Genomic DNA, 71,854 nt, shown 5'->3' on the forward strand with positions numbered 1-71,854 from the left:
TGTGCAACAGAAATGTCTGTCATGCGACACATTCTGTAGTTCTACAACAAAGATTCCTGTTGCACAACAGACCATTCGGTAATCCCAACAGAAATCCGTTCTACGACATATATTCCTGTTGTATAGATAAGATAAATTTCTGTTGCGAGATAGGAATTTTTGTTGTTTTTCGACAGACTGAATATGGCGTGTGCCTGGAACAGTGGGCTCCAAGTAAAATTGGGTGTGAATTGACATCAGTGCTCTTGCTACAAGGAAACCAAACAGATGTTATGGGAATACCTTTAGTTGAGTGCGTCGTTGCATCTGCTATAGGCACTGCAGCTGGTTTATATACACGCATGCAAAGAATGGTAGGAGAAAGGGTGAAAGAACTAGCAAACTGAGAGCAGGTGGCATAAAGGTCACACGATGTTTTTTTTTTACTGAAAATGCAATACAAGTGAATTGGGTAATGAGTTAACAGCACAATACCAATGAGTTAATGAAAACCTGCCGTTAACTTGCACCTAGTCACCGTGATTGCCTGCCAACTTTTTTGTATTGCCGCTATAGTAGTAAATATCTATATGCTAGATTACAAAGCATAAACAGAAAAACAACTGGACTTCCAGTCACTACAGTAAAAAAAAGTAGCGTGATTCTAAATTGAATAAACCAAATGAAATGAATCAAAATACAGCATGATTTAAGAATACGGCACAATATTAACTCATTCAGGAATCATTTTATCCTTAAAAATTTAATAATCAGTCAATTATGATGCCATACTGCTGAATTGTTGAATCAGCCATGATGCTATATCACTGAATTGTTGGTTCAATTGAGACTCAATTTGCATCATGTAGTGTAATCGCCTCACAATACTTTATATTTCACGTCTAGTATCAGAAATACAGCCTTCATTACTACTTCATTGATGCGCTTCACTGGATCACGTGTTAGTGCACCACAAAGCACATTCTGGGGTCTCTTGGCCACATCGACATATAACTGGGAGAGCCTGCCCAGTACAGCTGACGCTGTAAACATTGTTGTAAATACATATGCGTACAATGATGCATCCTCATCATGATGACTCACTCCTTACGTTAAAAGGTGACCGGAACGGTGAGTGGAACCACAATGCACCTCTACATGACAAAGGCTGGTCAATGTGCTCCCAACGTGAGGTATCAGGCATGGAGTTTGTTACAAAATATACTAGAAAGGAAACTGACCTTGCAACTACATGTAGCGATGGGAATTGCGAAAAAAGTAGAGATTTTGGTTTGTTTTGTAAATGGCTTGGCTTGTAACGTTTACGCAAATGAGAAAAGGTAATATGCAGCAAAATTGATGATAATTTAACAATAAGGAATTTAAATAAGGTGCCTTTCCCCCCATTTTCTGAGATTTTTTAGTTCTTAGGTTCACTTAGGTCTACCCTAAGTGAACATTATCTGTGATCCTAACAGGCCAAGTCAGCAGTTACCATTGACTTGCGTAATACACCACGAGGACACATTTTAATCATTTCATTATTATTTTAAATGACTAAACTACCAGAACAGCCTGTAAATGTTGCATACACATAATAAAACCTTTGCGCCATCTTTGAACCATGGTCAACCCCCAGCTAACCGACCACAGTTCGTAATGCCAGAAGAAATGCGTGGGTGTGGTCTTCCGATATACTGTTTGGCACCTCAAGCCTGCTTTATGAAGCTCAACAAATGTAGTGTACCCAGCCCTTTGCAGCCTCCTTCTAAAGGCATAAGTCTTGCAATAATTTGACAAAAACAAACAAGACGGGCACATAAAGGTATACCCACTGTGGGAAGCCTTCAGTGCATAGGTATACTCACCTCATCGCCCAATGGAAAGAAACGATGGGAACACATAGATACAGCAAAACAGAAACAACAAATGAATGAAGGATGATGATGTCTCTTCATCAACCTAATAGTTGAAAAGCCACAGAATGATAGTTTATTACTACAGCAGACAGCAGTTACTTCTTCTGAGAGATCATACAAAGACATTTTTTAAGCACGGGTGTCATAAACAATTGCGGCTCACCGCTTGCACACCACTTTTCATGTTTTTTCAAAAATGGGCCCATCAAATGCAAACCCCAGTGCCATGAAATTTCCATCACAGGCAGACCTACCTGACAGTACAGCTGAGGTTAGCATACACACACAAAAAAAGAACCTTCTTTAGGTTTCACATGCTACAAAAATCATTTTTATGTTCCAAACTTCTAAACAGATGTACAACACGGTTGACATTTGAATAAAGCCCCCTTTCAAAGGATGCATCACACAGCTGAAGGTTACAAGCATGGACGTTTAGGCACAGCTTCTGCACAGAGTTCTTCAATATATGCCAGCTGCAAAATTATGCATCAGAATATGGGCCTTGCGAGCAGCCCTGCTTTGCTGTGAAGGAAAAGGGGTGTCTAGGGGAGGAAAATTGTACTTTGCTAACATTTACTTTATTTGAAACAATCTGTTCAATTAAAAGCTGCTTTTCAATTTTGGGAATACCGAATTAAGATATGTTCCTAATGATTCAATGGCATTTCCTCCATGGCAGGTGCAATCAGCCGCAACCAGTTGGGCACTTCAACTTCTGTCGACGGACGGTAGGCTAGTACAGTTGCTGTCGCTTGCCCTAGGGCAGGTGGCCAACCGTGGACTGCTTTTTGATACATAGAATCTATAGAGAGCTTTGCGACTCCATATATTGAACAACTCTGCTCCTGTACATTGGAGTTTTTATTGTCAGACTAAAATGCAAAATCCTATCATTGCCAGTGCTTTAAAAAAAGTAGCGATACTTTGCCTGCAAGGCTAGATATTGAATCACACAATATGTATGCTACACGATTTGACTGACATTTCTCACAGCCCTAGGAACCCGCACAATTGTATTCAAATGCATCTGCTCTTAATAGTGCGCATTCCGCACACAATGCATGACAACACTTCTATCTTAAAATCTGTGATGCACCAAACTTCCTTTGTGCTGCATCGCAAGCAAGTCAAAAATGTTAGTGATAGAGAGAACAGAAAGCTCAAAATGCTATCACAATGCAGACACAACAATACCTTGTGACCAGTCCACTCACTAGCAAGCATAACCTAAACAAAAGAGCAGAGGTTACCATATGTGTGCTCCAACACAGCCAGATTAGCTGCAAGACAAAATCTCAGTTCTCAAAATGTACAAAAATACAAAGCACTCCACAATTGCCATACAAGGCTTGCTTATACAACCTTTTGTTGTTCTTTTTCGTGCTCAGCACAAAAAAATTCCTTGACCACGCCTAACAGTTATGATGAAACATTTCTTGCCCTTTCAAAGTTTAGCTAGAAGTGCATATGGAGAATTTGAAATGACTTAAAAGATGCGAGTTTTTAACTAACATTCTTCAATGTGCAAGCCATGTTTGGTACAAACTGTACAAACAAAAGTACTTCATGACGAACCAGGACGCATTGGTTAATTAACACACTGGCCCCTAGTTTCAGAATGAGTTAAATAAACTGAATGATGATGTTCAGTTGCTACAAAGCACTTTTGTTTTGCACTATGTGCGAGCTGATATGCACTTATAATACAATGCCATGCTTTCTCCTCTCCCACTAACCACACAGCAGTCCATGTCAAAGCAAATGAGATTTCAATGAAGACATGACAACACAAACTAGACAGCCCCTTACTTTGCACTCGTGCTGTATAGTTTCTCTACGTGTTTGGCAAAGTTCATCAGCTGAAGCTCCTGTTTTACCTAGCCCAACTAGGAGGCACTTTGTTCCCGTGGTGAGAGCCAACATTTCTACACGCCTGGTATTTCTCAGTGCCAACGTTCCCCAGTGCCCCACAAAAGTTGATAATTTTTGACAAGGCCGATGTCTATACACATGTGAGACTCAACTGGGCCACATTTGCACAGTGCTTTGCTCGGAGAACTAACTACTAACGCACCCACACTTCACTGGCCAACATCATGAATGCTGTGGCATTTCTATGGTGAAGGTCAATCAATTGTTAAACAGCGAACAATCCTCAAAGCAAGCCCCTAAAGATCATGTCCCAAGGGCTACTTCCTACCGATCAATTTAGCTAAAGGATTAAACGTTACTTAACTAGATAATTTCTGAAGAACATTTCACAGTGTAGAAACTTTGCAGAAACATGCCTACAATTGCCATCAACTTTTTCCGGCAAGATTGATTAAGTAACTTTTTCAATTTCTCCTTACGCTGCACGTACAAAACGTAAATTTTTTTGCAGGCACTTATTACACACGTTTTGAAAACATCTGCAACCAAACTAGCATAAGACAACACTACAGCACGTTATATCAAATGCCCTGCTTCTTATGAACTTCCGACAGCAAGCAATACAGGCAAGCTTTGATCCTCACACCCCAACACACTGCATCCTTCCTGATTAATCTCAAACTTGGCACTGTTAGATTCAAAGGGCTGCTGGTTCCCCAGCTCACCTTACCTTACGTGGCCCCGGGCACAAATTACATTCATCTGACATAGCCAACCTGGCTACCATGATTTCTGACTCCTCAAGCAGCACTTACTGCTTGACTCTGCACTAGCGGTCGGCCCATGGTACAGCCAAGGCATTCAATCCTTCTTGATGTGCACTCGGAGCTGGAGGGGTGCCCTGCTGTCACTGCTTAAAGGCTTCCCATTGACAACCACATCCACTGGGGAGTCAACGCGAATGCTGGGAAAGGAAAACACCTGAAATGACAAGCACAAGTCATGTGTCAAAATGTAGGTGTGCCTAAACTCCCAAAATTTGTGCAGACTTTTTCCCCTCAAGCTCCTGGAACTACATTTAAACCTGAATGTAACAAACGTCCACGTAACGAATTCCTCGATTTAACGAAGCTTTTCAATTCCCCATTGCCACCCCCCCTGAAGCCTATCTATGTGTTTGTGAACTGCACGTAATGAAGGCGTTGCGACGGTTAACCTTGATGTAAGGAATTCACTACACTGGTGAGTCATTATGTTTTGCACTTTTTCTGAAAAATCGGCTGAAGAAATGCATTAATCTAACGAATTCCACCCACACCACAAACTACCGTGCGTTTCAGCGTGCGAGTGTGGTGTCGGTGTCGGCGTGTAGTCGTGCGTCTCCACTGCTATCTGTGGTGTTCATTCGTCGGTGATGTGTTGTGCTGCCCGAAAAGGAGAAGTTTTGCCTTTGCAAGACAAGCTCGCAATTTTAAATGCCGTCTCTGCAGGCAAAAAAGAAGAATGTCGCCGCCCGCTACATTATCCCAGCTAGCACCCCCTCAACAATTTTAAGTGCGGAAAAGAGCCCCAAGTTCCTAAAAAGGAGCCCCATAATTTCGGCTCTTCAAACGCATTAAGACACCAAAAAGTGCCAGAAGGCAAAAGTGATACTTAAGTTACGTTTGTAAATACGGGGTAGAGTGACCTCACTTCTTTGGAGTGCCGTGTAGCGACTAAGCTCGTGCGAAAGCAGCAGGCACAAATCACCCAGTACTTCACTGTGAAATATAAATCATTGAAAAGTGAGTTCTCCATCACTGATGTCTAGCATTTTGATTTTGTTTCTGCTTCATCCATGCGAGCCTTAACTCGAAACCGGCATGTAACGAAAAATTGTGAGTTTTTCGTAAACTTCGCTTTATCCAGGTTTAACTGTATACACAGTTAAACACTCAGCAACTAGGATTAGGAGTCCGATATTTCTGGTAAAAGCCTGCCAATTTTAATCCTGCCATGAAGTGGTGAGTGTTGAAATGATAGGACCTCTTAAAATTTCTTTTGGGGCCAACTGACATTTGCTTGTGGTTATACACTTCACAAAAAGGTCACATTTTATGGCCTATTTACTTTAACATCAAGATCAGTGGCAGCATCTAGTACTTGGTTATTTTGAAATTCAATAAAAACAATTTTGGCCTACACGAACTTCACCCACCTAAAAGAAAAATGAATGCTGGGGAATAACAGTGCCACTGGTCTTATATGAAGCCGCAATGAAATACCTGTCCCTCAACAAAGCGTGTCGGCAAAACCGGTGGCATGACTTTTCAGTGGGGCTCTTTGATTTACAGTCTCGGACTCACCGCGGACTCCCCGAGAGGCAGTCCGGCATTCAATTTTCCCATGTATCCCTATGGCTATGGGGAATCCTCACACTACCCGCGGGCTATCCGTGGTGAGTCCGAGATGGCAAATCGAAGAGCCCCAGTGTCTGTTCAGCTGGTTCTTCCTCGGTACTGTAGAGTTTTCCATGGGAGTCCCGTATTATCGGGAACAGCATGTAAAAGCGGTGTATTTCGCTTCGTAGGGTTCATCATCATCAGAATATTTGTATCATCTGCAGCAGAAAGACCTTACTTCCCTTTAAAGACTTACTTCCCTTTATAGCTTCCTTTGCACGTGGTAATAAGTTTCACTCGAGCATGCACAAAACTTTGAATGCTAAAGTTAACTGTGCATTATCTTTCAGAAATGGAATATCCTGGGTCTATGGGAGAAAGAATGTTCTGTTTCTTCAAGATGTACTTATCACTGGAGATAAATATTAATAATACTAATAGGGACCGGGCAGCTGTACAGGTGGCGTCACCACTTGGCGCTTCCCTCATTACTGGAATGGGCCAGCGCATTGGACTACGCAGCATTACATTTTTTGTTGTGTTGCTTCGGTGCTTTTAATGTTTAGGTGGTGTTGTGAGCGGAAATGTTCGATGAAACAAAGTCTAGGCGTTGGGTTTTTAGATGGCCTAACGGTTACGTGAACTCGTTGGATGCTTCTAAGCTTGGGCCTCATTGATATGGGCGCTTTTTGCGGCGCTGGCTCCACCCGATTTGAGTACGAATAAATTTATCGTTAGAATTCATTTCTACCGGTCTAATTATTTCCGCTAGTTTCAATCACTACGGTTTTCATACCAGCCATAACGGTGGGATACCTGGATACGTGCGCTTTGAAGAGAAAGGCACTCACATATGAGTTCTATTACCGTGTGGCCGTGGAAACGTCGCGGCAGTTTACATTTATTTTCTGTAACCGTAAGCTTTGTGCCTTCGGTTTCTATGAGTGACACCATGGGAGCCTGAGAGCTGAAGCGGAACTCTCATGCTTGCAGTGGTAGTTTTATCTAGAGTCAAAGTAATTCAGCCACCCAACAGCCCAAGCTACAAACCCTCCCCCGCCTCCCCTTTCCATTTTACCACCTGTGTGAAATAAAGGCTGGCACTGATAGACAGCCAAGGTGCTAAAAAACATGGCAGCACGTTAGAAGATGTGTTTTTTAATGCGTGAGCATTCTTTGCTGAGTACCTCAATACAAACCGTGTAATGCCTTGTCAATACATTTATCACTATAAGAGTAAATGTAAATCATTGAAAGAAAAAACAAAAAGATAACCAAATGGAACAAAAGTCACCCACTTTGGATAGTGACAGCCAGATCTGGCGGCCACAATCCGTTGCAGGAGACACACAAAAATAAAAATGTATCGAAAACGAATTAATGAATCACATTTCCACGTAATCATGCGATTATATGTGTGTCTAAAACAAACAAACAAACAAAGAAAAAGAGAGAGAGAGAGAGAGAGAGAGAACTAAGAATAGACAGACAAATCAATGTGTAATCCGATCCCGCACTCTCACATGAGTAGCTGCCTGGATTTAGGCATTTAATGCCTCCGAGAAAACGCAACTTTGGTGAAACGGGAAAACCGCATAAGAATTTTTACGCATTAATAGAGAGTTCTCGAACTTTCTGCAAACTTTTTTTATGCCGTGGGCTTCGTGTGGTCCTACAACTCGTGACAGCGGTTTCAGTGCAGCGCAAGCGACGCAGTTCCTGTTTATTCAACCGTAGGTAGCCGCTTGTGGTAAAACGTGACCGCAGCATTCAGTTGTGAAACTGAAGGCGGGTTTATAGCACCCTCCTGTCTCATCATCCTTCAGCCACGCAGTGATTGTTTTTTGAAAAACCATGAACCAACTAGCCAGCAACCAAGACTTATTACAGACATAAAGCAATGCTTTTCTGCATCAAGCAATTACATTCTACTGACATGGGGGTATTTATTCTGGAAATGATTACAGGTGGCTGTTGTGAACGTATTTCCATAATATTAACCATGTTTCTACCATAATAATGGGGTTATGTAGCGTCGTCCCTCGGCATATTTTGGGGGGGGGGGGTTGATGAATGAACACTCGTGCATGACACCATTCATTCATCAACTGCCAAAGGCCAGCGCTGCAGCATACTTGGATTGGGTGCCCACACCGGCTCTGCAGGAGCATTTAACTGCACTATAATTCCTCAATGCACCAACCTGCACACAGGCAACAATACTGCATAAAACATTTGCACGAAGGAACAGACTTGGACTTCCAGCTTGACTTCTAGCTTGGTGCATCGAGCACCATCTACGATTTGCAATTTTCGAGTATGGGCGTAAATCATACACACAGCATACCTCGTAGAGGTCGCCTCCACTTTCAAGATTTACCGATCTAAAAAAAGTACTTGTGGTTATGTAGGTTTTCCAAGCCGCACCGCAGCAGAATGGCAGAAAGCCATGCACATGCACGCCACACTGACTGCCACCGGCATTCCACTGACGGGTGGTTCGCCACGGGTGGCGCTGTTCGCTGAAGTGACGGTGGTGCCATACAACAGCTGCCTCGTCCCTATAGCAAAAAAAAGTTTTCTCTTCTCTTGTAAAACCTAGCCTACATTTAAGTTACACAATGAGCATAAACATGGACAACCTACTCTTGCTTCTTTTTTAAGCACAGGACTGAAAATTGCACTCACATGGCCTTGATGATTCACTTGAACTTGGTACAAATATGGTTCCGGAATGACAAGATCATCTCCAATAACAAATCCTCGTCCATCTGCCATGTTGTAGATATTTACGACGAAGCAGTCACCGTCTTCGTCTAGAACACACGTTGAACTGAAAGCAGAGACTTTAGTTATACTATTCCACATTAAACACTCTACTGCAACTCTTTTTAATCCTGGCTATAAACAAAATTATTTACAAAGAGGAAGGCAATCCCAACTTTGGTCACTACAAGCAAACAATCACCTGCAAGTATATTGATTGATTGATTGATTGTAGGGTTTAACGCGCCGACGCAACGCAGGCGATGAGGCGCGCCGTAGTGGAGGGCTCCGGGTTAATTTTGACCACCTGGGGATCTTTAACGTGCGCCGAAATCTCGTACACACGGGCGTTTTTGCTTTTCGCCTCCATCAGAAAAGCGGCCGCCGCGGCCGGGAATCGAACCCGCGACCTCGTGCTCAGTAGCGCAACGCCTTAGCCACTGAGCCACCGCGGCGGGTCTCACCTGCAAGTATAACTTTGTCAAGTATGGAAAACAAGGTAAGATGCTCACTGCCTTTAAATATGCATTAACACACATCCACAAAAATATTCAAGAAGCACAGTAACAAAGTGTTCTCTCCCTCCCACATGCACATGCACACACACATGCTTGCACACACACACACACACACACACACACACACACACACACACACACACACACACACACACACAGAGAGAGAGAGAGAGAGAGAGAGAGAGAGAGAGAGAGAGAGAGAGAGAGAGAGATTTGTATCATCCTTGCAGCTACAGAATGCATTCGTAACAGCCGCAATATAGCCCACTGGATGCGACACACTTTGCCCGGGAATTTTTCAAATTTGCATCGTCCTGAAATTTGTATCAGGAGTGGTCATAATAAGATTCCATAAACACCCCTGTGAGCCTTATAGATGGTGGCAGTTGACAACTCCTCGCCTGACCTTGACAATAAGTGTCTGCTTGGAACATCCCTTCCTCTATATCATGCATCTTTTTTCAACAATAATGCAATAGTATATTTGTGCATTACTTGGCGTCCCCTTAACCCACAACTGGAGAAGCCTGCTGTTTGCAAAAAGAAACCTCGTAAAATGAAGAGGGGACCTCAAAGCATAAAGAGCATATGGCACCCCGTGCAAAAATGAGAAAATTGCCCAGGAAGATTTTGGTCAGCTCACGTCAGCTTATTTCTTACAATACCCAACTGCAACCAGGCCCTTCCGTTCTGAAGAGTATTGCAATATAACCAGTTTAGCATAAAAGCATCTCCACGCTGAGATACAAATTTGTATTTCCCACGCACCATGGTATTCGAAGGTGTCTTTTCAATATATACTACCACAATGGGAGAAGAAAAAAGAAGAACCCTTAGCCCACTAACCAGCCAAAGGTGAGGCAGACCAAGATGGAAAAAGTACTAATGAGCAAAAGTCAACTTCAAGGACAGGAAGGCTGCCCATGCATGGGGTGCTTACTAAGGGTAGCGTTCCTGCGAGAGCACGCTGCAGGCCACCTTGACAGCAATCAGGCGGCCAGGATTTTTGCCCAGACTCAGATCACGCAGCTTGGCCGGCTCAAGGCCCGCTATCCGGTGAACCTTGAAGCCCTGCAGTAGGGCCCTGATCCTGCGAGGCTTGAGGTTTCCCTGCACAGAGATAAAGCGGCCCCGTGTACACGTTCTCGAGCAAGTCTACAAATGAGAATGAAAGTGAATTGTTCAGTTGCACCTCACCACAATCAGCATACTAAATGCACTCGGCCTGCGAACCAAAGGAAAGCTTAACAGGTTGGGAAAGATTACCGTAGCCTTTGTTACCCTATTTATTTAAAGTTCAAAACTTGACAAATGCTGCATTCCCTTTGCCAATTTAGCCAACGAAACAGTTTAGAGCAATACTCAATTTAAGAACTTTTCGGTCAGAAATAGGCCACCGTGATGCCCTTACAACAACTTTACCATGCAGCCACAATATGGAAAGTTGGGTAGGTTAGTAGATGTACTGAATAGCACACCACGAGATGAAGCACAATGAATAGGATGAAAAACTGTTTTTGCCTGCTCAGCCAGCAAGTTTGGTAACACCAACTTTTGACATTCACAAATTGACAGGTTACCAGATTTCAAAGACATTCGCACATCATCCACGTACATAGAATAAGAAATGGTTGGGGGGCAATGCCTTCCCAAGTGAGTTCACCTTTACTATAAATCACGTGCAGCTTAAAACTTTGCCTCGAGAAGCTCCATTTTCTTGCTTGTTAACTCTAGAAAGTTCTGAACCAACAATAAAACAAAAAGTTCTTTTGGAAATGTAGCTGTCTAGCACATTTACCATGTTGCCCAATATACCAAAAGATTTTAGGTCACGAAGAATTCCATGATGCCAAGCAGTATATTAAGCTTTTTCAAGACCAAAAAATGCAATACTGATTATGGATGAATGCATCTTTAATAAACGATTCCAAGACAACAAGTTGATCACTTGTGGGTTGTCCTTCCCTGAAGCCTGCCTGGCAGCTTTAGAGAAGACCACTGCACTCTAAAAAGTATCCGAGTCTCTTGTTAACCATCCCCTCCAGAAGCTTGCACAGGTAGCTTGTCGGTGTGATGGGACAATAACTTGCAGGGCATAACGCATCCTTTCCCTCCTTTAAAAAAGCCACTACTATAGCCTTCCTCCAAGACCTGAGAAGATGCCCAAAAGCCACATTTTATTGCATAAGTGGCGGAGTGTTTCAAGAGTGTCTGCGTGTAGGTACTGTATCATCGTGCATGTAATGTTGTGTCCCTCCGGAACTGAAGGTTTACACATACTCAGAGCAGCTTTCAGCTCGTGAAGCGAAAACTCAGCGTTATAAAAAGTGTTTGATTTGTTGTTGTTGTCATGTAGGTATATCTTTTCGGTGGATATCTTATGTTTCATATAGGTATTTGTGTAGTGCGAAGAATCGGACACGTGTTCAAAGTGTTGTGCAAGCGTATTAGCCTGGTGCTCAAGAGTGTCTACTATTGTGCTAACTAGGGGCACGCTGTGTCTGCTGTCCTTTGAATTTCCGTATCCTAGACTTTTGCCTGTACACGAGCTTATTGCCTTTTTGCCTCATGGTGCACATGCTACCCCAGAGCCCTTGCCCGTTTACAAGGTATGAGATTACCAGATGGTTCTACGAAGGATACCCCAAGCCTTGTTTTGGGCCTCTCGTGCCAGTCTTCAGTCTTCGTTCCATCGAGGATATGCGCTGTAATGAGTTGGGTTGCCTATGCCACGCGGAGGTGTGCTATGGATGTGTAGTGAAGTTTAGATGTTTCTGTAAATGTACTTCAGTTTGCTCTTGCTTCATTGAACTTTTTATGTGAAGGTGAACTGTTTGTACCTATGCATGTTAGTGTGGTTGGTAAGTGGTCACTACAGTACGGGTTTGTGCCCATGTCTCATTCTAGAGATGGAAAGATAACTGCAGAGCCAATGGCTAGGTCAATGTGTGACTAAGTGTTGCGTCCTATACTATGGTATGTAGGCTGTTTTGAAGCAAAGCTTTATGTGGTTAGGTGAAAGGAAAATGCGGTGGCCTCATCTACGCAGAAAACTCCTCTGGCGCAACCCCATGCGCATGTGTGAAAAAACCAGGTTGGAGAGGAGTTATAAATAAGGGGCAAGAGATCGGCTGGGTTTATCGCAGCGGAGCGTGCATGCAGCGAGCTACGTGAATCACAGCTCAAGCAATAATGGCAGTGCGGGCAGAGCCGCATCACCGTGGCAATGGCAAACACCAGCTACATCTTACTTCGAAATGGGCAGGTCACGCGTCATACGTAAAACATCAGCTGCACTTTACAGCTTTGCTGGTTAACCATGTGTATAAAGTGCATGGGTGCTTTTTTATTGTTATTGGCACTCTTCCAGTGATGTTAAAAACCTTTCGATGAGGCGACGCCTGGCTTCTGGGTGGGAAGAGCTCCAGAGTGAATTATGCGTGTTGAAGTTGCCTACTACTATGCACGGCTCAGGTCCCTGATCTATAAAAGTTTCAAAATCTGAGCCCGACAGTCGATAATCAGGAGGCATGTATATTGTTATTAGCCAATTAAAAATTATTGTACAAATTGCGACACTTTGAAAGACCGTGCAGTAACTCATATACAGTAACTCATTTAAATTGTATGCATTTTTGAGAAGGCCCCTATATAGGGTTGCCAGATGCCGGTTTTTGACCGGCCCGACTGGTTTTTTTGACAGCGGGCCAGTTGCCGATCCGTATTTAAAACAGACTGTCATTGGCCAGTTTTTCTTGGCCATCAAGCTGCGATTAGTTTTTTTTTTTTTTTTTTTTTTCCCGTTATAAATGTCTCAATTCAGAAACTGCGGTGATAAATATGTGTCAACAAGCTCCGCAAAGATACACGAGCAGAGAAACTACAAGGGCGAGCATGTATTTTTCGGAAAGAAGACGTGTTCTTTGGTGTCAAAGCTAATTAGGAACTCGAAATTCTCCCGGGGGGAGAAGTTGCAATGATGGACTTTGTGAATGTCTATGACAGGGCCCTTGCCTACCTTGAGAAGTGGTTCAACTTCAAGAACTCCCCCCCGTAAGACGCTCGCCGAATTGAATCCGTGCAAAGATGCACCCAGTCTACTGGTCATAAATGCAGGAGAGATTTTTAGCATGAAATTTAAAGAGGGAGGCAAAGAACTGTGCTCAAAGCTTTCTTTTGAGGGATACTCTCGCCGGACTTCGACTATACGATGAGAAATCGAGCTCGATCTGGCTCAAATTCTTCAAGGAGGGTAAGTGCCCCCATTTACAGAACCTAATGGAGCACGTTTTCTCTATTCCCTGCAGCAACTTTGTTTGCGAAACGTGTCTTTAGTGTGACGGGGAACTTGAAAACGGATGACAGAAATCCGCTAAGCATCCCAGTGGTTAAAGCGGAGCTCTGTGTGCGGTATAATTTGGTGTACAGTTGTGAAGACTTCACCACGATGGCAAAAGAAATTGGGCTACTTACCCAAGCCGCTAAGTCGAATTTTAATATACATTCAAGTTCCAACAATAGGAGAAGGCAACACAGAATAGTACTTGCTTGTAGGGTTTAATGCGCCAACACAACGCAGGCAATGAGGTGCGCCGTAGTGGACAGCTCCGGATTAATTTTGACCACCTGGGAATCTTTAACGTGCGCTGAAATATCGTACACACGGGCGTTTTTGCTTTTCACCTCCATCAGAAAAGTGGCTGCCACCGCCGGGAATCGAACCCGTGTCCTCGTGCTCAGTGGCGCAACCGCCTTAGCCACTGAGCCTACGTGGCAGGTGATACAGAGTATGTAGTACCTTTTGTCGTTCTGCTTTGCTAGTATATTGCATATTGCATATGTATGTATATATATCAATATCAAATACATTATGCCATATGCATTGCATACTTTTTAACATTAGTTCGGTGGATTCAAATGCAAAGAAGAGCACATGTATGTATATATCAATATCAAATACATTATGCCGTATGCATTGCATACTTTTTAACATTAGTTCGGTGGATTCAAACGCAAAGAAGAGCTTTCATGGACAAAGTATCTGCGGTTACTTTATTACATATTGCACATGTATGTACATTATGCCGTATGCATTGCATACTTTTTAACATTAGTTCGGTAGATTCAAATGCAAAGAAGAGCTTTCATGGACGAAGTATGTGCAGTTACTTTTTTAGTGAAGCCCATTCAGAGCAATAACCAAAATCTCAGTCACTTTCAGTACAAATATTACGTTGATTCCTCCCTAGGAAAACGATACCATAAATGGCATTGCATGTAAAAAAAAAACCATGGCGTCTTTTTTTCAACACAAATTAAACTTTTCAATACCCCCTCCCCCCTGGAGGGCTGGGTTTTTTTCCGGGGAAAGGTGGCAACCTGACCCCTATGGTTTTATTGCCTTAAAGGGACACTGAAGTGATATGTAAACATTGCGGGATTACTAGCGCAAATTGTAGTCCGGAGTCCCCAGGCCATGTTTCGACCACTCTAGGCGCGTTTATGCGATTTTATTTAGTAGAAAAACTAATTCGAAAATGCTGTCCTCCTCTCTTTACGCTCGCCCATTTTCTGTGGCGTTTTCGTGTGACGTCAGGAGGGGAGGTGCTGGCAATTGGCTGGCTGCGCTACTGCACGGCTCCCCGGCCTTCAGACAGAGTCAGTCGGCCCAGCGTTTCGTCCGCCGGCCGCAGGCGGGTCGTCGCAATCAAGGAGGTTAAAAAAAAATTGCTTGGTCGCAATTCGTTCGCTTAGTTGAAACGAAGCCAGGACACGTTTGTGAATGGAAGAATGTGCCTTTCTTTACTTGGTTTGTTTGTACACTGTATCTAGCTCCAAGTCAAGGTCGCTTCACACAGGCGCTGCAGAAGCGCACATGCGACGCTTCGCTGACTGGTACGCCAGTAGGAAAATATAAGGCCTCTTGAAGGCGGGAGAAGAGTCAGCGAAGTTAATATAGGTACTAAATAAATAAAATCAACTGATATTTTTACCGTACAGCGTAAAACTAGGGCGCGGGAAGCACTTTTTTGCGCTGGGCGAACAAGAACAGCGGTCAGCAGCACGACTACGCATCTGCGAACGCTTTTCCGTCTACGAAATGCAATTGCTAGACGTGAGCTACTGTGGAAACTCGGGCGACGCTTACTGCACGAGCGCAGTACAACAAATAGTCACCTAAGCTGCTTGAAATGCCAAAACGAAATAAAAGTGTAAACCGGTTGTGCAATATATACCCTATATTAGGAAGCCCTGCGGATCCGGCTTCGTGGCCGAGTGGGCTAAGGCGTCATGTAGTTCATCGCAAATGTTTTGCAAGTCACGAGTTCGAATCCCCGCGGGTACGTGCTTTTTTTTTTTTTTTTTGTAAGTTAACTTTTTTGTTTTCCGCCGATGTTTTCTATATTGAGTTCACCTTTTTTTGGGCCGCAACGTTCATGTTTACACGAACTAGTTCACAAAACACGCGCAGGCTGGTACTGGCGCGCTAGCGAGTTCTCGTTGGCGTGCTGTTGCCATAAGCACCGACTGCTTGCAGGCAGTGGGCACAGGCCAGAATGAACAGACCCTTGGCCTGGTGCGAACACGCTTTTTACGATACAGGCATGAGGGAGGCAAGCTCCAAATATGGGGGAAAAGCGCATGACATTTGGGCGTCTGCGGGTACGCGGAGGGCGTTCATGCACTGCGTAGGTCTCGGCTAGTGAATGCTACGACTACAAGCCGTCCTGGGAGGCTTATCTTGTGCATTTTACAGCCGCCAACATGGCAGAAGCGCGGTACGATGATTACTGAGATATTGAGAATGCCCATCCAACAACGCCATTGGTTATGTTTTACAGAACCGAAACCGAAACCGAAACTTGTTTGATTGCTAACCTTGGTCATCGTCCAATCACGGCGCCCCTCCTCTCAACGTCACAGCCTTAGTTGGTGCGGCCGCCGCAAACCGCGCATGGTAGTTTTTCTTCTTTCGCGCTTTGTAAAATAATTACCGATTTGTCAACCGGATAAACGATGAAAAGTGTGCTAATTTGAGCCAGTCTACGCAGTGCAAGCAAAAACGGGAGCTTGACAAATTCACTTCAGTGTCCCTTTAAGTTTTCTCTTCCCATTATTTATAGCTAAGAGCAAACGGAGTGTGTGTATGTGTGTTTATGTAGTGTCTTTCGTGGCTGTGATCCTTGGAAAAAGCTTTTTAATTTTCTCCATGAACTTGTATACTGCACCTCGTTCCTTGCGCTGAGATGCAGGCAGGTATTGTGTGACGTCCATGTTGTCGTTGGCATTGGATGTCCTGGGGGTCCCAAACATATTGAGCTCTTTCGACTGTGAACCATTTCTGCTGCTCTTTGCTGACACTGCCAGCACCCAGGGTGTCAGGAGCGCCTTACGTGGCAAGGGGGGGTGTGGTGGGGGTGGGAGCTGCTGTGCAGTGTGCTGCCCCCTCCGTGTCCATCCCCTCTGTGCCATCAGGTGTACTGGGGGCTGGTGGAATGGAAATAAAAGCAGCAGCATAGCTCCCGACGAGGTGGTCGGCACCGCAACCGCTACGGGTTCCACATGCAGTGTGATAATGGCTTGGACCGCCAAAGGCAACCCTGCATGGGGGTGGATATGGGGGTGCGGGGATGGCAGGATAAAGACCGTCTGGTGGCACTGTGTACCTGCCGAAACCAGACACCATTCCCCCCCCTCCCCTGGTGAGCTGTGTCGGTGTACCTCCCCATGAGGAAAGAGACAACCCTCTTTCGTGCCTCTGAAAATGTTTTCTCTGAGATTTTGACATTGATGATTCTGGAATTTCCCGTGGGTCTATGAGTGTGTTGGGTGTGACCCCTGGCTGTTGCTGCAAGTGAATTGTGTAGCCTGGGAGTCTTTTGTCGGGTGGTCGTGTCCCGAGTACGTTGTGCAAGTTGTTCTGCCACGACAGGAGCTGGTGCAGTGCCCAAACCGCTGGCACTTTAAAACAGTGGTGCAGGTTCAGGATGTAGGGTCGCACAGAACAACAGATAAAGTGCATTTATGCATTTGGGTAGTGAGCAATGGTTGAAAGTAAGGATGAGGTGTTTAGTGGCTATTTTTTTGTTGTCTTTTCTCATGATTATGCACCTCACTGCTGTCACGTCTTATCTTTTAGGCCTTCAAGCAGACCGGCTTCTGTTTCATTCATGAGATCTGGCACAGGGATCACACCCTGGGAGCTCATGTGGCCCTGATTCTAAGATGAACCATGCATGATTGCGCGAGGAGCCCGGTGGCTTGCTGGTTGTTATTGACCTCCATTAGAACTTTACCAGTTCTGAGTTTTTTTCGCTTTGTATGACTTCCTAATTATATCTTCGAGGAATTTTGAAACCAGAAATATGGACCACGAAGCAATGGGGTGTGCTGTGTCAACTGATCCTGTTATCAAGAATTGAGGGTAGTCATCTGGATTTGGGAAAGTGTTGGTAAGGAGCACTGGAAATGAACTTCAGTGCGGCCCCTTTTTAGGGCCCAATCATTTGGGGGTGGGGTTAGAATTTACCATAAGGCATTAAAAGAAGAAGGGAACAAGTAGTGCACCGTCTGCTGGCTTTACTTTTGAAGGCCAGTAAGGTCCTGGAGCTCCCTGCCTGGTAGACAGACAGCGAGCCTATCGGCTGGACCTTGACCACGGTTCCGATGGCCACCGCTTGAGGCTTCTTTCCCTTCATGTCTCAACTCCTTGCCACGCGGTTGGTTATAGCTCATGTTTGGGGGCTCAGCGTCAATGGTGTCGCCACTTGCGGTCACCATGAACACTTAAGGTGCCCCGCGCAAGGCGAGGATAACAGAAAGCTCTGCTCCACACAGAAGACCGGGCATCTCATACCAGATTATCATTTTGTTCAAAGTGAAACGTTGCTGCCATCACTGAGGAATTTGTGTTTCCAACTGCGGATTTCTAGATTTCCAACTGCCTGCTTCCTTCATCACACAAAATATGATGTTGCAGATGTTGCAACTCTGCAGATTAAGAGTTAGACGTACAAGTAATGTGTATAAGTAGCTTCCGAGTTGCCACCCTTTCCTTTGTTTTCTTTACTATATGGCTTATTTGACTGACGTTCTCCTTAAACGTGCCATCAGTGTTATTCCACGAGGCATTCTTTCGAATGGAATGGAGTTGCATCATATTGTCAAGGTCCATTAAAAACTCTGTTCTGTAAGCAGTGTTTTACTGACATTGCGTCTGACACAGTCGCCAGAGATTGAACAATTCAAATACTTAGCTGCATTCCAGCTTTTCAACAAAACCTACAATAGCTTTATTCCCAAGCGCATTTTTCTGGTTCAACTCCCTCATCAATGCTAAGCAGTTACAAAGCAGCCACTCTTAAGTTCAGTGCTTAACATTTCCAGAGGCAGTATTGCAAGACTGATCAATTCTTGCCCGCGTTATCCCCTTTCGCACACGTGCAACTTTGTTTTTGGTGAGAGTTTTAGCCTGATGAATGGTGATGGGATGCAGCAAACTGCATCCGCACCACACGCACATCGTGTGTGTAATAAGGCCATGGTGTGCGTGGCGCATTTTTACACCTGGAGAACGCTTTTCCTGTTCATGTTTCTCAATGGTCACAGAAGTCCTGGTCTCTTGAAAACACTGCAGTTGTAAACAAAACGGGCATTGATTAACCATGGCATTGATTAACCATGGTGATGATAGTATGAATGGGGCTATTGGGTGGCAGTTACAAGCCCTGAGCTCTGCATGTATGACAGCTTTGCTCTAAATGCTCCGTGTCTGTTGATAATCCGACAAGCTGCTCGTGGGAGAAAAAAAAGATAGCACGAAAAATATGAACAAGAAGAAGGAAAGGTGGTGCTTCGGATAGCATTATTCTTACTGGAGTTTCTTGGTGAATTTGGGCGCTTATGTTACATGTTACTGACAACTACCAACACTATTTGGACTGCTGAAATATATGAACCCCAACTTAACAAAGTGAACAATTGCACCAAGTTTTTGACTGTAAGTAGGACTTATTCTATTGGGGTTAGAATAATGCACATGATGTTTCACCTAACTTTAGTCAGAGCTTACAAATATTTCGATTCAGTCTAAGATGATGCAACCAAATGCATATTGCTCACTTTTGAATGTAGTTTCTCACACTATTTTTTGTATTTTATTTAATTAGATAATCAGCCAATTTTAACTAGCCAACTTTCGAACCAACGAAGCTAGACAAAAAAATCCCAATTAGAAAGTTGCAGAGGGCTTTTCAAAATGTCCGAATAAACAGTTTCTGTCTTTCTATCCATTAAGCATTAGTGTTTTTCAGCTTACTGATGTTCCTGTGAAATACAAAAAAAAAAAAAACACCACGTGACGTGCCGGCTTGTGCGTCTTGATCGCAGTGCTCCCAAACTTTCCGCGCACTAACTGGCATAGGCGCTGGCTGTGCCATTTACGCCAGCGATGTGCTTCTCTCTCGACAGATCATCAATAGCGATAAGCAGGTGCAGCGGCTATCGCCTGCCCTGCCGGAATCAACAGGTTCGTCATCTGCCCTGTGTTGGGAATGACGATCCCAGGGCGGTCGCCAAGGTTGTGACTCGCCTTCCTGCTCGTCACCGAGGTTGGGAATCAGCCATCCCACCGCTGCCACCACTGTTGCGACTGGCCACCCGAGCGCAGTCACCGGTGTAGCGATGTTGCCTTGCTCCGTCCGCTATCGACGCGGCGCAGAGCAGAGCGACGAAGTCCTCGAGCCGACGAAGAGTTGAAGTAACATTTATATACAGTATATACAGGGTAAGCAAAAGTTACATCATTCGCACAAAGGCGACAGCACCCTTTCACTCGGTGCTTCCGAAGAGACTGGTGCCGGAGAGAAGCCGCCGAGGAATGCCGACGATGAGAGCCTCCGGGCTTCTTTTATAGCCCGGGAGTTCGTTGTGGCCCCAAGAAGTTCGAAATGCTCCAATCAGGGCTCTCGCTGCCTGAAGTTTGAATTCCGACGAATGGTAGCGAAGCGGTGAGTCAGCTGCGCCGCCAATGGGGAAAGGGAGAGCGATGCCGCCGCCGTCTCCGTGACCTCGCCTCCGGGCGTAGCGACATGCCCTTGTTTGGGTCGTTCTCCGCTGAGAGATTCGGCCGCGCCGCAGCGTTTCGAGATGCAGGAGTCGGCCGCGCCGCAGCGTTTCGAGATGCAGGAGTCGGCCGCGCCGCCGCGTTTCGAGATGCAGGATTCGGCCGCGCCGCAGCGACAAAGGGAGAGGCGTGACTCAGCCTCGCTGTCGGCGCGTCGCCTCGTGCAACGCCTTTGGGCCAGGCGCTCTGGCACAACAGCACCCCCGCCGCCAGACAATGCGCCGTGAAGACGAGCTGCCTCCACGTGGCTCGGATGCCGGGCGCGCTCGTTCGCCAGGCTCATCCAGGTACACCTCCAGTGCCCCAGGAAAAGGGCGGCTTCACCAAGTTCCTCTCCTTGAACAGGTACCGCCTGCCAGGTACCTCGGTACCTCGCCGTGCTGCCCAGGTGTCTCCACCAGCTTCGTTCGGCTCTTCCGGTCTGTCCTCAGCACCGGTTGCTCATCGTTCTGGAGCTTGCAAAGAACCGACCGACAACAGGCAACACCCAGCGCAAGCAAGCACCCTCTGTCCTCCGTCAGAACACCAGACTCCAAAGCGTGACAAACTCTCCTAGCTAAGTGTCTATCCCCAATTTGGACCCTCTACACCAAGAGGCCCATGCGGGACGTAAAACTCTTAAAAGAAGAACTCACACTAAGTGTCAACGTAACACACGACATTAAATGATAACTAAGGTTGATTACTTGAAATCACGCGGTGCGGAAATAATCAACTGAGGCAGCAAATGAGGGCAATAATTTTGCTCCCATCTACCTGCTAAGATAAAAGCTGCTCACGAAGAGGCGAAATGAAAGACACGGGGAGGATGAACGCAGCTTTACTTAGAACGCACGGCTTAGTGCGTCTGCGTTAGCGTTCAACTTTCCTTTCTTGTAGCGAACGACAAGATTGTGCTGCTGGAGTATCATACTCCACCTTAGCAAACGACCGCTTTTAGAGGACATGTTATTTAGCCAGGTTAGCGGGCAATGATCAGTTTCCACAACAAACTGGGAACCGGCTACATAGCACGCCAGCTTCTGTACTGCCCACACGACGCAGCCACATTCCTTTTCGGATGTGCTGTACGCCTCTTCCCTGCAAGTTAGCTTGCGGCTTAAGTACAAAACTGGTCGTTCCCGGCCATTCGCATCCTCTTGGCATAGTACAGCTCCCATGCCACGATCGCTCGCATCGCACTGAATCACGAAACCCTTCGAAAAGTCGGGGGCCATTAGGACTGGCTCCTCGCTCAGTGCTCGTTTGAGTGTTTGAAACGCGTCCTCCTTCTTGGTGTCCCATGCCACCTTTACTGGCTCAGTCTTTCTGAGAGCGTCAGTTAAAGGACTAGCGAGTGTGGAGTAATCTCTCACATAATGCTGGTAATATCCAGCCAAACCCAAAAAAGCCCTTATCTCGGACTTAGTCGTTGGTCGGCGATAGTTTAGAACCGCGGCTACTTTGATTTCTGATGGTCTGCGTCGGCCGCGCCCCACTACATGTCCTAGGTACGTCACTTCGGCGCAACCTAGGTGACATTTCGACGGTTTGACTGTTAGGCCGGCTTCTTTGAGCCTGCTCAGCACGGCTCGTAATTGCTGTACTTGCTCCTACCCAGAGCGTAATCTGACAGGCCACGAAACACCCGATGCGTTAGTTTCAAAAAGCAATACGGCTCGTGTTTAGTCCAAAACTGAACATGACGGGACGGACTGTCCGAACGGGGAAACGAAGAACGCAGCGTTACAACTAGCTCTTCCCCACAGGCTAGTTTCGTCATTCAAAACACGTTCTTTCCCCGGTCATATACAAGCCTCGCAAAGCTGACGCCCGTAATCTTGCGCGGAGCTGACTTCAAGGCCAACATAGCGGCCGGCACGCATGCCTCCCAATCGCGTTTCCGCTCATAGCAGAAAGCTCTGAACTTTCGCTTTCGCACTGAGCGTCTTCGCTCCACTGGCTTGAAATGCGGGTGAAAGTGCCCCACCTTGCTTTCAAGCAAGTCATCACGAACTGGGGACAACATCGAGTTCGCCTCGCAACACTCGGCCACCTGGGTTTCCCCGCCGATGGGGATGACGCAACCCGCTTCGGCCGTCGGCGGCTCCGCTAAGCTACTGCCAGAGCTTTCGGTCCGCTCGCCGTTCAGGCTTCGTTGCTCGCACGTCTCTCGTGTCCCGCTCACAGGCTTTGCCACCACATCGCCAGAGCTAGAGCTCGTACCCGAAGGAACGCTTTCTGTTTCCGGGGGCTCTAGCGGCCTCGTCTGGCTAGCCTCGCTGTCCAAGGTTTGCCGAGAAACCTCGCTATCTCGCGCACTGTGCGCGATCCTGTTGGAAGCCGTCTCTAAGGCCTCCTCTGATTCTGAGCGTTCTGCCGAGATCGTTGAACCTGAGACCGACACATGAACGCGATCAGCGGACCCGTACGGCCCTCTGTCGGACGTCTCAGCAAGTGCTTTATCTCGCTTAGGCACCCGTTTGCTCTCCGTGACGGCGGTACGGTCTCTGCCAACGTCACTCGCGACGAGCTCACCGGATTTCTCTGTCGGCCCTGTCGGCAGCGCTTCGACCTTGAGCTCGTCTTCGCGTAACGGCTGATCGGAAAACGGTGACAACGTACTCTCCGTGTCGCCCGGCTCCGTTTCTCCACCGAAGGGTTTCACGCAAACCGCCTCAGCCGCTGGCGGTTCGACTAACCTACCGCGACAGTTTTCGGTCGGCTCGCAGTTCGGGCTAAGCTGCTCGGCGTCCTTTCGCGTCTCGCTCGCTAGGGAAGAGTCAACATTCTCCGAGAGCTTCCCCGCTTGCGAACTCGTAAGTGCCTTGCACTGGCCACTGCTCGCGGACTCTGCGCGCGTTTCGAAATCTTTATTTCGAAGCGGCTTCTCTGCCTCCGCGCCGTTCTCGCTTTCCTGGCTCGCTTCTCTGTCCAGGAATACGAGTGCGGTCGCTTCGCCTTTGGCCTTGGACGCTCCGTCTTCCGGCCCTAACCTCTCCACAACGAACGGCGGCCGTTGGTCCTGACTTCTCGGACCGCTCGCCTGAACTGTTGGACAAGTCACGCTAGGCGCCGGCGAACCCTGCCGGAGCTCTGACTCTAGCCTCATCAACTCGAGCCACTCGAGCTGCCTTTTGGCTTCCCGTTCCTGCCTTTCAGCTTCCTCCCTCCGTTCCTGCCTTTCGGCTTGCTCTCTCCGTTTCTGCCTTTCGGCATCCTCGCGCTCACGGCGCTCTTTCTTTTCGGCTTCCTCGCGCTCACGGCGCTCTTTCTTTTCGGCGTCCTCGCGCTCACGGCGCTCTTTCTTTTCGGCCTCCTCGCGCTCACGGCGCGTTTTGATTTCAGCCCTGGCCTCATTGACCTCCTCAGCCGTTACGTTCTCCTTCCGCATGATCTCAAGGATCGCATGCTTTCGTTTCGCACGGCCTAAGTCAAGGCCCAGCTCCTCGCAAATTTCGATGAGTTCCTTCACTTTAAGGTCCTCCATCGTTTGCACTGGCCTCTTGCTGCTTACCCGCTTTAGAATTCCCTTGCCGCTCCTATACTATCGAGCTACTAGTAAGGCACGCGCAAGTAATTCTCTACGCTCTTTTGTTTACCTCTCGGCACTAGCTTTGGTTTCAAAACACTTGCTCTAGGCTTGAAACACTCAAAGCTATACACAGTGCTTCACCCAGCCCTTCTCTAAACTACCATAACCTGTGCTAGAGAAGTCTGGTGAACTGAGAGAAAACGTCGAGCGCTTACCACACCAGGTAGTAGCCGTTGCCGGTCGATCCCGCAGCTGCCATCCACTGTTGGGAATGACGATCCCAGGGCGGTCGCCAAGGTTGTGACTCGCCTTCCTGCTCGTCACCGAGGTTGGGAATCAGCCATCCCACCGCTGCCACCACTGTTGCGACTGGCCACCCGAGCGCAGTCACCGGTGTAGCGATGTTGCCTTGCTCCGTCCGCTATCGACGCGGCGCAGAGCAGAGCGACGAAGTCCTCGAGCCGACGAAGAGTTGAAGTAACATTTATATACAGTATATACAGGGTAAGCAAAAGTTACATCATTCGCACAAAGGCGACAGCACCCTTTCACTCGGTGCTTCCGAAGAGACTGGTGCCGGAGAGAAGCCGCCGAGGAATGCCGACGATGAGAGCCTCCGGGCTTCTTTTATAGCCCGGGAGTTCGTTGTGGCCCCAAGAAGTTCGAAATGCTCCAATCAGGGCTCTCGCTGCCTGAAGTTTGAATTCCGACGAATGGTAGCGAAGCGGTGAGTCAGCTGCGCCGCCAATGGGGAAAGGGAGAGCGATGCCGCCGCCGTCTCCGTGACCTCGCCTCCGGGCGTAGCGACATGCCCTTGTTTGGGTCGTTCTCCGCTGAGAGATTCGGCCGCGCCGCAGCGTTTCGAGATGCAGGAGTCGGCCGCGCTGCAGCGTTTCGAGATGCAGGAGTCGGCCGCGCCGCCGCGTTTCGAGATGCAGGATTCGGCCGCGCCGCAGCGACAAAGGGAGAGGCGTGACTCAGCCTCGCTGTCGGCGCGTCGCCTCGTGCAACGCCTTTGGGCCAGGCGCTCTGGCACAACACCTGTCACTTTTTAACTCTTTTGTTACCGCGGGAAATTGACCAATTTTGAGGGGTCTAACAAAACATTTTTTCTGTGCTATACATATTGGTTAGGCACACATTGCAGTGACATAAAATGCAGATGATTCCACACGTTTTCCAATGACACCAGTTTTAATAATGTTTTCATAAATAATGATTGCGAAAAAAATTATAGAATTTGAAATTTTCGTCCAGGCGTCAAAGAAAATAAAAAAAGTAAGTTGTGTATAATAAACCACCAGTAGTCGAAAAAATTTCGAATATACATTTTGTAGGTAAACATTTCAAAAAACTGTCCTAGAAAAAAAATTGAGTTGCGCAATACAATTTGTCAAATACAGTCAAACCCGGCTATAACGAACCCGGATAGAGCGAATTATGCTATATATCTAACAAAAATATTTCAGTTACAAAAATACATGGGAAACATATTCCTTATAACGAAGTTCACATCCGATATATCGAACTCTGGGCGCCTAGAATGGCCGCCGAAATGCATGATCTCGGAGCGGCGACTGAGATGTGGATTGGCCGCGACCACGGAGCAAGAGCGGCGACTGAGACATTGCGCCTCGCATGGAGCGACGTGACGCCTAATACTTTCCGTAACTGTTTCCGATGCGCGGGACTTGCGACGGAACCCGCCCAGTCAGCGAGTCAGGACCAAGACAGCAGCATCGGTGAACGGTGGGAAGAGCTCGCCAACGTTCCCGATGATGTCGCGAGTGAAATCCGTCCGACGCTTATAATGAAGCACTTTCGGCAGTCGATGTGCTCCGCCAATGCTTCTTATATTTTTGAGGACGCGGACTCGAACTGGTGCAAAGAATGTTTCGTGTAGAGAATGCTACGCTAGTTGAAGCCGCCAAAACAAAAGCGAAAACAAAAATCACCGGCTTTTTTTTTTTTGCAACGTGGGCAGTTAAGGCGGAAAGTAGCTTTCATACTTTCAATAAATGGATTATTTTGGTATGGTAATGACTACTGTACTGTGTTCGTTTCTGCCTACACGGATGGCGGAGTTGGGGAGGCGGCGGGGGGCTCCAGCGGATTGCGAACTCGTAACAATGAGCTCGTTTTAGGCGGGTTCGGCTACATCGAACTATTGGATATATCGAACTAATCGCGATGCATATAGAAGTTCGCTATAAACGGGTTTGACTGTATAAAAGAAAATCTTAGCCCGCGTGGTGCCTGTGCCTTGTGGAGAAGCCCAACCGCTATTTCAAATTTTGCTATTTTGGATAGTTCTCTAGAAGAAATCTGGCAGTTTGACATTATTAAGGCCCCAATTCGCCTCCACGTGACGTAAGAACACCTTGTCAATGATTATGACCGGCACAATATTGAAGGTAAGCAAGTGATGCGGAAAAATCCGCTTGGAGTTGAAAACCAAACTTTTCGGTGGATGCTTGTTGACGTTCTGATGATCACTTATCAGTCAGAACTTTCATTTGCGGTTTATTATCATGCTTGCAGGAATAAGATATGATGCGCTAGAATCGCGCCCAGCAAGCTTTCACCAAGCGAGTTCAGCACTACGAGCCTGCTACATTGCAATGCCACCTAACAATTTCGGAAAGAAACAAATACAAGGCTCTTGGAGACTGTCAGAATAGACCGTTCTACTAAGCAGCGACACTAGACCTCCGGAAATACCCTCGTATGAAAGCGAAACTGGCCAGTGAACAGCTGGCGGTGTTCAAGGCCAATTGGAAGCGTTCTCCTCGTCTGAACTGATACCCGATGACTTGGTGTTATCTTTTGACTTTCAGCGGAAGCTGTTATCGCAGAAGTAAGGCATCAATAAAGTGGAAGCAGGAGCAGCATGCTTGTTTCGAGGAGCAGTAGCGGGCAACAGAGGCGCCATGGCAAATGAGCTTGTAGTTGGGTGACTGCATAGCAGCGCCAAATATGAATTTCGCAACGCAAAAACGAAACCGAAACTGCTGGAAACTGGCTGAAAACGCCAGGCACATTTGCTAGACATGTGGGGGCCATCAGAAATAAGCTTTGGCAGAATAAAGCTGCCCTTTCTCCGAGCCAACGATCACTAGTGAATAGCTGGTGTCACTTTCAAGTATTTACAGTTGAACCTCGTTATAAGAGACATGGATGTAAGAGACAAATGGGTATAAGAGACACGATTCACCCACATGGTTGGCTGCCCTATCTTTCCCATTAAATTGACCTCTTTTATAACAGACATCGGATGTAGAAGACGGTTGGTTATAAGGGACAAGTCATCCTTGAACTTTAATCAATAATCTCGCTTATAACAGACATCTTAACTTCAGATGCAGTGCCACCAGTCACTAATTGCAGTTGCTTCCATTGTGGAAACACAGGTGGATGGCAGACGCCTGTAGTCGCAATTTATTATAACTTCAGCAAACACACAGTGGTTCAGTCAGCTATGAAATGACGACGAGAAGCTCTGCCAGTGGAAATGCAACTTACAGAAGTGGTTGAAGCTTACTGCCACCCATTGGAGCGCGACCGCACATGCGGGCTCTCCCACTCGCATAGCTCCCAATCAAGAAGAATCGCAGATGTTGAGTCCTGCAAGTGTAATGAATAGCCTGAACACACAGCGGAAGAAGCTGTGCGCTCTGGCTATTCATCAGGCTTGTGAACTCAACATCTACGATTCATCTTCCACATTCTTCCACAAACATTGAAAGGAAAGAAAGCTTGTAGAATCGGTTGTAAAAAACAGTGTAAATACAGTCATGAAGCAAACAAAGATTCAGAACTGTTTCATAAATTCTGGGGAACAAACATAAATTATAATGAACCTTTTGCAACATGCTGTAGCGTTCTTTTGAGCTTGTTTCAGTCATACGGTGCCCACATTGAACTAGGGTCTGATTAGTAAGTGAAAACATGGCTCCCTGCTTATAAGAGACATCTTGTATAAGAGACAGAAACTGCTCCCCGGTACGTGTCTCTTATAAAGGGGTTCAACTGTATCACCTCTCAACGCTGTCAGATTACAAAGCTGACAGCATTATTTGGTACTTGACTTGCCGGGAGCCTTTTGACAAAAAAATATTATGGTAATGCAGCCTAACAACGACCTGCACCCTTGTTTATCAAGTGCAGCAGCCATACCCCCTTCCTCGAAAACACACGCACCTCAGCTCGCAAAAAACGCCGTAAAAATCTCTACTTCGCCGGAGTGGGAAAATTTAAACTGATTCTAAAAGTGCAGTGCCTAGACTAACCACTGGCCGGATTAGGTGTACGAGAAACGACTACAACATGTCGAAATAGGCAATATAAATCATCGAACACCGGTGATCAATTTGAATAGGCGTGGAAACGAAAGAGTTAAGCAGCTGCGCACCTATGATTTTTTGTACGTGGAATGTTTGGGAGTACTGCAATCACGACGCGCAAGCAGGCATGTCACGTGGTGTTTTTTTGTATTTCGCGGGCACCTTCAATAAGCTGAAAAACACTAATACTTAATGAATAGAAAGACAGAAACCGTTTATTCGGACGTGTTGAAAAGCGCTCTGCAACTTTCTAATTGGGATTTTTTGCCTAGCTTTGGTGGTTCGAAAGTTGGCTTACTAAAATTTACTAATTATCGAATTAAGCAAAAATAAAAAAAAAAGCGTGGGAAAAATGCATACAAAAGTGAGCAACATGCATTTTTAGTTGCGTTGTCTTAGAGTGCATCGACATATTTTTAAACTCTGGTGAAAGTTAGGTAAAACACCCTCTATATCGACACCTACAGAAGCACACAACAGTGCACTGGATCAACCTGTAAGAACGAGCCACTACACCTTTACTCAGCAACATTAACTCGCTCGCAATTGATGCAATTTTGGGTGTATTTCCAGACTGCAATGTCTGTCATGTGCCCCCGAATAGTGAAGGGACAACCACCTCAGCCAAGTTCTCACCTTGTGTGAAACGGTGTCAGACAAGCGTTTCAAGTGCACTCTCAGGTTCTCGGCTTTTTCCCGAGGAAGGTTCCAGTGGGGTTCCACGGAGCACGCCTGTTCCAGCTGTTCCAATGCCTTCTGGTAGTCCTCCTGGTGTTGGAACAGCTGCAGCCATTTCCACAATCAGCAAGGACAGTTCTACACCTGGTATCTAAGCATCCAACTTTCACACGTCAAACCCAGCTTCTGCTTCGACAAGGGCTAAAAGGCCATCGTGTTTCAGGCTACAAAGACAACAAGAAAGTAGGGTCCTACGTGCCGCAGTGCCAGGGATTAATTTCGACCACCTGGTTATACATATAGCAAGCACTTCAGTTTTAACACACAGGTGTTTTTGTTTTTCACCTCTCCACCAGAAAAGCCATCACTGCAGCTTGAAATCAACGCTCTAGCCTTATGCTCAGTAGCGCAATGCCTCAATCACTCAACTGCGACGGAGGTGACAGCGAGGAAAACGGCAAGAACATGAGCAAAGTGCCAAATAAAGACATGAATCCCTACAAATAATGATGTGGCTGGTGTGTGATGCAGTAAAAATGCCAGGCCATGCAAGCCTCAACAGCTTCCTCAGCCTTTTCAGAGCTATCGCCATGATCCACCTCAGCCAAACATTATGCAACATTAACAACATCAGCAAAAACAACCCTGCTTCCTTTTTTTTGGGAGGGGAAGAGGGGGGGGGGGGGGGGCAAAGCACCCATGTAAACTACGAAGGCGTGCTTCTTTAAAATGAGTTAAATGGTCTATTTGTATAAAATGAAGCTCCCAGTTCATTACAACTGTCAAACCATCATACTCCTGCATGAATAGCAGCACATAACATCAGTCACTCCCGAAACACCAAAATGGCCCAGTAGACATTGCAAGTGACACACAAAAAACCTGGACTGAGAATGAGTGTACCTTTGCCTTTGCCCCATCCTTTCTTATGCTGCTTACAAAGCCTCATATCAATAAGGTACACTCATTGAAAGCACACATGTAGGAGTTGCAGCAGCCCAGGAAAAACTGCCTGTTCCTAGTAACAACCACCTGCTGCAGAGTTGACAGCAGTGGAAATGGTGGGTATCCATAGAAGTGCCAAAAAAACAGGCTAGATCGCAATCTAGCAACATTTCCACAAGATGATGTCTGGGGCAGCATAACAACCACTCAGGTGTACAAATGAATGCCCTATGGGCATCACAAAAGGCCCCATGAATAAGCTGCATAGTGCCCGAGGCAAAACCCAACATAACGGAAGTTCAGTACTTTTGCATGTTGGTTGTGGCTACACCAGAAGTACATTCACATAAGCACTTCATGCAAACAGATCAAACTTCTGCGTAGAGGGTCTGAATGCACCTTACCACAGCACGGTTATGATACAACTCCGAGCAGCAATGCATTCGTGGATCCTCAAGCTGAAAAAAAAAAAAAAAAAAACAGAGTCAAGACTATTAGCAGCGAGAAAATGAAGTAGCAAGTACAGTTGCATTCTTTCTTTTGACACATGACAAAAGCCAGGTCCAAGCTAAATCGCTAGATTTTATGTCTCTGTTCATTTCGATTCCCTACAAAGAATGTGGTAGCCGGCTCCTCCTCCAATGCACATGTGCACGTGTGTGAAACAAAACATTGAACAAGGGGGGCAGCACCAGCTTCAGGTTGAGTTGTCGTAGTTGTGGTTAGAGGGAAAGGAAAAGGAAAGGAAGTGCACTGTGGATATCCTTGCCTTGAGCTTGGCAGGGAGCTCACCTGCATTTAACCTAGTGCAAGGGTGGGGGGAGTAAAGAGGAAATGAAAGAATAGAGCAGAGTGTTATGGAGATAGAGAAAGAGAGAAGGAAGAATACAAAGACGGGGCTAAGTCAGTCTAGCACATCAACCAGGTTGAGAGTGCCTGCCACCTCGAACAACGTTTTGCTTTCTATTTGTTGGCCACCTTCCACGCTTCAGCATTTGTACACTGTCACGAGAAGACGATGAAGAGGGCAGTGGAGCGTAGCTCTGTGGTACGACGGGGAAGCAGCCCTGTGAAGTCGTGCAGCCTGCGCAGGCTCTGTCAAGGCTGCCATGTAAGTACATACTGAAAATATGTCAATCGCATCCCTTAGTAAATAGATATCTTCACCGTCAGCTATGGATCGTCTCATCTTTGTCCTGCTGCCATGTAACACTATTATGTATGTACATATTACAATGTGTCTTGCAAATGACTCTTTTAAAAATCCTAAATTTTTGCAAGTTTTTTCTGATGCTTTTAGTTAAAATTTGCTATACTGCAAAATATAAATATCCATATATTTCAAAGAGAACACAATTTATTGAACTTGCACAAACTATACTAAACCCAAAGCTGCTTTCAGTGCACGATATTCAATTTTTCTATGAAGATCACAGGTTTTGGGCTGCGCTTAGATAAACAACTTTGACATTTCTTTTCATCAAGTTATTCGTGAAGAGAGGCACTTTATTTTCTGCTTGTAATGCTTGCAGTCTTATTTCTCCTCCTACAGTAGTTTTTAACCTTTGCTTAAGCATGAGGCACTGAATACTGCTGATGACTAAGGAAGTAAGTGTAAGAATTATTCACAGTGCTCATGGGAAAGAAACTGGGCTGTCAGACCTGATGGCACCACTGCGTCGTTAAGAGCCTCAATTTTTCCACACTCCTTTTTGGTGGGTGCACACAAAAAGGTGGAATTTGAGCTACTTTCAGGGGGTTCATTTGGTTAACTGCCCTTTGAACCCTACTGAAAAATTACTGCTCTGCAGAAAGGCTCCAGGGTTGGGCAGGTCCTTGCTCAGAGCCAAGTGCATGTTGTGCTGCAAATCCAGAAGGATGTGTGGGTCTTGCAACAAAGGTCCCACATATGCACATCCAACAAGGAAGGGTTGGGCTGAGATGAACAGGTTTTTTTCTTCCTGACTTAACCCAGCCATGTCTAAGCATGCGGGGCGAGTCCAGACCTAGTGAGCCTGGGGACGGAAGTGAGCTGATTCGCTTTTCCTGGTTAAAAAGCCTGCATGAGCAGTTAGGTTGAATCAAAGGGCCGTGAGGAATTAAATACGCATCTGTCCGTAAACCCAGTTCGCCTGGCCACACCTGCTCACGTAATTGTTCTGCTGAGCTGTGTAAGCTGATGATGCAAGCCCGATGGTGGTCCAGTGGGTGGCAAGAGAAAACAGAAAGTGCACCAGTTGATTCGCCTCAGCACAAATGGTACAGCGATCGCCTCTCCCCTAAATTCATAGGATGGAGTTCATATGTACGTATAAGCGTCGCGGTAAGGTGAACGTGTCAGTTAACTCAGCCCACCCCTGACAGGCACATGCATAAGGGGCCCAAGTGATACCTTAAGTTATTATACCAAATTTTCAAATACTTACCCCCAAAAATAGAACACTGCAAGGGATAAAAGCATGCTGCAAATCGAGTCAAAGAGCGAACACTATTAGCAAAGTATTCGAAGTCTGCACACATTTGCAAACCTCTAGTAACTTTTCATTAACATGATGAACTTCTTTTAAAGGGACACTGAAGTGATTTGTAAACATTGCGGGATTACTAGCGCAAACTGTAGTTCGGAGTCCGTAGGCATTGTTTCGACCACTCTGGCCGCGTTTACGCGAATTTATTTAGTAGAAAAATCAATTCGAAAATGCTGTCCTCCTCTCTTTACGCTCGCCCATTTTCTGTGGCGTTTTCGTGTGACGTCAGCAGGAGATGAGCTGGAAAATGGCTGCGCTACTGCACGGTTCGCCGACCAGCCGACCTACCGATGGAGTCAGTCGGCCCAGCGTTTCGTCCGCCGGCCGCCGGGTCGTCGCTATTCGCTCGCTCAATTGAAACTAAGCCACAACACCTTTGTGAATGAAAGAATGTGCCTTTCCTTACTTTGTTAGTTTCTACACTGTGTCAAACTCAGAGTCCGGGTCGCTCCACACAAGCGCAACACAAGTGCACATGCGACGCTTCGCTGACTTTACGCTAGTAGGAAAATCTAAGGCCAATTGAAGGCGGGAGAAGAGTCAGCGAAGTCAATATAGGTACTAAGAAAATAAAATCACCTGAAACTTTTACCGTACAGCGCAAAACTAGGGAGCAGGAAGCACTTTTTGCGCTGGGTAAACAAGCACAGCGGTCAGCAGCACGACCGCACATCTGCGAACGCTTTTCCGTCAAAGAAATGCAATTGCTAGACGTGAGATATTGTGGAAGTTTGGGGGACACTTACTGCAGGAGTGATATACAACAAATAGTCACATAAAGTACTTAAAATGCTTAAAATAAATAAAAGTGTAAACTGGTCATACATTATAGGGACCGGGCAGCTGGACGGGTGGCGCCACCACTCGGCGCTCCCCTCGTCAGTGGAATGAGCCGGTGCATTGGACTACACAGCCTCCCGTTGTTTTTGTCGTGTTTGCTTCGGTGCTTTGTATGTTTTGGTGGCGTTGTGAGCAGACGTGTGAGATGAAACAAAGTCTAGACAGATGTGTAGGGTTCTTAGATGCAGTAATGACTACGTAAACTTGTCGGACGCGTCTAAAGTTGGGTATCGGCTGCAATGGCATGAGCGCTTTTTGCAGCGATCTGCGCTTGGCTCCACCCGTTCTGAGTACGAATAAAACTACTATTATTAGTATTATTTTCTCCTTAAATGCACTAACGGCTACGCAAATTTATTGGATGCTTGTAAGGTTGGGAAAGGGCTACATTGACACGAGCGCTTTTTGTAGCGCTCTGCGCCTGGCTCCACGCTATCTGAGTAGGAATAAAACTATTAGCAATATTTGAATTCATTTCTACAACTTTAAATTATCTTCACTGGTTTCAATGACTACGGTTTTCACGCCAGCCTTAGCGCTGGGATACCTCGATACGTGTGCTTTAAATAGAAAGGCACCTGCATACGAGATGGATTACCGTGTAACCGTAGAAATGTTGCGGTAACTTTCTGTAACCGTGAGCTTTGTACCTTCGGTTTTGGTGAGCGACACTGTGACAGCATGGGAGCCTGAAAGCCGAAGTGGAAATCCTACGTTTGTGGTGGTCATTTTATCAAGATCCAAAGTTATTCACCAACTCAACAGCCAAAGCTACAAACCACCCCTCCTCCCCTTCCCGTTTTACCACCTGCGTAGAATAAAGGCTGGCACCGATAGTTAAAACATGTGGCAGTGTTAACGTCAGCCGGTGTTTGTTCATGCTTAAGTATTCTTTACAGAGTACCTAAAAAAATCGTGTAATGCCTGGTTAAGACACCAAAAACGCGCGATTAGTTGCCTCAAATATGGGTGCATCAGCCCGAGTCCTCCACCACAGACACATTCCCGACACGCTGGAAAAAGTTTAGATTTGGAGAAGGGGCATGGAAGTTCAAAATTAAACAGCAAAATCATCTAGCCCTCCGTCTAATGATTATGATGGTTGAACACAAAGCTTTCTTCGTGCGAAATCGAATGGGAAATGGTCAAAGTCAAAGACGCTTCGATCAAAAGACCAAACTGCGTGCTGGTCAAATTCGACGCTTAACTAGTCAAAGTTTAAATCCAGAAGGTAACCAAGGAAACCCACACGATAGAGCTTTGCGATAAACCGTCATAGTCGTTAGACGGAGGTGTGCATGATTTTTCAAGCGTAGGTGGCAGCCGACCGCAGCATTCAGTTGTGAAGCTCAGTACAGGTTTCGGGCACCCTCCTGTCTTGCATCCTTCAGCCACGCAGGAATTGGTTTCTGAAAAACCATTTACCAACTAGCCAGCAACCATTGCAATTCTTGTAAAGCAATGCTTCTCCACGACAAGCAATAACATTCTACTATCATGCGGTATTTATTCTATCAACGACTCGCGATTACTGTAGTAAGAGCATTTCTGTGAAATTAAACACGTTTCAGCCGTAGGTAATGAAGTTACGGAAGCGTCGTCCGTCACAATTTCTGTTTTGAGGTAAATCTTCGAAGACACCCCCCAACTTTGTCTTTCGCTTGTGCACGACGTCAACGCCGTTTCGTCATCAACTGCCAAAGGCCAGCGCCGCAGCATTCCTAGATCGGTTGCACACACCGGCTTTGTGGGAGCATTTAGCGGCAATATACTCCTCAATTCGCGAAACTGCATGCAGGCATGAAAAAATTGCATGAAGCAGCGAACTTTCACTTCAGCTTGACTTCCAGCTTGGCGCATTGAGCGTCGTCTGCTATTTGTAAATACTGAGTATGGGTGTAAATAACACACATGGCATGCCTCGTAAACGTCACATCCACGCTCAAGATTTACCGATTTGAAAAATGCACGTGGGGTTACGTACGCTTTGCAAGCCGCACCGCAGAAAAACGACAGAAAGCCATGCGCAACTACGCTGCGCTGACCGCCACCGGCATTCCACTGACGAGCGGTTCGCCACGGGCGGCGCTGTTCGCTGAAACGACGGTGGTGCCATACAACGGCCGCCCGGTCCCTATAAACCTTATATATCCAAACCGGCCAGCGCCGGCTCGTGGCCTAGCGGTCTGGGGCGCTGGAATTTGTTTTGAAAGTCGCAAGTTCGAATCCCCGAGGGTACATGTATTTTTTTTTTTGTAAGTTGATTTTTTCGTATGCGGCCGATGTTTTCTGAACTGAGTTCACCATTTTTGGGCCGTAACGTTCACTGCTCCACGAGCGAAATCGCAGAACGCGCGCATACTGACAATGACGCGCTAGCGAGTTCTCGTTGGCGTGCTGTTGCCACAAGCACGGACTGCTTGCGGGCAGTGGGCCCAGGCCTGAATCAGCACACCCTTGGCCTGGTGCGAACTAGCTTTTTACGAACAGACATGAGTAAGGCAAGCTCCGAATATGCGGGAAAAGCGCATGACATTTGAGAGTCTGCGGTGACGCGGAGGGCGTTCATCCACTGCGTAGGCCTCGTCTAGTGATTTCTACGATTCCAAGCCGCCCTGGGAGGTTTATCTTAGACATTTGACAGCCGACAACATGGCAGAAGCGCGGTACGGCGATAATTGAGAAATCGAGAATGCCCATCCAACAACGCCATCAGATGTCAAGCATGTTGCTTTACAGAACCGAAACCGAAACTTTTGATTGCTAACCTTGGGCATCGTCCAATCACGGTGCCCCCCGTCCTGACGTCACAGCCTTTAGTTGGTGCGGCCGCTGCAAACCGCGCATAGTAGTTTTTCTTCTTTCGCGCTTTGTAAAATAATTACCGATTTGTCAACCGGATAAACGATGAATAGTGTGTTAATTTGAGCCAGTCTACACAGTGCAAGCAAAAACGGGAGCTTGACACATTCACTTCAGTGTCCCTTTAAGGATATGGCTGACAATTCCCGGATTTTTCCAGGTGCCCAAGCTTTTTCTGATCTTTTCCCGTCACTAGACTCCCCCTTTTTCTCCACGCCTGTTGTCTGATGTGCCGGTGAGTGGAAATGTGTGCTTCCAGACATGCATGCATGCACTGAACAAACGGTGTTCCAGCTAAGCTGTCAAGAATTCGAGAAAGAGAGAGATAGAGGGACTTACACAAATTATATTAAATATTAACTGAATCTTGTCGGTCATTGTACAGAGCCTCAAGAAATGGTTTTTCTATGCTGAAGTAATTCATCAAGCTGAATTAAGAAATATTTTAAGCTGTTATTTTAAACACTAGGGTGTTAATTAGAAAGCTGTAGACCAAACAGTTTTTGTAGAACTTCAATGAAGTCTAGCAAAAGATACTAAGCAGCAGATGACTATACATGGCAAGAAAGAATGCACCACACATGCCGTCACTGTTCGAGTCTGCAGTGAAGTGAGCAAGGTTAAAGAAATTTGTCCACATGAAACATGCAGATCACTTCTTAAAAATGTTAGCTGGATTTAAATTTCTTTCATTCCCAGCCTTCTACATGAATCGCCAGGGGACTGTTAGCCCTGGAGCTGCAAACACAACATGCCACGTAGAGAGTTCACAGGGCAAATTTCTTCCTTTCTTTCATTACTTTTTTCTTTGCATTACGAATACTCACAGCTCTAGAATAAGCTGTCATGGCTTGCTGCAGGGAAGCAGCCTTCTGGGCCCCAGAAAAGAAAACGGCCATGTATGCGTTGCCAAGGATACCTGCAAAAATAAAAGGGCCGGGGAGGGAAGAAAGTAACAAGTTTAGTTGCCTAATTTTAGCTCAATAGTGCGTATGCATGTTTTATGAGTTGTATACGATTAACTTTTTTTTTTTTCAGCTTCACTTTCACTTACTCCAAGATTTGCCATCTTCAATGTCAAGTTCTAATGCTTCCTTAGCTTTTGTTACACTGTCGCAGATGTTCTTTAGCTTTTCCTCTTCTGTTTCGCCAACTTGCCGCAGAACCATAGAGAGGTTACGCAGTGACACTTTGTCTTTTGTCTGCAAAATCAGAGGAGTTTTTGATTAGGAAATTGCCTGCCCACAACTTTGCTTCGTATTTATAGTGTTTCTGAGAAAAAATGAAAAAAGACCAACCACTTTCAGTATGCCTTCGAAGCAGTTTCTAGCCTTCACGGTCTGTCCTTGCTTCCAGTAGCATTCGCCAAGCTCATTCCATGCTTCAGCGAGCTTGGGGTTGAGCTTCACGGCCCTGGAAAGGGCTTCGTGCGCTTCAGGGCTGTAATCTTCCCTTATGTTGAGCGCTTTGCCTTTCAGCATGTGAAATCTGGCTCGGTCGGCCTTTTCCAATGCTCCTGTTAGAAATTCAAGAAGGTGGTTGCCAGTTACAGCACACACAAGACAATATTTAGGACAGCATTATACATTTTTATATAAATTATACACATCGCAGAATATGATAGTTGCTTGGCTTCAAGCAAAAATTTTTCTATACAGACTGATTAAAGACTAAGGTGCTAAACAACGGGCACCAGAAGACCGGGACTGGGGACCAAGGGGTGGTGGGGGGGGAGTCTTTAGTATGTTCAACCAACTAGCTCTTGTCAAGCTTTTGTTACTTAATATTCCTCTGTAAGGATGTACACCTGGTGGCAACATAAGCTGGGGCACGCGACCCCGTGGCAAAATGCATCGCTGCGCCATTGGACGTTTCACTTCTGGTGTCGAGAAATCGATGTGCATGCGTGCATCCAACCACGCTCGTCATCCTGCATTTTTCTTCCTTTCAAACGGCAAAGCTGACCACATTCAGCGTTTGGCGATAGGGGTCACTGTCTTTGCTAACATGCCTCGCTTGCACATGTTTCGGCAGCAAAAGGTGAGGGTGAAGTGTGCGTTGCTCGCTCTGTCCCAATACGACAGATCTTGCCCGTCTCGGTGGCGAACTTGTGCCACAGATATTCCATTGAGTCTTAGTATTTTTTGCCTCAAATATGCAGTAGGTTGGTGACTAAAAACGAGCGCACCAAAATGGGAAGGAATAGAGGTGAGAAATAGTTTATTTGAATAAAGTGTAATGAGAGGTCACCTTGCACACATACTAAAACAGGTACTGACAGGGAAAAACGCGAGAAGAAATCGGCGCGGTCGTGGGTTTGACAAAAAGAACAAAAGTAAATATGTTTCCATACATGTTCAATTGGTTGACACAGACACAGACTAAAATTTCTTTTCTAGACCGTCAAACACACGATTTCGCCTTTAAAACTAAGATATCACAATTTCGTTGCAATGAGTCTTTTGTCAGCGCCAGGCAGATAGAGCAAAGCCAGCTTCACCCTTGCCGTCCGCTGCCGAAGCGTGGTGTGCCAGCAATATGTGTTGAGCACAAAAAGAGGCCCCTAGCGCCAAGTGCTCAATGCTATCAGCTTTGTCACTTCAAGCCAAGGAAAAGACGACAGTATATGGGGGTTGGACGCACACGCACACAGCGGTGTCTTGACACCAGAAGTGCAACGTTAGATGGCACGGTGATGCATTTTGCCACGCACTCGCATGCCCTGGCTTATTTTGCCGCCGGGTGTACATGTATATAGTGCTTGTACAGAGTGCTTTTATCCTGACCTGGTCCTAAAGTTAGTGAGGAGCAGATTTATGACAGGATCCATGCTCAAGCTGCTCACAACAGTCATCTGGCCCCTTACACAACTCAGTATGCGAGATAAGTGGAGTTGAATGAGACACCCTTGTCTGTCATGACCGCAAAAAAAGATCTAATAGGAGCACTGACTCGGCGATCTCAGATGTTCCATTAATGTCCCCAACTCGCAGAGCAGAGTAGATAATGCTACAAATGTGCACTATTACCCAGCGTTACCCACGCGCCGGTGGGACGCAGCCCGGCTGAATTTGTTGCCTGCTTCAGCCACGGTTGTTTTGGGCATGATGAGCTTGTTCGACAGTCCCTCCTGGGTAACTGGCACCTTTTGTCTTACGGCAAAGATACATTAAGGATTTGTTAAGGAGCACGTGCAGACATGTTGGTATCGGTACGTGTTAAAATAATTTAAGGGCACGAGAAAAATATGCAAGTATTCATGATGTAAAATAGCTCATTATACGTCTTGGCTCTATTTTTACAAACCAGGTCATCACGACATGTTGCTCAGCAATGCATCTGGCGTTATCCGCTGGCTACAGTCTGCACACTGACAGTGAATATCAGGCCGTAAGTGACGATGTGGAGTAAAATAATGATTGTGTTTGATATTTTTGGGTCACTTAATCATGCTGACAGCGCTTTTTTATATTTATTGCAAGGCAGCAGCCGTACATTTCAGGTGTTGAAATAGAAATATGCGTCATTACCGCACGTTTGTGCAGGCTGTGGACAACCCTGGTAAACACTGTTTGTGTGCAGAAGAAGCATTAATCATTAAAAGTGCGGCAGGATAGGGGGCGAGCAAGATAGGGCAATTTCCGCGCTGCATCAATTTACCATAAGTAGACTCAGGCTAGATTGCATGCTGTGGTGCACGGCATTACTGTTGCTCTTTTTTGTTTGGTGTTTCCAAAATCGTCTTGTACGATTGCATCTTAGACTGGCTGGGCTAAAAAATACTTTTGAGTTGGTCTTGATTATGTTTGACTAAACGCTCCCTGGTTGGGAATAAGTAATCATCACATATGTGGCGGTGTGCGATTACCCGCACCGGTCATTGCGCCTGAGCACCGGGATTAAGATATCGCACCCATCTCATGACTGCACGCACAGCTTGACATGTTTAAAGACAGATGTCGCGGCGAAAGGAAACAAGCCACTGGGTAGAGCGAACAAGGGGAGAGCAACGTACAAAGGCACAATGATGAGACAGCGTGCAAAAGAGGAAGAGACTAAAGTGAAGGCTGGATGGCTGGCGCCGTGGCTACATCATTGGAACAGGCAAATGATTTTTTCTGGGCCACATTCGGTGCTTCTCTTTATCTTCGTGTTCATGACTCATGAGAATCATTAATTTTTTCACGAGAAACGGTGATGCATTAGATAGCAAGAACCTCTCCCCTCACAGGAGCAATGCCATGCCATCCACTTCTCACGTTACTGCGTAGCAGATTGAGGTGCGTGTTTCTGTTTTTGTACACCTTCCCAATCGCCTGTCATTATGTTCTGAGGATTCCTTCTATATGTAAATTAACCCCCAATATCTTCTGTCAAAGCCAACCTCATTGCAAAAAATATTAAGGTTAGCACTGATGAAACGCTTCGAACCTTCTCAAAACAAGTCCCTTAGGAGTGAATGCAACAATATTAGAGCTCACTTCCAAATCCCGTATAAACACTTCTCTGAACTCACATTCGCAGTCAAATTACCCGGCTCAGGCTATGTTGTGTAGAGCCACCACTCTAGCAGGTGGGAAGACTATTAAGATTTCCAGGCAGTACATACCCTCCAGTACCCTCTTAGCTCATGCACACTCGAATACTCCGTCCCTCCGCGACAGTACACAAAACACACCTTTCAATCGCAGCAAAGCTCCAGTCAGGGATAGTTAGTGCATGATTGATTTCGGTTGCTGCACATTTAATCATACACAAAGGTTTGGCGTAGGTTTGGCTTTTCTTTACTGTCATGTTTTGGACTTTTGCCAAAAAAAGAGAAATGACAGCTAACACGTGCCAAGTAATTTTGCGTTAACATGATCACCACAAGCACAGAGTCTTAGACCCACCATAATGCTGATACAGCAGTTTTGTGTTGTTGTCAACTAAAGAATCGTAATGAACCCCACCTAAAACTTGTCACGCGTTTACTAAGCGTCCGCAACTGAACAGGTATCTTAAGCACGTACTCACCTTCGCAGGCCTCTAGTAGTTGAAGAACGCGTTTCAGCTTTACCTCTACATCTTCATTTCTCTTTCCTTCAGAGGCGCTAGGGTTTTTCACGTAGTAGTTGTCCCGAAATGTGTACAATTCGTCTATGGCCTCCTGCACAGACGACAGCAAACGAGGCAGCTGTCACTGATCTAGTTTCTCTACAGCCGAGGTAGACCGTCAACAACACAGATCATTCTGCATATAAATGCATCCGGTCTAAACACTACATTGCCATTACCTTTATTGAGTCGAGTGAAATCGAGTCAGCTTGGTCCTCAGTTTGATTTTCTGACGGCTCGGTCTGCTCGATTTGGTCGTCTGCCATTTTCACACATGAGTTACATAAGCCTCAGCAGATTTAACCGCAGCATCGAACATTGAAGCATTGCCTTGGCATTGCCTCAAAGTTATAAATAGCAAAAATACGATATATAAATAAACCATTAAAATGCCTCAAATTTGCAGTTCAATACAAACGGTAGTGAACAATTAGTTCAATGAAAACCTAGTCAATAAGTCGCGTTAGTCGCGTTCATCAAGCCAGTCGCTCTATGCATCAAGCCATCTAGCCATCTAGCCAATGGGAAGTGCGCGTCCGCGCGTGCGTGTGCGTGCTGTTGTTTAGGAAACGGGACGGTTCTTGTTGCATTATCGTGGCAATTGTTTGTGTTTTGTGGTTCTACCTTCATTTAGTGACGCTAGCCTTACCGTTACATCGACCATTATGCTTCGAGGGGACGGTTTAGATAACATTGCACCATCGACCTATGAAAAAGCAAAAGACAGGGTTACCACAACGGAAGAACTCAATGATGAAGTTGAAGATGAAGTTGACGCACGAGAGATTTTTGATATCCTTTTTTGATATTTCCACGTGGGTATGTGCCACGATCCGAGTTTACCAACCTACCAACATTTTTACTTCTGTGTCTGTTGGTTCTACTAAATAATTAATGCTCTTTTGTTCACAGAAGGGCGCTATGATCAAGAGGTTACCAAATCTCCAAAACTTTCGTTTTTGCTGCTTAATGTGGCCAGTTCCCCTCCCCTTTGAGAGGAGGAGTAAATATTATCGAAACCAAAAGTGAATTCGGACCCGTGGCGGACCTTTTTTTTTCTTCATATTTACAAGATTGTTGTGTCAATTGACACAACAAAAACCGTTGCTGCGCACTCTGGAGGCAGGGCACCCGCTGTCGAGACCGATGCGGCGCGCATGCGCGTAACTGCGTAGTCGCAGGCATACAAGGTTTTTCGTTCTCAGCAGCCGCGCTATGATTTTCAGTAAGGCACCTGGAGGCGATGCCTTTGTACAATTGCTTTCGCAGCGATGACCGATCTACGGCCAGACGGGCCAATTCACCGGCTTTTGCGTCTGTGGTATTTGTGTTTTGTATAATCGTCCCTCGGAAAGGTTTTTTTTTTATGTTTCGAAAACGTCAGCAGGCTAAGCCAATGTTGTTTGATGATAAAGTAGAAAACAATACATCAAAGAAACCCTTTCGAGTAACAATAGATTAGCACACCAAGAAAACATACAGAAACGCTTGCGAATTGGCACGTATATGCTCAGTGGAGCAAAATGTGCCATCGGTGTGCACGGAACACTACTTAGCCATTGACCCATGGCAGGTTATTGACAATCATAGCACGGCTGGCGAAGCAAGAAAACGTGCATGCCTACAAGTACACAAAAACGTGCATGCACACTGTATTGGTCTTGGCAGTAGGAACCATGCCTACAAAGAGTGCAGCGGTGGTTTTCGCCACGCGCTTGCGTGGTCCGGAATATTATGTTTTCACCTGTACGTGAGCTATCCGTAACAGAAGTTTCTCGAATGCATGCACTAAAGACCTGCTGCATCTGGTGACGTTCTGTTTCCAGATGGGTACAAGCCCGGGACTTCCTGTACACACCCAGCGCCATCTACTGGTTCGCTTGGAACACTCCCTCTGTTCATTCGACCAACTGCTAAAAGAGCTCCACTGTTCGGCCTAAGTAGCCTAAAGGGAGAATTGCGGGTTTTGTAGTGAACGGCCGGGGTACGAGCCCTGACAGTGAGAAGTTTTCAAAACCCATGATTTTTTAAAATTATGCTACGTAAACCCAAAAATTCTCATCTGTACTTCGATTCAGCCACCCGGCCAAAAGATACAATAATTCTTAAACGAGAAGTTTATGTAGGCAGAACCTTTCTGAACCCCTAAATATTCTGCAATTCTTCATACTTGTCAACATTGTTGAGCCGCGAGGTGACGTCACATGCGGCGTGGGAAAGCACGCTCGTTTGAAGGCCACGCTCGGAGGGACAGGAAAAGAGGATCTAAAGGATCCCCACAATATTTGAGATAGAAAATAAACAAATCTGTTAAAAATAATGTTTTCACCCAAAGTTACGAGCTCGTGCCTCAGCAGAGAACCGTAGCCCAAACCTTACATTTCAAGCCTAAGAAGGTTCCATGGAATAGGCGGCACACGAGCGGTGGGACGCGGGAATATTGAATTAACTTGAGCAAACCTCCACCGTGCTTATTGTGGGAGGAACGAGGCAGTATGGGAAGAGCGTGATAGGTGGGCAGGGGCCAGAAGAGAGGCATTTACAGGGCAAGAGCAGCAGAAGACTATCATCTTTTGGCAAAATTTGCAGCCAAAAGAGCAGATATGCGGCAAATTTGTTTGCTCTAAAATATTCTTAGAGCTCAATTCTACGCATTCTTTTCATACATAAGGGTGGATTAACTGGGATCTCTTGGGTCAGTTTAATGTTCAAGCACAGCGTATTAGCATGTTTTATTAACGATTTGTGCCGCACCAGAAGTGCCAGGCTTGTACCTACCAGAACAGAATATCGCCTGCAAGTATGTATGAAAGCGGAGGGACGTTGGCATAGAAACAAGATTAGGATTGTATGGATACAGGTATAAGGCTTTTTCCTTTAATAGGGGCTTAGCCACAAATCCATGCACGCTATTTCATTGAGCTGCTGCTCGCTACACTCATAAGGTACGTCCTCACTTGCGGCAAAACGCCCTTTCATGGAAACATTCCTATGCTGCACAAGGATGGGTCTCGGACCCATTTTTCGCAACCCGCCGCTTTTGCCAAGCTCGACGAGCCAATCAGAGTGCCTGGGCCATGTGAGCTGTGAGGTGACCCGGGCACTCGCCAAGGAGCAGTTCACTGCGAGACAGTTGTGGTCACAGCAGACGAGCAGGCAGAGCCACTGAAAATTGCAGGAATCCTCCCATGCTCCCCCATCGGAGAGGGCGGGGACTGGTTTCCTTTGCTACCGCTTTTGCACGCGCGAGCTCCCAGTAGTGTGGTCTTAAAAAAAAAAAAAAAAAAAAAAAAAAAAAGCGGCGTTTCTGAATGTGCGCAAATGTGCGTGCTTATTGTTGCAACTGAGGACGTACCAATACACTGTAGTGTTCTTCCTTCCAGCACTGGAGTCCCTGCTTAGTGTGTTCCGTTACTCTCCCCACTTCCGTAAGTTCCCTCCATGCCTGCTCTGAACTGCAGTGCCAGTTTGTTGGCTGCCCTCTTCCTCAGGACCTGGTCTCCACGTCTTTGATTTGCTCGCGCAATGCCTTCCCCTTAAAATGGTCTCTTTCGGCCTGCTCATATTAAGCAATGGCACTTCATGCTTAGACAAAAGTCTGCTCAGGCGGTGCATCCAACGGTTTGATCATCCAGTAAAGAAAAGGTATTGGCACACCCAGTGTACCTACCTCTCGATTCCGAGAGACCAGGCTTGCATTTCGAAGCTTAGCTTCTGGATCTTTTCCTGGGCGTTGAATGATGCCCACCTGACGTCACCCTGCAGTGCTTCATTCATGTTGGCCCATGTCACCCAGAGGAATTCTACTGACTTTTTGTTGACGCTGCTCCAGGAACTCTGTTCCAGCCATTGGGGCACACGGTTTGGAAACATTGGAAACAAGACTGATAGTGCTGTCCACAGGCTGTGTATTAGCTCGACCCCCTTTAAGGACCATAAGGCCCTTGTCTTTGCACATTGTGGCCCCGAAATGCCTTCTTCCTTGCCCGTTACATGCACTGCAGCAAGTTGTCGGGCTCTGTCAAAAATAGTATGCACTGGGCTTTCAACAGCTTGGTAGCACCATGGCACCACAGCACAAGGTCTTCATTTTTGCAGTGTTGACAGCAAATGATGGTGTTCTGCTCCAGTGTGGATGGTTTTGTGTGGTGTTCATGGCAGTATTTGATTCAGATTTCTCGGGGGCATTCAGTTACGCATGGTTGAAATTTACCTAGAGCTGAAAACTGCGCGGGAATAGTGTGCAGAGCATTGTGTTCATGCCAGCTATGTGAGAAGGTTCCTGCCTGCCATGACAGTATCCTGTTAGCATTCTGGAGTTTTTATTTTGTACAATGTGCTTTATCAGATGCCATTGTAACTTTCCTGAAAATAAGAAATGCATGCAGTGTAACAAGCGACATAATGTTTACATCCAGCTTTTACGTTGTAGCCTGCCAACAAAGCTCGTTTCAAAACTTCTAAAAAAATCCCATTCTTTTACTGCAGGGACTCAGTCTTCTTTGTTGCGGTAGCCTGGCGTATGCGTGTGATGGCGCAGCCACATTAAGAAAAAATGAATGTGCAGTAGAACGGTCCGCCCATTTTTCTCGGACCTTGATAAAACCACTAGTGTATGCGAAGGGTTTGTTGGAACGATCAAGTACCCAAGGTGCATGTAGCAGCGTTGAGTCCATGAAACATCATGACAAAGACTTAGCAGCTCTTTCGGAATGTATGTAAGTGTAACCTAAACGAACATAAATTGTTTGCGTTATGGGGATATTGACTCGATAGCACACTATATGTGTAAAACAGCAAACTGAAAGCAGCAAATATCAAGCTGTCATGCACGCACCACCACAACATTGAGTCCCAGCGGCATGGCGCATGTGGCTCTAAGAAATTGAAGGCTTAGTGCTTACTGTCCACAGAAAGTTTCATTTGACAATGTAGTCTTTTGCAGATTTAATTGTCCTGTCATTGGCATAGGAAACAAGTATTAATGAACAGTATTGAATCTGTCTTCTGCATTATGTGGTTTTCCTCTAACCTGGCTCCTGCTCTTTATTTTTACCATCGTTGTAGTGGCATCTCGGTCACTAGAACTAGCTTAATTGGAGCTGCCAAATTATTTTATTCATGTTCTATTCTGGTCATGTGCAGTATAAACTTGTAAATTGAACTAGTACACCTTAATCAAACAAATTTTTGGATCCCCCCAATTTTGGTTTCGTTAATATGATTACGTTGTTTTATCATTTCCTTGTTTACTGAAGATAGCGAAGTGGAAATTTATTGACTTTTAGTTGCATTTTTTACTTTATTGTAGTAGCACAAAGCACAGCTTTTCAATGACAGTAAGAGCTCTCGCTTTTGGTAGTGTTATTCATTCCTTCTCCAGTCTGCTCACCAAATTAAAAGGTATTGCGGATCCTGGACTGTGCTCCTTAACACCTTGCACATCATATTCGGTCCATCAATGATCCAGAGCACCCTCTCACATTGGAAGAATTGAATGTGGTTGATGAAAAGAACATAACAGTGAGTAGGCCCAGCACATTTCTATGCATGCAATTAACCACTTTTATTTATCTGTACATTTCTCAAAGCACAGTGTGTTTGTAATTGCATGATTGTGACTCTAAGCTGTCACGAGAAAATTGAGGTATGCAGATTATGTATGCTGATTTATTTGTACATACTTGGGTTGGCAAAGGTGCATACAGTAGCCGACTGATTTTGCAGTCCTGGAGGGGAACGAAAATAGTCTGAATAAAAGAGCAGTCCAAAAAATCCACGAGTGGCAAAAACAAACTTCATTTACTTTAAATAGGACTGAAGAAGTCGCGAATGGTTCCTTGCCTGAAATTCCTCCTTCGTGCGAGAACGTCTGCTCGCACCTCTGTAAGCGTAGTGTTTTCTTCATAAACATTCGACAACGCCAAAGTGTTGACAATGTCTGGCGTTGATGGTTGCGGGCGGTTGGGAGTGTCTTCATCGGGGTCAGAGTCCCTCTGCGGCAGCGCGGTCACTTTGCGCGCAATCTCATTGTCTGTTAGCTCCGCGCACAGCACTATGTTGCTGTCTACGGCAGAAAACTCTCGAAATGTCGCGAAAGATCAAAGTTGGTTGCCCCGGCAGGAGTAAAGCCAATCCCCATCCAATACGAAGCTAGCCAGGTAGTTAGGATCAAAACGGCGTCGTCCTAGAGTCGCATCGTGGCCCTGAGGCGGAAAAATTTATCAGAAAAATTGAACTTCTGGCTTTATTTTGTCCGAAATATCCGTTCATATACATTACTCCTATAGGACAAGTGGCGGTTCCTCGGGGAAATTCGAAGTATCCAGCAAGTCTGAATTTTTGGAGTCCGAAAAAACAGTCAGCTACTGTATTGTGTATAAAAGAGAAGCTAAAGGCCTTTTTGTATTGGCATGACGATGTCTTATTGCTGTGTTGCACACAGCTGCCACTTAGCACATTTTGGGATTTTTTTCCTGCCTGCCAGAGACTGCAGTGACTTCATGCTTGGGTCTGCATTGTTTGTCTGTTTAGTGCAGTAGACCCGCCGCGGTGGCTCAGTGGCTAAGGCGTTGCGCTGCTGAGCACGAGGTCGCGGGTTCGATTCCCGGCCGCGGCGGCCGCTTTTCTGATGGAGGCGAAAAGCAAAAACGCCCGTGTGTACGAGATTTCGGCGCACGATAAAGATCCCCAGGTGGTCAAAATTATTCCGGAGCCCTCCACTACGGCGCGCCTCATCGCCTGCGTTGCGTCGGCGCGTTAAACCCTACAATCAATCAATCAATAAATGTTTAGTGCAGTACCATTGCTTTCCTCATATTCTGCTTTCCTCATACCCTGTGTTCACTCCGTCGTGTTGGTATGGTGTACCCATGTCTTTTTGATGTTTTTGTACCCTGAAGAAGCAGCTTTGCGGATGGTATGAAAATCTTATTTTCAGAAGACATATGAGAAGTATCGTGACTTGGACCAAGCAAATCTTTTTTTTTTTTTTTCCCTGTTTCCTCATTTTCTTATCAAACAATCTCTTGTGCTTGTTGCCTATCGATCTCACAATGCGACTGTGTCCACTTTAAATGGCATCATGCCAATTTAAATGGCATCAGCAACATTGTAGATTCAGTGTTCTCAGTTATTCATGTGCGGCAGCCACAGTGAAGGCATCACTTTAAACTGTTGTGTAGCTGGCGTATATGTGCGTGTGCATTTTATGCTGGAATGCCTCCATGCGTGTTGCAGTACCACATTCAAACTGCATGTTGTGTGCATTATGGCAGGGTTGCCAGTCAAACATTGTTTTGCTGGAGATTTTTGGGGCATGTGGGAGGCTCAGTTGGCGCTGACTGCCCCGGAGCAGCAGTTAAGGCCTTTGCATTGTGTGGACAAAGTGGCACTATCTTAGTGCACTGATGCGAGTTGGTTCGCACACATAGTTTCGTGCACCTCGATGGTCTGTGTACAGACTAATGTGCCGTATGAGCACGTTTGTCCATGTGGCGTCATTCATTTGGGCTTTTCCTTATCTCTTTCATAGTGCAAACCTGCTCATTTACCCTAAAGAAAGTGTTCATTGTGGGGTTTTTTTTTTTTTTTTTTTTTTGGAAAGGGGGCTTTAGGGTCCCGGGACAGTGTGGACTTGCAGTGCTCATTTATTTGCATCCATCCTTTGGCCTAGGTGGACCTGGAGGAACTTTCGGTTGACGTGGCCTTCCGGCCCACCATTCCCCACTGCAGTATGGCTACACTCATCGGACTCGCCATCCGTGTGAAACTACTGCGGTGCCTACCCCCCATGTTCAAGTTGGACGTCCGGATTCTCCCCGGCACTCATGTGTCTGAAGCAGCCAGTGAGTAGAGGATAAATTCGTTCCTCTCAGGGATGCCGTGAATAAATTTGTAGCGTCTTTGGTAACGAGGGTAGCCTCAGCTGGGTGCCAAAATCTCAAGACAAATAGAAGCACCATGTTGAAACATCAGCACTAGGGTGGAAGTCGCTGCTCAAGGTTTTGTATTGCACAATCATAGAAGGCAAGGTAAAATTCTCGCTTCTAACCACTTCTTGGTGAGCATAAATGCTATATCAAATTGCCCTGTAAGCATGTGAAGGCATACTTAGCACAAATATTTTTTGTGTATACTTGTAATGCTTGGAGCTGTATGAGCCTTGTAAGCTATTGGAAGACAGATAGGCAAGAAATCCCAGTAAGCATGCAAACTATTTAGGTTGCAAAAAAATAGCAGGGATAGGAAGATTAGACACAAATTTCTTTAGGTTGCAAAAAAATAGCAGGGATAGGAAGTTTAGACACAAATTTCTTTCCACTGGTCACTTTCCTGCAGTGGTAGTATGGAATTAGGTATCGCAGTAAATAGAAACAAAACAAATGGGCATCATGTTACGTCTATGACAGAACGAAGAAGAATGGTTAAGTTGATCATCACTAGCTTTATAAGGGCACTGAAGTGAGTGGCAAACATGGCCCAATTACCCCACCAGATTAAACGTTGGAATGCATAAAGCATATTCTGAGCCTTTTTGACCAGTTCATGCACTTTTTTTTTTAATGAGAACACTGTTTGAAAGTGCTGTTTTCCTTGCACCATCCTCCCCAGTAATTTGCTGATGTCGGTTACACTGGTAAATCTGCAAGGCCAAGTTTAGCCATTTCTAGAAGGCCTGATCTGCTCAGTATGTGCACCAACAAATAAAAATGTTGTCATTCACCATGAAATTGGTGGAAATCCAGATTCGGAAGGCCGAGAAAGCAAAAATATGTTGCTAACCAGTACGATGTCATTGCAGTAGTCAGTGTGGTGGCCTTGAATAGCTCATGGTGTTTTATCTCCTGCCATAAATTACAGAAAAACTAAAGCTCTACACTTTCTAATAAAGCCCATGGGTTAAATTGTGCAATGTAGCCACAAATAAGACTTCGACAAAGTCACTTCAGTGTCCCTCTAACTAATAAGGGTACATTGTAAACGTAGTTTCATAAGGCACACCCCAGGTTTGTTTCCATGCCTTGTTCTCCATGTCAGCTGCTTTTTTTGTTAATTTGCCCACAGGGAGGGCTGAGATTCTTGAAATACGTCTTCCTATTTCCAGTAAACTTGGTTGGTTGTATTCAGTAAGCACATACCTTGCGTGTGCTATAAAATAGAGTGCGGTAGCAACCCATGTGCTCAAGCCTAGATTACACCGAGTAAAAGTAAAGTGTTGACTTCATACTGTGATGATGAACTGGAGGGTCAAGTTTTCTTGACAAAGTAGCAGTGCAAGTGGAAGTGTGCTGCATGCTGTGTGGTGAAGAGCAGGCACAGCTCAAGGTTATACAGGGGAACCACGCTGAGTTATTTTTACGGGGAAAAAAAAAAAAACAAGAAAAAAACACGAGAGCAATAAAACTGGAACAACTGAAAAATACCAGTAATGGTGAACTGTACACAACTTCATTGCTTACTTACCATTTAAAAGGATCATACAGCCTTGTCTGCCAAAATTTTTTCACAACCAGTGAGCACAAGACGGTTTGTTTCTCGAGAGCTTGCGGTGCCGTGTGGCTGTATTTATTTTTATTTTTGTTTGTTTGTTTGTTTGTTTGTTTGTTTGTTTGTTTGTTTGGATAAGTGCCCACAGCATGATGCCTTCAGCGTGGTTGTTCATCACTTGATCGCACATGCCTTCTCGGCAAGTCCAACTCCCCGACAACCGACGTAAAGTTTGGCTACAGCGGATGCTTGCTTCCCCTTCCCCTTCCCCTCCTAATCTTCATCTCCTCTGTTTGATGAATTGGTACATTTAGGGTTGCCACCTTTCCCCGAAAAAAAAACTGGCCCTTCGGGGGGAAGGAGGGGGGGGGGGGAGAGGGAGCGTGGTATTAAGGTTGGCTTTGTGTAGAAAAAAAAGAAGCTACGTTTTATGACATGCAATGCCATATATATTGTGGCATTTTCCTAGAGAGGGATCAACATAATGTTTGTACTGAAAGTTACTGAAATTTTGGTTATTGCTGTAAATGTGCTGCACTGAAAAGTAACCACACATACTTCGTCCATTAAAAGCTCTTCTTTGCATCTCGCCCGCATTCGCCCGCATATTTTCTCTGCTTGCGTGTCTTTGCGCAACTTGCCGACACATAATTATCGTCGTAGTTGCGGAATAACGCTTATAAAATGCCAAAAAAATAAAATAATCGCGGTACGGTGGCCAAGAAACCAGCCAATGACGGCCAATTTTAAGTACGGGCCAGCTGTCTAAAAAACCGCTCGGGCCGGTCAAAAACCGGGTAGGTGGAAACCCTAGGCACATTCAGCCATGGTCTGGTCAGGGGTGAGGGCCTCAGAGGTGACAGTGGCGTTATCCACAGAGGTGTAATCGCTACAACTGATGCCACTGGTACCAACAGCTTCAATGGCTGTGTTGAGTGGGTGACAGTCTGAAAAGCTTTGCCACCTACGATTTGATCATCTCTGCCGTCTGCATTGCAGAAACATTTCGTAAAAAGTTAGTCCCGTAGCCAGGCCAGGCCTAACCGCGTGAAAATCCAACATGGATGTCAGCGTTTGTCTTAGGCCGGCTTGATGCACCAATTGTAGACATAGCACGCAGGAACATTCCCGTGATTACAGTGTAACAGCAGGGTTTCTAATGCATGGCATTCTATGGGGCGGTGCCGGGGCTGACTGACGATGACTAAGCAGTCGGGACAACGCAGCACCCGGGGCTCTACTGTGTCCATCTCATCAAAAAGTATTGCTTCAGGCTGATGGGCTGATGAAAATGAATTGCAACTGTTAACTAGTCTGGCAGGTACTGTCTGCAGTGTGTGCTTGAATGCCATGGAAAGGCCGGGTTTGAGGAAGGTCGACGGAGAAGTTCATTGAAGGCACTGCCACTGGAAGCCGTAAAGATAAGCCTGAGTATTATTTGAAGCATGCGTGCTGGCTGCCACCTGGTAAAAATTGCTGTTTCAAGGCAAAGCCACGATTTCACAAGTTTTTCTGAAGTGTGGCACTCGTGACAGTCCACTAGTCGATTATTGTTGCCGGACAGCCAGGAACTGGCCGAACGTAGTTTAGTCTTTGTTAAGTTTGTGAGTTGGTTGTTGCTTAAAGCTAATGCTGCCCTTGTGTATCTTTTTTGACAGTCAACAAGCAGTTGGATGACAAAGAACGGGTTGCTGCAGCCCTGGAAAATTCACACCTACTGCAAGTTGTCAACAGGTGCATTTGGACACAGTAAGGGGGTCCTTCAGGGGCAAATCAATTCTTTAGCGACAAGCGCAGTAGTTGTAATAAAGGATAGATATGTGATAGCACACAAGGACTTCATTACGCTATTTGGAGCCTAACTGGCGGTGGACGCTGCACGTGCTTCAACAAAGAGTTGCTGTCTGCCTTCGCTGAAGGTACATGATGTGCCGACCGTAGAACTGACCTATAGGCCACCGTGTTTTTGCATAACGACATCCGAGAGGCCAGCAGCGTTGACATGCCCACCTTGGGAGATGCCACCAGCACATGAATGAATCGTGGTGCTAGAGCTGGCTGTGATCAGACACCTGGCCGCTAGAGCTGCCCAGATTTTGTTCTGTAGTATCCGGGAAGCAGTCCTGTGCATTCTTCAAATGTATGTCCCAGCCGCAGTGCGGACCATCATTTGCCACTTGTAAGTTTGTTGTGCTTTCTATGACAATAGGAACCACCAAGTGGACACAGATGTTACAAACACATCACTTTAATTTTGTGCTGCCGTACATGTCAAAATATAAAAGGAATGATTTTTAATCTAAATGATTAAACAATAACATCATTCAGCAATTTACCACAATAAATGCCCTTGCACCAAAATGGTGAGATTTTCTGTGTCAGTGCTTTACTATCGCTGTGATTGGAACCCTATCAAAAGAAAATTTCACTACAGGCTTGGTATGCCAGGCATGTCCAAGCAAAAGTCAGTTTTTCTAACCTAGAATCACATTTTATTTTTAAAACTAAGCAAAAGTCAGTTTTTCTAACCTAGAATCACATTTTATTTTTAAAACTTTCTTTTAAACAACTGCCCCATTTAACACAATTGAACTGTTTTGTTTTGTCACGTCCTGTGAATTCTATAGCTAATGAGGTTGTCTTGGTATATTCTGCAAGCAGAATGGTCCGCAATGTTACTGTGCTGTAGAAGGTATTGCCGGCAGGGATCTCCTTCCAAGGAGGAACTTGGCTTCGTCACTGGGTGGGGACTGTGGCTACCATATGAATGTCATTGCATCCCTTATGGTGTACCCGCCCAACACGGAGTCAGTTACAGATATCGACAATTTTTTTTTTTACCTGGCTCTTTTTTTTTGCTTAAGAAAAAATTGTTGCCCGCAAAGGCTTGCTCTATGCCTGCCTTGGCTTCAAGCATAGCTGGGTTAGCAAATTTTTATTCAAATATGGCAAAAAAAACCCCTAAAAGTATGGCTTGCTTCTTTAGAAGGTCTTAAAAGTTGAACATTTCCTGGTGTTGCCACAAGATGCGAACAGACACTTTTTATAATGTTGTGCATGGCACAGAGACGCATCTCCAAGGCCAAAGTTCAGCCACTTGTACCTTCAGGGGAAAAAAATGCCACATTTCTGTGCAGTATTGTTGTGCTTGAGGAGTCTCAGCTTCCCAATTTTGAAGAAAATCGAGAGTTGCTTTTCTATTTATTCTGATTTTTAATGTGATGCATTCTTGAAAAAAGCACAACATTTTATTAACAGCTATAGAAATATTCATTATATGGTCACGTGGGTGTAAGAGCACTTTCTCGCTACTATCACGGGAGGGCAGCATTTTCACTAACTGGGTCATTTAATTAATGCTTTCGCATTAAAACACTGTTGGGGTCAGCATTGAACCTGTCTCCTCCCAGTTGTGATGCCAATGCCATATTGACTAGGGAGTGTCGGCAGGATGTTTCCTAAAAGCAAAGCCTTGGACATGGTGTCTGCACACCCCGCGTTGCTACAGATGTTGCCAGTCGCAGTGCATGGTGGGCTAGTATGAGTGGGAAATTTGAAATTGTTGTGACCTTCGTGAAATATTTGGTGCAAGAAAATGTGCTTTTGCACAGTGTGCCGTGGTTGGTGCGGCCAAACCACATCCTTTTCCCATTTAATTTCTCCAGTCTTAACCGCACACTTGGCACAGCTGGGTTATCTGATCCACGTGGGCTTTCCCTGCGAAATATTGTAGTGGTACTAATGGAACAGGGCAAAGCCAAAAGTCAGGTGTGGCTTCAGGTTTCACCTAGCTGTTTTGTGCTGTTACTTTATGAATCAACCATTTTGCCCAGTTCAGTCGTACGGTTTCAGTAGGCATAGAGTTTCCTACGTGTACTGGTAGAAACTTTATGCCTCGGCTTTGCCTAAAACTGATCTTTGACGGTGGCTTTCGTTCTGCAGTGGATACAACCAGGCTTATGGTGATGACTGGAGAAAAAACTGGTGCCAGCATCAATGCAAATTGCTGTAGGCTGTCTGTGTCACCAAGTTAATTATGGGACTAGTATAGTTTTCCGCTTTGCTTAGTGATTAGCTTGTCGTGTAACAATAAATGTGACAGGGAATAAAAACATGCTGTAGCGCTAAAATAAGGCGCATTTTCTTCCATTTTGTTTTTGTAGCTGGGTGTTTAGGAGACAATCGTCGTCTTAGATTTTGACGGGCCAAGCTAGCTGTTAACTTTTGCAATACCCCGTGACGGAACATTTTAGTAGCTTTATTCTTGTAAAAGAATAAGTTATCACAAGCGTGTAAATGTTAAATACATACAACAAAACATTCACACTGCGGTCAACTAGTAGCCGACACTCCCAGTCAAACTGCATCGGTGTGGTTGACTGCGAGGATAATGTTTTGTTGTGTGTATGCAACATTTACAGGCTGTTCTAATTTATTCTTTTAAAAAAATATTGAAACTACTAGAATGTCTGGGGGGTATTGCAAAAGTTAAAAGTATTGTGTAACAGCTCGCTTGTGCCCCTTCAGAATTGCAATTTTCACCTAAACTTTCAGCTACAAAAACAGAAAGCAGAAGAAAATGCGCCTTATTTTACCCCTATGGAATGTTTTTATTCCCCATCTATGTAAATACACTATCAATTTTTGCTGTATTTTACATATTTTGACAAACATTACAAGTCAAGCCAGTTATGAAGCAAAGTTGAAAACACGTACAGGGGCCTTTTGTCTAGCCGTGGCTGAATAAATGATGTTGTGCACATGCCATTCTACTAACAATGGGGAATTAGTGAATGTATGCATAAACACTGACTTGTCCACATGTCAGTCTGGACTTGACTAGGATGAAGACTTATCGAAATGCCGTAAAGAGAAATCGAAAGAAGGTTCATCTTGAACCAAGCAACAGAAAACACCATAAAAAATTATCAGTGCAAGAAAATGAAGAACAAGAACACACTTTATTCAAGCAGTACACACTCGTACACACAAAAGAAAAACAACGGAAAGACCAAAAGTAGACTAGAAAAAGTCAGTGTAAAATCTTGGACTAGTCACATGTACCAAAAAAAACGAAAAGACAAAGCACACTGGAAAAAGTCATGGCAGTGAACCCGAGGCTAGTTACACCTAAAAAAAAAAGGGCTTCAGTTAGGTCCAGCACAGCAGGGCATGGTGCCTTAGTCGGTGTCTGGTGGGCTTTGGGGCTGGACTGGGGTGGCCTCTGGGCGGCCGGCTGTGGGAGCTTGGTCGTCCAGCTGGATGCCGTCCTCAGTCACGAAGCTGTAGTCGAGGCCTGCAGGCATCGTGAAATAGGGGTGTTCGATCCCAAAATCGAAGGTGTCCTCAATAGGTGGCAGGCTGAAGCCCTCGTTGTCGTGGCCCCCCTGGTACATCAGCATCACGCTGGGAGGAACATTTGGGTCCAGCAGGAGCTCCATGCTTGGGCCGGAGTTTTCCATGTCTGTTTCGGGCATGAAGCTGCCCACCGCTGCGTCGAAAGCAGAGTGGTCGATTGGCCATTCACTGGACAGGGACACTGCAGGAGTCTGTGCCGAGGCGGGCGGCGGCGGTGGCTTGTTAGCCGAGTACTCGCACTCCCCGGCTTTGGTGAACCCATGGAACTGCCTTTTGCTTTCTGAGTTCTCGCGCTCCCCACCTCCACTGGTGCCACTGGTGGACTGCGAGTAAGTCATGTGCCATCTCAGTCATCATTGTCAATGCATGTCAGACGAAAAGGGTGCGTTTCTCTGAACCACTGCGTCATGCTCGTGGGTTGTACTCCCCGCTTTCCCCATCCCCTGAGACATCTGAGTGTGCCTCGGGGGATACCAACTCATGAGGGAATACCAACTCATGCCAAACCAGTTGAAGGCTGCTGAGTTATTACGCTGCTGCACACGCAGTTCTTATGAGTCTCGCCTATGCCACTAGTATATGCTTAGATCTTGAGGAGGAAGGCTTTGTCATACTAGAGTTTGCTTTATGTCTGGCACCACAAGAAAAGTTGCCGTTCATACGTATGAGTCTGTACATGCATCGCTATTCATCGTCGTCATTGTGACCTCCTCCCCCTTTCACACCAACATGATAAAGTGAAAAGGCGAGTGGGGTCCCGCTCAAGGATGCAGTGGTGGGTCAATTCTTTTGCACTAACGGGAGGAAGGAACTGGGACGTGTGTGCAGCGGAGTGAGCGTAGAATCCTGGTCCCTCACGTCAAGGACAATTACAAGTAACAGGGAGAGTGGATTGAAGAGGATAGAGAGAAAGAGTGCCATCGAAAAGGAATGCATTCAAGCCCTACCTCAGTCTTCTCCTCTTGCAGTAATGCTTCTCTTATCTGTCCTGGTTCAGGTTTTTCTCAAATTGGGATATGAGCGATCGTTTCTTTGCTGCTGATCTCTCAAATATGCCCAAAATTTGCTAATTCACTTGTATGGAATACTTTATCAAAAAAAAAAAAGGCAATCATGACACCTTTCCTGTTAAGTATTTCGCGACCATAGTGAGCTGTTATATGTAGCTATGCAGAATTATGTCCTGAACTTCCACGAATTGGAATGCACAAGCTGTCTGGGTCACACAGGGTTTGAGTATATGACACATCGGGTGTTGAAGACTTTTTGCAACTATAGATACGATACAACTTTGGTGCTGCAAGACTCCTCCTCTGCCTCTGTTGGGCACAATAGTACTCTCCCCGCAATACCTCCTCATCTACAAAGTACGGGCAGGTGCCCCATTATTCCCGCGAATCCGCACGTACTCTCCCAGGATTTCTCAAAGGTGCGACCTGCTTCATATATCTGCATTAATGTCTCCTTCTGTATGCTTGCAGGAGCCGGCAGACATCAATTCTGAAGAAAAGCTTCCCCAAGAATTATGCCAAGAGAAATGAAGCGAAGTATGGGGGGTACCGTGTATTCTGCAGGAAGGAAAAAAAAATGTTCATAATTAGAAGGGTAGGTAACTTCCTGGTGTATGTAAAATTATTGAACTAAATAGCATGGCAGAGGCGATAACGTTCCGACAGGCATTTGTAATGTTTCGGCACAGCCACAGCCTGGTTATTGCTGCTTGCAGCCCACATAGGATGTAGGTACAGATGCTCGATCTTGTGTTAACATTGCTAATAGTGTTCTGGCAATTTCAGGATGAAGCAGTTGAGGTTTGTATACATTTTTCACTGGAAACGTGAACTTGCTTGTTGGCTCATCACAGTTTTTATATGAGTAATCATGATGGTTTATTGTTTACCTGATGGCATGGTGAAAGCAGTTAGTTGTGTTCAATCTACACCCACCCCCTTCATTTTGCTCTCGCTAAACTTGGTGCAGCTCAAAAACAGTGGTCATCCTTGATTATCACGTGCAGACTGTTTGAGGTACAGCCTGGCATTCGTTGTTCATGTGCATTCCTATGGCACCTCTCGTCTGATGGGATCTCGGGAAGCCCCAACTTCACATTGACATACTTCCATGCACATCTGTGCATGATACACAGGCATGGCAATCTCAAAACGACAGCTAAGGAGTGCCGCCAGCTTCATCTCAATTGCAGCATCATAATCACCATGCTGGTGTCCACTGCAGCACGAAGGCTTCTGTCCACAACCTGCTCATAACTGGTTTTAGGCAAAGCCTGCCTTGGGCCCGAATATTCTCCTAAATCTACCAATATTTGTGCCCATAGTTATCAACCTGCCTCTCTGCAGCTGTTTTGTTACTCGGGAGGTCCACCTGTTGTCCGTAGTCCACATCACGCATCCAGTTTACAGAGCGAGCAATAGAAGAGCACGGAATGACTGAGTAGAGAGAACGCTTGGAGCGAGCTGCCTTCGCAACGCTACAGACGTTTCCAGGGGGACGTCAAGTTGAAGCATGACACCCCATTTGCCTCTGTGCCTCTCGATGGGTCCTGTGGCTTTCGCCACTGCTTTCACACTCTATAACGAAGTGTGTAGCCAGTGCAGGGCGGCAAACAGGGAGGGACGAGATGCCCATGCATTCTTAAAAATCTACCAGGGTATCTTCAATTATTTTTTTATGGTCGTGCACGGCTGAAGAGTGGGACTTCAAAGAAAACAAAAAAGGGCAACTCAAACAAAAGCATCTTAAGCGTAAGAGAGAGAGAAGGAACGTTGCCCAAACAAGAAACTAGGCATTGCTATGTAGACCAGGAGGTGTTAAAGCGTGGCCTGCCACCCATCCGCCAGCATGGACTCCAAAACTTTTCAGATGTGAAGATTTATACAGTTAGGACTGGAGATCGTGAACTTCGAGGTGACATGCGGGAAAATGTCGTTTGCATCACATGAGTCCCTCTTCTAGTTTTTTTTTTCCCAGGCTAAAGGGGGCACTTTCTACATGACAAACATTACTACAGACTTGCTCATATTTATTTTCAACTCTGACTATGTGTTCTGAGTACAGTTCCTGGAGGACTCTTTGCAGGCCTTAAGGAAAGCAAATGAGCGTATGGGATTTCGTAGCAAACTTGGGTGGAAGACATTCTAATTTAAATTAGTAGAAGTTGAGTTGGGCTGAGCATGTAACGTGGAGAACAAATGGTGCACTGCCAGGATAATAAAATGTCTACCAAGAGACAGGACTAGAAATAGACTGATAACTCGACAGGGGGATGACAAGGAAATTTAGTGCTAAGTATGGATTTTGACAGTGGAGAACAGGAGCAGGTGGAAGTCTGTGGGAGGGGCCTTCATCCCTCAGTGGACATAGGCTGATGATGACATGGTCCCAGCGTCTTGACGCTTTTGGCGCATGATGCAGTGGAAGTTGTAGTAGTGTGGCTTAGTGAAGAAGGAGGCGGTGCGAGAAGATGTAAGCAGCAAAGCTATCTCAAAGGTACCACACGTTCCATGTACAGTAGACCTGTGTACCTTTCAGGTGTAGAGTTGTACAGGGGCATATACCTGTACGAATGCACCTTTCGAGTAAACTTAATGCACCTTTCGAGTAAACTTTGTGGAGTGGCCAAGGAGCATGGGTGCTTGCGGATATCGAAACTTGATTGTAGAGAGGCTGATGTCACAGAGCAGATGTGATACTGGATTCAAGATAACTGAAGCGTTTGGTCGGTGTTTGAAGTGACAGAACCGACTGAAGAGTACAATACGTATGGAAACAGCAATAGCCACTCAGAGTATGGTGGGGGTTAGAAGATGAAATGAGGGCAGGGTGGCCCCAGTGAAGAGAAAATAGGCTCAGACTAGCAAGGCACTTGTAAAAGTGGCCTACTAATGAGTTGGGTATATGTGACGAGAAGCTCTTTTCACCCTAGTGTGACAGAGAGGTAGGTTTCGTGTGACTCGGCTGCAACTATCGACGCTAACCTGTCCTACGTGTTGTCACCTCTTGAGTACAGTGGCCAGTTCGCCTGGATTTATCAGGAATTTGAGCAGCAAAGTGTGTGCCAGCCAATTGTCAAAGTGAGTGCTGAAAGCTCCTTCGACCAGGTTAATGATTGATGCCGCTGTTTCAGCAAGCCTGCCAAATTGCTCTCCATATTTGTTTTTGAACAAATGGACCTAATTTTATGGGAGAAGGGCGGCATGTTCTTTGAGGACGTTGTTCCAAAGCCCGAGAACATGCCACAAAATTGTTGCTAGAGTTATACAAAGTACTGCAGACAGAATTTGAGATACGTGCTGAGACAAGCAGGTGATAGAGTTCTGGAGATGTTCCAGGCAGTTTCGCTGTTGCACCTTTATCATACAGCTTTACAGAAGCCTTGAACTGCAACAAAGAAGAGCTAATTGATGCCACAGGTGAATGAAGTGGCAATTCAGGACATTACTAATACACCACGAGGCAGGCAATTGCAAAATGGGCTTTCCAGGTAGGGGAGGCAGTACTGTGCCGCTTGTTTAAGGAATGTGACCAGCACTTTAGCAGTGTTGAATGGAACCAACTAACTATCACGTGGTGGTTAGGCTTGGGAAGAGCAGCTAACAGAATAAATGATTGGTTGGAAATGTAAGAATGAACAGCTGCTCTTGCTTCACAGAATCCCAAGGTTCTAGCCCCGAACGAAAGAAGAGTAGGCATGCATAGACAAAGGACAAGGCGATGTATTGTGCAACTTTGAAACAAAACATTGCAGTATTATAAATGTTTGATGGTTTCATGATCATTAAGACATGTGGAAGCGCATTTTGACCAGTGCACTCTGGAACCAGGGAACAGCCTCGCTCCCAAATCCAGGGTTCTTGTTTCTATCGTGCAACTCTTATCGTTCTTTTCATTGCTTGTTGGGCCGACTTAGGTTTTCTTATGGGGTACATAGTGTTTCTGCTTCTAGGTCATCACCGGGAGTACGCATTGGTTGTGTATCTTTTTATTTAATGATACCTAGACTACTGCCGAATATGGGTGTGTATGTGTGCGCACAGACACACGCGCGCGCGCGCGCGCGCCTCTGCTACGGATTATTTTATTTATTCGAACTACGCGCCACCGCGCCGGCAGGCGCGTGGCCGTAGAAACGCTACCGCTGCCTACACATGAGGCTGCGTCACCTCAAATAGGAGACAAGCACAGAAAAGAAGTTAAAATTGGGTAGAAGCAATCTAAAATCCCCGTGGCGGACGTTTTGGAAGGAGTTTCTTTGCGGACTACGTAGTTGGCGGACGAAGCACAACTGCGGCCACGGTCCGCTCGGAAGTAACGACCGGATGGAATGCATCATTTCTCTTGTTCAATTTTGGAGTGCGCGAAAAGGTGGCATTCCACTACATTCGCTCGTTAGAGAGAGAAAAAAAGTAGTTTCAATCGCGGCCTTTTTCAAGCATTCAATTCCTGACATGCTCTACTGCTTCACAATCGCATTGTACGGCTTTTTGCACTTTCGTTAGTTCGAACCAACGTTTTTAGATTAGGTCAGTTGGCAAAGAGCGCGGCCTTCCAAGCACCGCGGCGCGGGCCGGTGCTATCGCCGACCAGGCGGTGGCGCTGCGGTAGCGTTGAGATCGGTCTCGGCGCGTCGTCTGCTACTCCTTGCTTGGAAAGGCGCCGGTGAACGACCACCGCACACCTTTAATGTTCTTCTTTTACATGCGAAATCCAACTTCGCTCTACTCTTACACTTGAGTGACAAGAGCTTTACATTTTTATCGACATTATAACGAGAAACAAGCTGTACTTAAGAAGAAAAAAAAAGGCAAGGCAAACACTGCACAGTCCGCTTGTCTTCGGCTGCTTCCCGTTCTATTTATTTATTTTTCCATTTAGTTTTTCCCCAGTACGGGATCTCTTATAGCTCAATAATGTTTAAAGCATACCCGAATACGTCTTACACTTCTGAAACTGCGGGAAAGCCTACAATAGTCAGCCATCTACTTGGAATCAAGAAAAGACGCCTCGACATTTTTATTTATGCTGTGTAAGAAAATGCAGTAGGTACGTTTTCACAAGAGCATATTTACAACCCCAACAAAACTGATCAATTGAGCCGATTGGAAACCAAGTGCTGACGTGCGCGCTCAGCAAATTCTTGGTATTTTAACTGCGGACACGAAAAATTACGATCTGTTAAACAGCTTCGCTGTTAACAAAGAATATTGAACCAATTATTAAACCAGTGTTTTTTTATTTCTTTGGCAGGTATAAATGTGGTTTCTTAAAAGAAATAAACGTTTTTTCTCGGATGAGAATGTTTGTCGTACTGCTATTCTTTTTTGTTGGTTCGTAAATCTGATGGACTATCTGTTAGGGTCACAGAAACTTTCATTTATCTTCTTGTAGTCCTGATATGCCGATTTTTTAAAGCGTTTAGCCTGGTAGTTTTTGCTGAGCCATCGCTTATGCTGTCTTCTGCGTTGATTTTTCCTGCTCGTTTCTTTTTGCAACCTGCAGATAGGCAACACTTCTCAGTTTTGACTAGTCAGATTGATTTATGAGGTTTAACGCGCCGACGCTTCACAGGCGATGAGGCGTGCCGTAGTGGAGGGCTCCGGATTAATTTTTACCACGCAGAGGATCTTTAACATGCGTTGAAATCTCGAACACACGGGTGTTTTCGCTTTCCGCCTCTATCAGAATAACGGCCGCCGTGGCCGGGAATCGAACCCGAGTCCTTCCGCCCAGCAGCACGGCGCCCTAGCCACCGCGCCGGGTTGGGATCTGATCTGACAGCACCGTGAAAATATTGTGCCACACACACTGCATGCCCTTTCACGGCAGTTGTTGCGGATGAAACGTCTGGAAAGAGGTAACATTTGTTCCAAGGGCTGATCTTTAGCAACAATGTAGCGAATAAATGTTGCTACATTCTTCTGCCTTGTCAGCTGAGGGTGAATATTCCCACTTTTATCGCCGTAGCTACACGGCGTAACAAGCAAACCTCTTGAATTAACTTCAACCGACAAGTTTTGCCCGACTACTGCACCTGCACCCAGAATCTTCGAGCTTGTAGAGGATAACCTGGGTAGGCGAAGCCTTCACATTCTACGATTGAAATATCGGACATTTGCTGAATTCCTGCATAACCGAGAACTACAGCTCAGTTCCCAATGTGCGTGCTGACATCGGCGCTTTCTACACCACTCGCGCTACTTACGCCAGTTTCCTCGCGCAAAGACCCATCATTTTGGCAGGACGCAACATAGGTGGGAACCACTGTCATCCATTTGGGTGGTTTTCGGCATGACTTTGACGTCTTTGGCGGCGACAGATGCTCAGGTATGTCAGGGAAAATACGGGGCGCCGCGCGGTCCCTTGCAGGGTCCACCTGCCTTACGGTATCCTTACAATTTGACCGTTCACGGCGTGTTCGTAACAGTTCATGATATCTGAAGGCTCACAATGAATATGTCACAAACGTATGTTTACGGCGTAACCTTGAAGTTTTTCCGCGGAATCGCGCTTTCCCACGCCTTCAATCCGTCAGGACCCTTCGGCGCTTTGAAGAAATGCCGCTGCACGGACTTAGCTGCTTCCGAAGCATACCCCGAACGGCAGCCCGGCGCGCAGCACGTCAACAAACCGCACCGACACTTCAGAGATCCACTAAAATATGTATGCACGATAACAGCACAGAGCTAATACGTTAATACAGACGTGACGAACAGGCGATCGCCAACAGCACAGCCACAGGCACAGCGTAAACACATGGCCGGGGCGAGCCTCGCTCCCCAAACTAGATCTCAACGCAACGCCAGCGCCACCTCTCGGAATGGCGACAAAATGGTACCGCCTCTCGAGGCGCAGTTTGCAAACTGACCTAATCTAAAAACGTTGGTTCGAACTGAGGTGGCGTCCCCTTGGAGTTCGAATTCACGAGCTTTTACTGTACATACATGCATAGAAACATAATATACAAGGACGCGTTACATCGATGAATGAGTATCTTTAAAAAAATTTCCTGGGAAAGCCGCCGGACCGTTCGCGTCCTAACTTTACACGAAGGTATGTTTTTTGTTTGTTTGACATTGCAAACAACGACGTCACTTACCTTGTTCTTTATAAAATAAATAACAATTTTCTTGTGTTTGGGAATGGCGGCCATTTGGACGTTTATGCTTAATTTGGAACGGCCGCGCAACTTGCCGAATGCAGAACGAAACTCGCCATGGCGGTTCACCGTAGGAAGGAGCCAAATGAGGCGACAGACGATCAGAAAACCTTTTTCGTCGATAGTTTATGATTGCCATAAATAGTTACATAACAGTTAATACAAATCATAATTTAAAATATTTCCACGGTTCGTCGTTACCAATACCGATAAACTTTTTTTTTTTTTTGTCTGCTTTCGGATCGTCTGTCGTCTGTTGTGCCAGGCTACCCAGCCTTCCGAAATTAGACTTGCGAGTGTACTTCCGTGTCTGTGCTTTTGACGTGCCATTGTAAGATCGTTCACTGCAGACTAAAAAGAAGCCTGTTCGTCTGCGGTTAATGATCTCATAACGGCATGCCACAAGCACACAAACACACAATAATAAAACTAAAACGAGAACAAAACAAACGTGAACAGAGAATGGGTAATCGGCAGAGCACACGACAGACGATCCGAAAGCAGAGGAGAAAATAATCAAACTTTTATTGGTATTGGCAAAAATGAACCGTGGGAATAGTTTATAATGATTCGTATGAAATCTCGTGCAACAATTTGTGACCATAATAAACTGCCTACGAAAGAGGTTTTCTGATCGTCTGCCGCCTCGTTTGGCTCCTTCCGTGAACCGCCGTGGCGCGGTTCGGTCTTCATACGGCAAGTGGCGCCGCCGTTCCAAGTTCAGCCATTTCCCCATAGGCGAAAATCGTTCTTATTCATTTTTAAACAATTAGGTAAATATCGTCGTTTCTCCCAATGTAAAACGAGATAGACCACAAATTGCGACTTCCACTTGAAGTTTGGGCGCGAACGGGGCAGCGGTTTGCCCAGGAAAACATTTTAAAGACGCTCATTTATCGATGTAACACCCTGTATATGCATGTATGTATGTATGTATACACACACATACACATTTGCAACATGTTCAGTCATTTCAAAATTCCAAACAGCGAACTAGGCTGTCAGAATTTGTAAACCCCTGTATAACTCAGAACGGAGAAGTACGTTCATAACTTACATACACACTCAAATTTACGCTCTTCAATTTCGTGCCCGCGAGGGAGCGTCACTTCACAGTGAACCCATTAGTGTATGTGCACACCTTTATAAGCACAGACCGAGCAATGGCGTCCTTGTGACATCTGCTCAAATTGTCAGCGGTAACTAAATATTTGCGAAGTAAGGTGCGGCGGACGAATTTCACTTCGCCCGAGAGCAGTACGTTTCCATTTAACACTGCTACTGACTGCCGGGCGTTACAAGTGCAGTTAAATACTATGGCCAGACAGTGTACCGCATATTCCATGGGGGGCTTCGTTTTTCCACCGGTTGAACTCCTGTAGCTGCCCGTGTCCCCAGAATGCCTTGCGCCGACAGATCGACGCTTGGGCACAGCGCCGGAAGCGACGTTCGCGAGCGGAACCAGATCTTCAGGACTTCCCGTTCGGCCGCTGGAAGTCGCCGAAATTTCGCGCATTAGATGATATGTCGACAAGCTGTAGCATCAATTCGGTCAAGTCCCCCTTATTTCAACAGAGGGTAGCGAGTAACGGTGGGGAAGGGGGGGGCGGGTGTGGGTGTAGTTAGTCCACATTAGAAGGAATATGTGCTGAGCCGATCGCCGAGCCCTCCCCCCTCGCCTTCTCCACGCACGCCTTTTTTTTTCTACGCAATCATCTCGCCGTTGTCCCGAACTTTATTGAACTGCAGTCTGTGCTTGACATAAGAGTATGCCTAGAAGTACATTTGTCCCTGCTAATGAAGGCAATGTGACTTCTTTCGTGCTCAGGTTCGAAAAACCTTGAACAGCTTTTCCAACGAGGCGTACATGGTTCGGCTACTGATGTTGCAACTATAAATGAACAGTGATTCTGACATCTTGCCGTACAAGAACGTTACGAAGGTAGCGCACGGACTGCTGGTGTCGGAAGACCGACATTTGGACATACCGACGGTTAGGTTTACCGCAGAATGCACGTGCGCGTGTCTCGAGGAATGAGGGAACCAGCTGCCAACGGTGTTCAGCTCCCTCTCTAGCCTTCAATCCAGGCCCGCGCTCAGCCTTCCTTCCATTTAGGGAGCGTTTAGTGCAATTCGTAGCTGCAGCATGCAAATGATTGGTGAAGATTAGTTGCGAAGCATTCTGTTGCCCTGGCTAACTTCTGATTGACATCGGCAAACTGTCGATGGGTAGACCCATTAGAGGACCGAATTTAAAGCGTGCTGACGTGGTGTGTTTTGGTCCTGTGAGGTATAGCGAATTCGACTAGCTTCTTTAGCTGGGCTATACTGCAGCCAGTCACTCAGCCCGTCAGGGTCATGTGAAGTTCTCTTCACTAACGCGGTCCGCTTCAAATAGATTCCTCCTGTACGCCGAGATATCCTCGTGGGACGCTTATCAAGAAACTGAGCTTGACTTGAAACTGTGGCGTATATGTTTGCTTCAAGGTCAGCAAGGATAATGCACAAGCTGTGTTTTGCCCGCCAAAGTAAGTACTCCGGAAAAACATTGCCGTATTTTCTAGATCCTGAGAACCCCCTGATTTTATGGCCACTCTCCTCACTTTAAGAAGAAGAAAATCACCCCCCCCCCCCCCAGGAAAAAGTTCGAAGCATCTAACACTTTAACCGTTAAAAACATATTAATAGCTGATTCGCTTTGAATTAAGCAACCCTCTACATTTTAAGTCTCGTGGGTGCGAAATAAAAGGTGTGTGTGTGTGTGTGGGGGGGGGGGGGGGGGGGGCGTAAACGCGACAAGTTATGATGTCATATTAACAGGTAAGACGGTAATGGGGCTTCGATGCGTTGCCTGTGTATAGAACGTGCAGTAGCTCGCCGATAGCAAAACAGGTGCGATAAATGCGTGCATGATTTTGAGAGCATTGCATAGTTTAGGATTCTGAAGTCACCGAGAGTAAGTTGGATTTCGGGTTTAGTGTTTGCTTGCATTATGGCTAAGTCGTAACAGGGACTGCCTGCTTACGACACGCGGCATCAAGCAGAAGCTTCTGTAATGCGTGCAGGGTTTCGCCATTGGGAAGAGCCTAAATCGTGCCATCGCACCTACGGCGCCACGGTTGCCATAAAAATGGTAGTTGCCCAAATTCAACCCAGCTTTGGCAGCAGTGAACCATACGGGAGCCGGCCTGCTGCAAAAGTCCACCGGAGGAGGATATATCGCGTTACTGCGCCTCTTGGATTGACCGCACCCTAAGACAGTGAGTGCTATGGTTCAGCTTCACCAAAATGCACTCTGTTGACCGATCCCGGCCGCCGATAATGAAATTTTGGCGAATGACAATGTCGAGCAGAGTTTCTACGGTCGAGCATGCGATGAAAAGTTCGTTCTGCGCTGCGGCGGCACGCAAAGCAAGCGGGGCGCTCTGCATCGCGCAGTACCACCGGTACCACAGCGCATATCGCATTTTTGATTCAGATTGTGGGAACGTCGCTGTTATTCGAAGAATTTGCTTTGTTGGTGGCATGAATGGGTAAATGCAGTGTATTGTGAAACTAAGACATAGTATTGCCTTAGAGTGGAGTCTAGGACAGGCCATGGGTAGTGCGGACTTCTTGGGCAGGAAGCGTCATAGGAGGGCGTGTGAAAAAAAAAAAAAAATACCGGATTGCGCATCGGACACTCCGGGGTGAGTCCAGGACATAATCGAAGAGGCCCACTGCCAGCCGTTACTGACTACAGTGTTATCTCGTTAAACCGTACCCGCATAAGCCGTAGTTTCTTTTTATACGTAGTTTAGCCGAATCCCCGTCTCCCTTTAGCCTAATGCATTAGGATAAACAGTAGTGCCGGTTAGTACGTACTTTATTCGCGTCCCCGTCAGGTACGGTTTAACGAGGCTTCACTGTACCTTGGTTCACAGTTGGCGATCTGTCGTCTTCTTAAAAGCGGTCGCCTAATTTTTATCCGCCCCTCATCACGTTTCTAGCCCTAACCTCGTCTTCGGTAAGGCTAGTTCATTCACTTCCTCTCTCACCACGGGGCACGTCTGCTGCATGCATGATCCAGCGTCCCGTGTTCTGGAGTAGCTTGGTTCGGGTGTGCGGGCTCATTTCGACGCTCATAACGCCGGCATCGTGTTGGGGACAGTGCTTTTATAGCCGGCGCTTTTTAGCCATTTGGACAAATAGTTTACATAGCCCATGTGTTTCGGACATGCAAGCGGGCCCGTGTCTGCAAAATCGGTTTTCAACGTAAAGTTGACCTTGTCGCAAGGCACATCCTGTCCCGACGCTGTCAGAAATTTTACGGAAAGTACCCTAGATAGCTCGATCCATTCGGTGTAAAACAAACCGTGCTTCAGTTAAACTGTTGATTGTCTAACACGTGCGTCCCGTTCGCGAATGCATCGACGCAGGCACCTGAACGGAACCCGCAACAAAGACTGCAAGATTCAAGCAGAACTGGCGAGTCTGCCTACGCCCGCCGTAACATATATAATGCCTGACTATTTGAGTTCAGGTTGGTACAGTGAACTTGCGCTGCACTGAGACGAGGGCGGAAGTTCGTTAATGCCGCAAACTCTTCTACGATATTCATCACAATGTAGCCTTTCAGTCTGTCCGGGCGTACCAAAAAAAAAAAAAATTCACGCATCTCCACGAAGTGAATCATGACGAGTGGGCGAAGCACTGGGGATCGTTCTTACCATAATCACCCGTGTCATTGCCCACTCGCGCATGTAACTGAGTGACAACGCGTGTGTACAGTATATACAATTCCAATCCAATCTAATCCGATAAAATTCAATTTAATCCAATCCAGTCCAATGCTCCTCGCGCATGCGCAACATTGTGTACACGGACGCCAAGGGACAAGCCACGGACAAAGCCAGGTCCTAAGGTGCCTCGCCCCTAAAAAGCGCAGCTGTTCATACAAAGGCGTGCCTTCTTTGCCCAGGAGCAACACTTGCTTTCCACCTGTCTGTTCGCGGAAAAGCAAGAGCAAGGACAAAATCTCGCTTACGGATAGCTAATCGCAAGTTCGCTGATCGATTCGTAGCAGAGTTTCTCTTTTATTCCCACCAGAAATATGTTTAACTGGTCGTCTCAGACCAATGAACTGTAGTGTGAAGCACTGCGTCCCGCTTCGCTGAGAAGCCAGGGACTTTGACGAAACCGATTATGTTCCTGTGGTACATTCGGATCCACTTTCTGTTTGTCGGGTGTCGGATTAAGTTGATTACAGGCACACTCAGTTCCCGCTCCTCGACGATGAGTGAAATTCACCAGAATACATGGAGAGAAGGAAAAAAAAAATGACGGAAACATCATTGCCAATTATAAGTGAAGAAATTTTAAACTTTGGGACATAGACAAGTGTGTCATCTCATCTTTTGGTACTGACTTATGCACCGCGGTTTTTTAAAGTATACTATTGTATAACAAAACATTGCATCAAACACCGTATTCGTCTCAGACTAGAGGTGTGCACAGGCTCGGGCTTATCCGAAAGCCCGGGCCCAGCCCGGCCCGCGGTCCGGGCTCGGGCCACCCGAGTTACTTTTTACCCGGGCCCGGGCCGGACTCGGGCCGAAATGTAAATGCTTCGGATGGCCCGGGCCGTCCTGACGGCCCGGGCTGGCCCGGCACAGTAAAGCAATACCAGAGTCAAAGCATTGAAGGACTCTGGCAATACTTAGGTTTTCTATGATATCACAGAAACTACATGTTGCTGACGCGGTAAAAGCACGGGTCAGGTTTCTTTTTACATTCCACGGGACTTATCGTTAGGCCCTGAGGCACATATGGGCGTATGGCAAGCCGGTAAGTGTGAGAGATCTGCAACTGCATGTTTTGGGATGAACTGAGCAACATACATGCGGCTCAGCGACGCACCACCTAGGGAAGTGCAACGAATGACAATTCAGCGTGACTAGTTTCCACCTCTAAGTTCGGGCTAAAACAAATTTTCAGGATGGAACACTTTGAACTGCAAACGCTGCTAGAGAAACCTGCGTCTCCATCTGTTTTCTGTAGCAGAGCCCTATTCAGAGTTGCGTTTCCTTCTCTGAGCCAACAAAAGTGAAGCTGTAAAAGACTGAGGTGACAATTCAACTTTAGTTTTGCTCTTTGTTTCGGCGGGAAAACATCGTGGCGAGCGTAGCTGGTAGTAGGAGGTGGCCTGTGCCCTCGGGCGTCGTGGCCGAGACGAAAGGAAAAGCGCAACAGGGGAGTAGGGTGGTTTAAAAGAGCCATGAATACAAAATACAAGTTGGGTTTATTAGAAAGACTGCTTAGTCCCGATAACAATGATACCAATATCATCGCAATCTTCGAAAAAATAACGAAGATGTGAAAGAAAACGTGTGAAGCAGTCGCGACCCCCTATATTTCCCGCAACTTTTCTATGACGTGACGGAACCTTGTTTGTGCGATTGGCGGCCGCCTAACGGACCTGTCGCGACGACACATGACTGGACGTCTGTGATGGGGCCTCTAGTTCCATTTGACCGCATCACTTGAATGCTAACGTGCAGTTAACGCACTGAAAATTATGTTTTATTGTTGGCCCGTATGACGTTGTGCTTGCTCATAACACGTCACTGTGGCGCAAAATTTGAAAGTTTTTAAATACTTCTTGCTTTTTTTCGTTAAAAAAAAACATCTTTTGTGGCTGCAATGAAGCTGAGTGAGATACTGAATCCTAGTTCTTTCAAATTAAACGAAGTTGTATTTTCTCTTCATGGCTCCTTCAAATGCGCCAACAGCCGCCTAAACCGTAACACTTAATATGATTGAAACTTTATAGATAAGCGATATGAGTCGGTATAGAACGTAGTGAAGCGGCAACGATAAAATGTGCATAAATGCACGCGTGTACTTTGCGTCTCGATAAAAGGAGGGGACCGAGTCCGGCAGCCCTATATACTCTTGAGAAAAGGAAACGTATACGGACGAAACAACAAAGCAAGTACACACCCTGTTTAAACAAACACGAACCGGCTGGTCCCCTGGAATACAGGTTCCATTTCTGGATAGCGATCGCAAAAATAAGGTTCAAATGCCCAAGGTGCCATTCTATTTTTAATTGCTTGTTTTAATTCATGGATGTCACAATATGAAATTCTACACAAAATGCCGGGTGGTTTTGTTCCCTTTAGGTGAGCTCCAGCTCTTTGTTTTTACTTTTCAGTGGTTTGGGCTAGCGTCTAGCTTATTTAGTGACGCTAGCGGAGACTAAGCAGTAGACTGGAGCGAGCGAAGGCGGGAGAGGTGGCGCGTGCGCGAAAAATACAAGCACGAAAGGGCGGCCTCCAAAAATGGTGTTTCCGGCTTCAGCAGAGGGGGCCTCTCCTAAGCTGTTCTTTCCTCCATGCCCTCAACGCTTCATTCCGCTACTTGCACATGTTCCGCGCACCTGTTCCCCGTACGAAACGTCAAGCCCGTTCAACATGGTGCGAA

General features: G+C 46.0%; 2 protein-coding genes across 2 annotated transcripts; one reads left to right on the top strand and one right to left on the bottom strand.

Moving 5' to 3' along the window:
* Nucleotides 1-1,948: 1,948 nt before the first annotated feature.
* LOC144155091 (tetratricopeptide repeat protein 5-like) lies at nucleotides 1,949-41,802 on the bottom strand. Its single transcript, XM_077686337.1, has 10 exons — nucleotides 41,550-41,802; nucleotides 41,290-41,422; nucleotides 37,572-37,789; nucleotides 37,328-37,475; nucleotides 37,101-37,192; nucleotides 30,448-30,501; nucleotides 29,057-29,203; nucleotides 10,379-10,548; nucleotides 8,843-8,987; nucleotides 1,949-4,754 (listed from the first exon to the last, which is right to left on the bottom strand). The coding sequence occupies exons 1-10, from the start codon at nucleotides 41,634-41,636 to the stop codon at nucleotides 4,635-4,637; spliced, it is 1,314 nt and encodes a 437-aa protein (XP_077542463.1). The 5' UTR covers nucleotides 41,637-41,802; the 3' UTR covers nucleotides 1,949-4,634.
* Nucleotides 41,803-41,879: 77 nt separating this feature from the next.
* Nucleotides 41,880-53,220, top strand: Galla-2 (MIP18 family protein galla-2). Its single transcript, XM_077686338.1, has 4 exons — nucleotides 41,880-42,162; nucleotides 46,814-46,893; nucleotides 49,046-49,217; nucleotides 52,518-53,220. Exons 1-4 carry the CDS (start codon nucleotides 42,036-42,038, stop codon nucleotides 52,610-52,612), a joined length of 474 nt encoding a protein of 157 aa, XP_077542464.1. The 5' UTR covers nucleotides 41,880-42,035; the 3' UTR covers nucleotides 52,613-53,220.
* Nucleotides 53,221-71,854: the final 18,634 nt, after the last annotated feature.

The sequence above is a fragment of the Haemaphysalis longicornis genome, unplaced genomic scaffold, assembly GCF_048455015.1.
Source record: "Haemaphysalis longicornis isolate Haplotype H1 unplaced genomic scaffold, Haemaphysalis longicornis Haplotype H1 scaffold_1, whole genome shotgun sequence".
NCBI classification, from domain to species: domain Eukaryota; kingdom Metazoa; phylum Arthropoda; class Arachnida; order Ixodida; family Ixodidae; genus Haemaphysalis; species Haemaphysalis longicornis.

Excerpts from the sequence above, each read along its gene's own strand:
- LOC144155091 (XM_077686337.1), bottom strand. The coding sequence starts at position 41,636 with ATGGCAGACGACCAAATCGAGCAGACCGAGCCGTCAGAAAATCAAACT. Across the intron at positions 37,193-37,327 it reads TGAAGATGGCAAATCTTGGA|GTATCCTTGGCAACGCATAC; the intron begins GTAAGTGAAAGT and ends TTATTTTTGCAG. Across the intron at positions 4,755-8,842 it reads AAGTGAATCATCAAGGCCAT|GTGTTTTCCTTTCCCAGCAT; the intron begins GTGAGTGCAATT and ends TTGTCATTTCAG.
- Galla-2 (XM_077686338.1), top strand. The coding sequence starts at position 42,036 with ATGCTTCGAGGGGACGGTTTAGATAACATTGCACCATCGACCTATGAA. Across the intron at positions 42,163-46,813 it reads TGACGCACGAGAGATTTTTG|ATCATATTCGGTCCATCAAT; the intron begins ATATCCTTTTTT and ends AACACCTTGCAC. Across the intron at positions 49,218-52,517 it reads TCATGTGTCTGAAGCAGCCA|TCAACAAGCAGTTGGATGAC; the intron begins GTGAGTAGAGGA and ends CTTTTTTGACAG.